Below are 72,089 nucleotides of genomic sequence, written 5' to 3' on the forward strand. Positions count from 1 at the left end.
GGACAAACTTTTCATGGCTCTCTTTTAAGAAAAAAAGAGTCTTTTTTCCCCTGGAATTCTGAGAGTACTCTAAAGGCTTACATATGTAGCTTTTCTTTCTAAATGAAAGATGAAAGTGCTGCAGGGGAAATAATCAATGTCCTGTAAAAGAATAAATAAATAAATAAATTATTAATTGGGAAAATATTCAAGACAGAAGCTAAAACTATGTATATACCCTCTAAGATGCAACATTTGATAGTATAGTCCATACCATATTTGTATTTTTATACATATAGTGCTTACTTTTCAGTAGCTCAGAAATTAAATATCTCTGTGCATAAGTGTTGAAAGTATAAATGCTACCTGTAAATAGAAGTTATTCTTTGTTATCTGAACAGAAGACTGATGTACTTCAAAGGCAGGCTGTCAAGTATTACACTCCATATGAGTAACCATGAGTATGAACAAATATTATTTTTCAGAACACTATATGGTACTACACAAGGCACAATATGATTTGCAACAGGTGAAGTTGCAATTACAAGAAGCTGTTTTGCAGTAACAACACATTACAGACATTTATAAGATAAAAGCTCTTTCGACTGTAAGATATTAGAAAACAGTATTTTACATGAGACATATTTTGGTGAATTTTGAAGCTTAAGTTTGAAATAAGGATAATTTAATTGAATGTCAACTAAATACATGCAGTGACATCTAATTTGAGGTAGAATATAGAATATAACATGCTTTAAATCTATGCTAATCCTAAATGTTCGATATTTTCTTTAGTGAAAACTACACATCTGCAATGTTTTTTCCCTACATCATCTTTCATCCAGGAGGTAAACTTTAGGAGTTTGAAAATGAATCCCAGAAAAGTTTTTCACTCAGAAGGTGGTTGAGCACTGGAACAGGCTCCCTGGGGAAGTGGTCGCAGCACTGAGCCTGTTCAAGAAGTGTTTTGACAATGCTCTCAGGCACAGAGTGACTCTTAGGGTATCCTGTGCAGGGTTAAGAGTTGGACTCTATAATCCTTGGATGGATCCTTGGTTGGAATGTCCCTTCTAACTCAGGACATTCCATGATTCTATGGTTCTATGATCACTCCAAACACTTTAAAGATTAAAGATACCTGCTCCTTAAGAGTATGTAGCATTAGCACACTTTGATTTCTAACAAGTATGACAGAAGAGTGTTGAAAGAACTATTTGTCAAACAGAATTTTAGAAATAATTTTTGTTTCCTTTAAATGAAAAAAATCTTGAGGAAAAAAATACCTTTCTATAGAAATGCTTTTGTTTTTAATTAAAATAATAATAATAATTAAAATTTAGTCATTAATTTGTCTCATTAGGTCATATTTGCTTGCGTTCCTTAACTCTTCTTTTGCAGAGATTCCCTAGAAAAGTACCTCTCTCAATAGATACCATTTTCATGTGACAGCCATGGATCGCCTCAAGAATCATTGAAATATTTCATAGACCTAGGCTATAACTGTATATGGGAGGAAAAGAGGGTTTGGATGACAAAATCATTGTTGCTTCATAGTAAAAGTTAAAAACTGAAGTGTAAGAAACCTTCTTGATTAAAAACACAAATATTTTTACTGATATTTAGATTCATTAATTAATTAATTTTAATATTTTTAAAAGAAAACTAGCATTTGAAGAATTATCATGTCTTTGAGCACTTTTAGACTAATTTTGCCATGCCAATAAAATCTTGTTTTTGTGTCCATATATTACCAATTATTTTAAAAGGACGACAAAATACTATATTATTGAATTTCTTTGGCTATTAAAATGAAATTATTTTGAACTCTTATTTGACACCTCAAAGTCTGATACTAAATCTAGTCAAGTCATTTCTGGCTTTCATTACATTCATGTAAAAAGAGAGAGTGCAATCATTCTGGTAATAGTAGACAACTTTTTTTCATGACTTGGAAAGCTACCATCCAAATATGCCTTTCTCTTTTCATTGTCTGCAAAGGAAGCCTCTGGGAATCATCTTAGATGCAGACATTCAGGTTTCAGTTTTCTAAAATTAGGGTAAATGAAACCTGCCCTAAGCACCCCTCGGAGGTCACCCTACTAGATACTGAATAGATTTAGTCCTGCCTGGCTTAAAAAGTCAGATGGCAGCATACCCTCAGGAGTTTAGATCCTTACACAGTGCATCAAATGTTATTTCTGGATCTTACTACATGCTTGTATTTGCTTTAGATACACTGTTATTTGTCATTCAAGTTTTTATATTGTGTGCTTAATTAGAGAAAATAGTCAGTGAACAGTGGTATTTTCTGTTAAAAGATAATTGGAATACTAAAGTAAAAAAACAATCAATCAAACAAAACAGACAAAAGACCCAACCCAAACCAAACAAAAAAATCACTTAGCCAAAAGGAATTGTTTTGATAATCTGATATCTTTTTAGAGTATGTCTAATTAGACAGGCATTTTGTTGCACTTCTAAATACAAGTCTTGTTTAATTAAGAAGCTTTGGATGTATGAGATGTTTCTTTTAACAATATTTCTAGACAAGAATCTTTTAAAATACAATTTTTCAAATAAAAATTTTATTTTGTAATAGCAAATAATCAGCATGTCATATAAGTAGATTGTAGGCATATAATGCATTACAAGGTATCTTGGTGAATGAGCATCTAGCAATGGTAATTATTAACACATTGACCCTTATCACTCCAGTACATGGGCATCATGCCTGTTGTCTTTATGTAAAACGTTCTCATTCTGCCAATTGAAAAGCATTCTAGAAAAGCATTTGTGCATGTTCATAGTTCCACTATCCTCAGTTAGTCATTACCAGACACATCAGACTTTGCATAAATCACATGTTAAAACTCAAAAATATCTAACAGCTTCAAAATTTAACGCTCAATAGTATGGGCCATAATCAGTTTTCAATTACTTATTGTTTAACTCAGTCACATTAACAAGCAACTCCTCCTATGCATTCTTGGAGGAAATAAACTGGATACATGCTTTAAAGTGAGAATAGCAGAATACAAACAGAAACAGAAACCTGTTCTAGACTTTTGGGGCAAGAGACAGTATTTTACATTCCAGCTAATATCTAATCTCTTTCAATAATAATGAAAGTGTTATCAAAACTAGACAATAGTAACAACAAGGACAGCAACTTATCTGTGGGTTATACAGCTTAAATACCCTCAGACAAAAGAAGTATTTCAACAGAAGTCTTATGGCATGAAAATATGCACTTTAACCATTAAGCCAGAAAGCATTGGACAAGGACACCAAGTGTATCGCAACTTCTGAGAAATTTCTGCGTGCATGCTAAGGCCCTTAACGTCAGGAGATGGATCATGAATCCCAAATGGAGAGAGAAGCTTTTTTCCAGACCACAGTAAAGTGCCTCTCTTTAAGAAATGATGCAAAAGACCTGCAGCTCTTCTCAGCACTTTCTGCTCACAAATTTATTCTGCTTAGTTCAGCAGCCTGGCTTCATGAGTTACCTTAGGTCTGTGATAGTCCTCAAGAACTTTGAAATATGTTCAGGCACCGAACACAGAGTATGTATTCTACCACGTGGCAAATATATAAAGAAGAAGAAATTGTCACATCAGCATTTTTAAGACCTACCTCCAATCTCAAATGCTTTATTATCTCATAGAAAATGAATGACCCAAGGATGATGAGGGAGTTGGCAGAAGAGCTTGCCAAGACGCTCTCCATTATCTACCGACAGTCCTGCCTCACTGGGGAGGTCCCAGATGATTGGAAGTTGGCAAATGTCACACCAATCCACAAAAAGGTTCAAAAGGAGGACCCGGAAAACTACAGGTCCGTCAGCCTGACCACAGTGCCTGGCAATGTTATGGAGCAGATCTCCCTAAGTGTAATCACACAGCACTTACAGGACGGACAAGGGATCAGACCCAACCAGCACAGGTTTAGGAAGGGCAGGTCCTGTCTGACCAACCTGATCTCCTTTTATGATCAGGTGACCCGCCTGGTGGATGAGGGGAAGGCTGTGAAGGTAGTCTACCTGGACTTTGGCAAAGCCTCTGACACTGTCTCCCACAGCATACTCCTGAAAAAGCTGGCAGCCCACGGCTTGGACAGGGGCACTCTCTGCTGGGTTAAGAACTGGCTGGAGGTCTGGGCCCAGAGAGTGGTGGTGAATGGTGCTGCATACATTTGATGTCCGGTCACTAGTGGTGTCCCCCAGGGATCAGTGTTGGGCCCAGTCCTGTTTAATACCTTTATTGATGATTTAGATGAGGGGATTGAGTCCACCATCAGCAAATTTGCAGATGACACTAAGTTGGGGGGGAGTGTTGATCAGCTGGAAGGCAGGAGGGCTCTGCAGAGGGACCTGGACAGGCTGGAGAGATGGTCTGATTCCAACGAGATGAGGTTCAACAAGGCCAGGTGCCGGGTCCTGCACTTTGGTCACAACAACCCCAGGCAGCGCTACAGGCTGGGGACAGAGTGACTGGAGAGCAGCCAGGTAGAAAGGGACCTGGGAGTTTGGATTGACCAGAAGCTGAACACGAGCCAGCAGTGTGCCCAGGTGGCCAATAATTTCATAATTTATTTTTGCATTGTTTACTTTTTTACCCTTATTTTTTGTCTCTGTTGTGGCTACCAGAAGTAGGTTTCTGCACATACAGTGTTGTCTGTACAATGGAATAGATGTCTTTTGAAACAGACACTGACACTAGACAGATCAAGATCAAATCTTAACAGCTTAGACAAAGCCAAAAACATAGACATAGCTTGAGTTCAGCAGGCTTTGAATCAGGCTCAAGTGACCATGTTTTCTTCATCTTTCTCAGGAAACTCATCTGGTTCTGTGGTATAGTAGATGACTGGGGGAGGTCAAAATGTGAGGAGCCAAAGCCAGTGTGGAAACATCTTCTGAACCCCAGGAAGCCCTGGGTCAGCACTACACAACTCCACCAGTCTCTCATGCAAAGAAGTTAAAGCAGCTCAAGACAGTAGCTGAGCAGTGGTTAGAAAGAAGTACAATTGCATCTTCCTTATTTCTTATGGATCAAAAAAATAGATGTTCATTTAAAGTAGTGCAGAAGAAAGAATGTGCTGGATACTATTTTGATGTACTTACGTAAAAACTGTATTTGTACATTTTGCAGGTTTATCTGAACTGATTTTTTTTTAATGTGAACCTCTCTAACACTAAAACACCTTATCATTTTATACCATCTTTAGAGAGTTTATCAGTACCAAAGATACGAATATAGTATCAGTCTGACTGCAAATATTTTTATTGTGCTATAGTCACTAAATGCACTACTAGATTGTCAAAACAAAATCATATAGAACCTTTGGTTTAAGAGTCTTGTTAACAAATCAGATCAGGTTCAACTAAAGGTCTGTAAAGCTTTAAAGAGAACATTAGTGCTTTTTTGGGGGCAATTTCTGTGTTTTATACATGTATTTTGAAATAGCAGAAAATAGAGAATATATCAAAGCATTTGAAAGATGTATACAAAAATAATCACTACATCATAAACTAAAAGATGTAAAAGAAAGAGTCAGAGATCTTTAATGCAGGACAATCTCCCAGATAATCACCCAGTGAGACAGAATTGTGGTATTTATGAACAAAATTAATATTACTTATATTATGGTAACATCTAGTTCTACAGACCTGTGATGATCTGTCTCTTTAACATATTCTGTACAAACTCATACTAGCTGAAAGGAATGACATAACTGAATGAAAATTATATAACTATCAGGAAGAGAAAGAAGGAAAAGGAGCAGGAAATAGCAAGTAGAAGGGAAAGAAAAGGAAACTTAAGTGTGTAACAATATCTTTATTTACCAAATAATTCAAAGTGTAATATTAAGTAATCTGTTCAAAGTCACACATATGTGAGAAGTGTTTTTAAATCTAAGTACAGGCTCCATGAACGGTCTAGAAATGATTTTCATATCTATTGGAAATCTTCCCATTAAGATGTCACTCTTGTTTTTCTTTTTTCACGGTAGCTTTCTTCTTTCTTTCTGCATGTTGACTTGCAGGAAAACTGTTTTTTTATTTCCTGTTTCACTATTTTATGGGTTGAGGGGAACAATCACAAAGACATTTTTTGTGACTCTCTCCCAAGCCAGTTACAATTACGGTTCTTCAAAGCAGTGAGCTGAAGGCTCAAAGACTGCCAAAAGTGGTGACAGCTACTTCAACTACTTTCATCTCCCTGTCCCTGGAGCACAGTCTTCCCTGAGGTCTATCTGACTTAGTATAGTTTTAAATGGTTTCAATACACATCTATCAAAAACCTTTTAAAAAATTTCACATTATCAAACCAAAACAAAATCAAGACCTTGTTCACTTCTTCCTGAGATAAATGGAAGAGAAAATGCAGTGATTTTTTTTTTCTTTTAATGTGAGTGGCACTTACTTCTCTGGTGAATGCTTTGTTCAAAATCAAAGCCTCTGTGGTGTGAAGTGGTAAAATTATGTAGATTTATAAAACCAGAAAGCCTCTTTACTCTTGGGGTGAAGTCTCCCTTACTTTGGAAATGGAAGATTTAAACAAGAAGTAGCTACCTAAATCCAAAATTGTAATGCCTACTCATCTGAAGTGTTTCCAAGTTAGAAATCCTGAACAGCATAGCATCTGCTCAAAAACCCAATTTAAGAAGTCATACAACACACAAAATGTAGTTGGGGCACCTGTATACTTCTAGAACAATTTTGATGAAAGATTGTGAAATGCTTTTAAACGAACCTGACAGGCTGAAGTATCTTCTTGTACAATGAAAACCTGAGCTTCAGTTCCCCTACATGCATGAAGGATTGCAAATGTGCGTTTCTCATCCTCATTACAGTCACTTACGCACTAAACTGGAGGCTGTCAGTTAGGTAAAAGAAAGGGTAGTAACATTTTACAGAACCATACAATGGTTTGGGTTAGAAGAGACCTTAAAGATCAGCTAGTTCCAATCCCACTACCACGGGTAGGGACACCTTTCATTATACCAGGTTGCTCAGAGCTCTCTTTCCGTTTGAATCTATTGTCCATTTTCCTGTCACTACATGGTCTTGTAAGTCTCTCTCTGTCTTTCTTGTAGGCTCCCTTCAGGTACAGTAAGGCTGCAATTAGGTCACCCAGAAGACTTTTTTCCAGGCTGAACAAATCCAATTCTCTCTTTCTGGTTAGAAATAAAATCTAACCACATCCTTCAGTCCCCTTTCCCAAAATACCCTGATGGTTTTTGAATACTATCTTTTTAATCAGAAAATTTAAAATTATTTATTCCTTCATACTGCATCTCAAGCAGGAAGATAATAAAATATGCTTAATTATGAAAGCTTTCTAAATTTGGAGCTATGACGTTTCTACAAAGATAGAAAATGTATGTGTAAAGCAAGTAAGACAAATTTAGCACTGTGACACAGATAAGACCAGAGATAACAAGTTGGTTTCAAAACACAGCAATGTTTTTTGAAAGACTGGTTTCACATACTTATTTTCACCAACCATCTCCTATGTGGCATCCTATATAAGACATTGGGCTGCTCAGCATTTGGCTACATCAGTGTACTGGTGACTCTGGATCTCACTTTCAGGACTCTTCCTCTTCTTGTGTACTACGTAGAAAGCTTTGGGTTTTGACACAGGGTCATCAATCCCCTTGCATGGATACCTCTGAGCACAGAGACATCAATGCTTCTTTTTAAATCTAACCAATAGTTTACATGTACTGTACAAACACATATAAATGCCACAGCATATGCTCAAGAGTTGGATATAGCTGAGTAGTGGATCAAAAAAGGTAAAGTTCATTTTACTACATATAAGCTTTCAAATGCCAGGCATAATAACAAATGCCAGGTGTAATATGTAGGTGTAACTCATTCCACAGCTAAAGAATGTGCTAGAGGGCTTATCACTCTTCATTGACTTTGAAAAACATCCAGGAAAGTTTATGTAGGCTAAACAGCTAACTTGTAGACAGTTAATCCATTTCAAATTATGGGTCCATACCCACGAGATGGTTAAGCCTTACTTCTTAAGTATACCAGCATGCAAAGAAAGTACTCAACCTTGTTATGGTTTGGCCTTTTTACCATTTAAAGCTGAGTCCAGAGCAGAATTTTTCTGAATACATTAATTCAATTTCAAATACACAACTTCAATCCGTAATTAGGCTTTTTTCTCTTTTATACAGTTATCCGGTGATTGTTAAAGCAGAATGGCTCCTGGCTTTTTGAGGTCCCTTAGGCAAATCACATCATGTAGCTCTAAAATAACAATGATCTAGTCATGCCCACCACTAAAGAGATATTTGATGTAGTGTGTTATGCATTTTGCTCAACCTCAGCAGTGAAAGGTACAACGTGAAAACTTGGAAACTGTTAGAATGAGACAGCTGTAGGGGAACTTTGTTATATTGTGCATACAAAAAAAATATACAATATTGAAGTGAATATTAAATGCACATAATGACTGTGATTAACAATCATAATCCATGTACATTTTACCTTTGTCCAGTCATATGAATGCAAAGTCAGGTTATTGTGCAGATTCAGAGCTTTAGTTTAAACTTGCACGGTTTTTATTTGAAATATGTGTTATGTAAGTGTAGTCAGTATGAAAAAAAATAAAAAAAAGGTTACTTTCTCATTTAACTTCCTTTTGCTCTATTCTGTTTTCATTTTTAACACTCTTTAAAAATGAAGTTTTTACTAGTAATTTCTCTGAGTATTCGAGAACTTTAAATATAGCTACTTATGAAGCTTACACTTTGGCCTCAACAACCCCATGCAGTGCTAGAGGCTGGGGACAGAGTGGCTGGAGAGAAGCCAGGTAGAAAGGGACCTGGGAGTTTGGATTGACAGAAAGCTGAACACGAGCCAGCAGTGTGCCCAGGTGGCCAATGGCATCCTGGCCTGGATCAGGAACAGTGTGGCCAGCAGAACTAGGGAAGAAATTCTTCCCCTGTACTCAGCACTGATGAGGCCATAGCTGGAGTATTGTGTCCGGGTCTGGGTCCCTCAGTTCAGGAAGGATATTGAGGTGCTGGAGAGTGTCCAAAGAAGGGAAGCAAGGCTGGTGAAGGGACTGGAGCACAAGTCTTATGAGGAGAGGCTGGGGTTGTTCAGCCTTGAGAAGAGGAGGCTTAGGGGAGACCTCATCACTCTCTACAAATACCTGAAAGCAGCTTGTAGCCAGGTGGGTGTCAATCTCTTCTCCCAGGTAACCAGCAGTAGGACAAGAGGGCAAGGTCTTAACCTCTGCCAGGGGAGGTTTAGGTTAGACGTTGGGAAGAAATTCTTTACAGAGAGAGCAATCAGACACTGGAATGAGCTGCCCAGGGAGGTGATGGATTCACCATCCCTGGAGGTATTTAGAAAGAAACTGGATGTGGCATTTAGTGGCGTGGTCTAGTTGACAAGGTGATGTTGGGTCATGGGTTCATCTCAATGATCTCGAAGGTCTTTTCCAACCTAGTTGATTCTATGATTCTGTGATTTAAAAGATGTATTTATATATATATCATACAATAAATGTTATTTCAATGTTACACATATGTATGTAAAACTTAGAATTGTGAGTTTACTGTATTGCACTGTAATGTCTCTAGCAGTTCCTAATATCTATAGCAAAACTATTGTAAATGTCATTATTGTACCTGCTTATGAAAATGATAATGAACAAATCCTTTCCGTAACTAAAATACAGTTTTTGTTTCTAAACAAGAACCACCATTGCAGTGGATCCTGGGGAGAAAAATGCATTACTGTTCATCTGCTAATAAGGTAGGAGATGTGATTAAATTTTTTTGCATATTCCGCAAAATAAAAAAGGCATTTACTATTAATGTGGGCATCTATGTCTTAGCACATAAAACTTTGTTGATGTTGGCAGTTCTTCTGTAGGCTAGAATGGTTCAGAAAATCTTAAGCAAGCTTTTGACAGCAAATGCTTATGTAAAATGAAGTAAATAAGATGACAAAACCTATTTAGCGATACTAATGTCTCTGAAATAATTGAACAACTGTTTCTAAATTATATAATTCAAGAGACAGATTGTTTCTGTACAGGCAGAACAACAGCAACATGTAAGGCAAGTGATGAATCAAAATACATCAATACAAGCAGGTGAGATCCTAGCATATATTCCCATATTCTATGGGAAAGCACTTGTTCTGACTGCATTGAGAACCATATTGACTAAGGAGCTTAGAATTTTGATAGATATGAGGGAAGCAAAAACAATAAAAGTTTTTAAGGCTGAATGCCTATAGATTGAATAACATTGCATAATATTGTAAAATATCTCAAATTGCTTTTCAGAGTTACACATGCCCTGCCGACTGAAGCAAAGACAATGCTATGACATGCAGTGTGAATGTCCCTGTATTTTGCCCTGCAGCCCACCTTCAGCCACCAAAGCATTAGTAACTTCACTGTTATTGGCTTACAACCCCTAGTTTTTACTCTGTGTTTTCACTCAAAAGGAGAACTTTACATAATTTTTATAGAAATATATAAAGCTTCAGATGCCAGCTACATGTGCCTATTTGTCCATGGATCAGTCGCAGCTTCAAGAGCATGTACACATGTGTAGCTTTTCCTTTCAGCTTTGGCTGGCTCTCTTTTCCTCACCTGTTCTTAGCCAGAGAACTGTTCTGAAAGGTTAAAAATGTAGTCCTACACAAAGAGGGGGAAACAGATCCTTTTTACGCTTTTCCTCCCTGTGTGGCCTCACCTTATTTCTATGTGTGGTTTTGCTTTTTGATTTTCCCTGAATTAGTCAAAAGAGTTACAAACTTGTAAGTACAAATGCATGATTTGCCTGTTAGGCAAATGTGATAAATTACATATTCACTGCAAAGGTAGTTTGGATAATAATATGTGAAAATGATAAAAGAGTAGACCATTTCTAATAAATACATATATTCTAATAATTTGTTATTTATGTGCTCCTGATATGGAGAATTCATTTAAATATATGGTCCTAGGTGCTCGGACTTCTTAGTAGCATTGTTATAATTTATCCTGTTTCTGTCACAGTTTTTTTTCTTGCCATCAATATTTTTTTAATAGAAAGTTCTATTTTCTATTTTTCACTTTTTATAATGCTCAAACTAGAATCAAATGTTACCTCTTATCCAGCTATATGAAATGACCATATGAAGAGACAGAAGATAAATTTGGAGATAGTTATACATATATATGTATAAAAGCTTGGAAATTGATTTTTTTTTAATACATGTATATATGCATATAGGAATATATATATTCTTTCTCTCCAAAGCTGTAGTCAGTGTGGGATGAAGGCATTAAGACACTTAAAAGTTTTAATATAAACTATTGGGTTTCATTATTTTAGTTATTTTGTTTTAACATTTTATTTGAGCTTTATATATTGAGCCAGCCTTAACTGTTTAACTCAGGTTACAATCTTGAAGCAATATATACTATACTGTATTCTCAAAAGGTATTTTGCCCAAATTTATTTGTTTAAAGTTTTAGAATATTATATTCAATATTTAAAGTTTTGGTTCATCATACAAAGTACTATACAGTCAGTCTTCTAAAATACTTTATATTTGAAGAGGAATCTCATAAAATCATGGTCCTGATTCTTTGTTTTTTAGGTCACTGGACAGTCAGGCAAATTGGATGATAAATATTTGTTTAAAATTATTTTCTATTCAGTGTACATACACAAAAATAATTATACTTGACCAAAAATCTCTACAGAATTAAACCAAAGTAATACTTGAATTTTGATAAATGACTTATTTTCCTCTACTTGCACTGAAAGGATTAAAGACAAATGTGAATTTAATAGAGATATTCACATTTGGTATTTTTCAAATATAGTAAACGGAAATTGTTTAAGCAACTGGTAAATATTGTAGATAATTATAATAGAAAGAAACATTTATGAAGGTAAGTAAAGAGAAGGAATTCTAGAAACTTTGATTCATCAATAAGATACAAAAATTTTAAAATAAGTTTTAAGAGTTTATATCATGAGCATTTTTACGACTGGTACTTTATTTTTTATTTTTTCTTTAAATATAAATAAAAATAAAATTAATTTGATCAATTAATCTGGAAACCGGTCACTTAATGACTAATTAGAGATGTGAAAATAATTACACAAACAAATAAGTTCAAGTGACCGTAAAATCATAGAAAGCCTTTTTACCTCCCAGCAATACACCTCAGTAATTCCCCTCCAAACCCCATAAATGCTATATTTATAGACTATCAGTACAATTCTTTTAGTCAGGAAAGAATTTCTACAAATGAGACGCGAGAGACTTGCACTGAATTGCCTTTGCAAGACATTTCCTGTGAACTCGGAAAAGTCCTGACAGCTCCCTGTGAGGATTCCATCACATACAGCTTTAGGGAGCTATAATAAAGGTGTCTACATCGCCCGGTCACCCATTATAGCCACTTGAAAAAACCTTTTTTTTTTTTTTTAGAGAAGATTCATCATATTTACATTAAATATCTACTAATATCTTCTAATATTTTGAAGTAACAATGTGTCTTTCTCTCAATCACAAAAAAAAAAAGAAGAAAGAGCCTGGAATAAATCATATTTTATGTCTCTTTATTCTGCCAATTGTAAAATGAAGAACACAATCCTGTCTTTCTTCTCAGAAGAATATTGATTTTTAAATCTGAAACACTGTGAACTGTAATGGATTTATAGATAAATATGAACTTCTGGATGTAGAAATAAAACTGATAGATCCAATTATCAACAAATAATTCTGATATAGCAATCCACTAGTGAATGACCCATGATATGATAATTTATACAAAAGCACAGACAGAAATGCCAGATTTATAGGACCATGAAAAAAAAGAATCTGAAACTCAATCCCAAATATAAGTGTGTCCTGAGGTCAGATCTACTTTTGCTCTTCTACAAATAAATTGAAAGTAAATGTACAGGATTAAGACTTGTGTTTTCAATGTTATGATACTGTTGCAAGTGACACAACACTTGTGAAAATGCATAAGAAACCCTAAGATTTCACAAGCATATCATGGGAGAAAAAATAAAACTAGAAGCATAAATAAGAAAGCTTGAACAGCAATACTGCTACTTTTTTTTTTTGTCTTTTTATTTCCACTTTGAATGTGTGGTGTCAGCAATATGCAATAAGCAATATATAATAAAACTTTAACTTAGAACTGCTGAATTTTATTTCAGGTATTAAAAATACAGCTTTGAAGTTCTTCGCATCTTACATTAGAATTTTCTCTATTTCATTTTTTTTAAGTGATGTCAATATAGGCTTCACATTCACTACCAAAACATTGTGTTCTTCCTTTCTTCATTTTATGTATTTTCACCCAAAGATTACAAGCACGAATACTTTTACTTTGTGAAAGGCAGTGGAATTTAGTCTCTGTATTTCTACAGAAATTTGTTAATTTGAGCACTGAGCACTGTATTTCTCCCCATGGCTTATAACAGGGGCATATTAACCTGTAAAAGGAAATACACTACTGTATAACCTAAGTTACAAAAAGCTTTCTGGCTTTCTTCTGAGAAATAAGTCACAGTGCTCTTTAATTGAAATTTATGTGAACCAACAACAATATTTAAAGGAAGTAAAAGAAACTAATATGCTGAAATCACTCAGTTTACCTATCTCAGGAATCATCTACCAGGAAATTTTTACTATTTGTTGTGAAACCTATGTCACAAAACTAGGAAAGTTCTCAAGATCACAGAATCATAGAATAGTATGGGGTGGAAGGGACCTTAAAGGACCTCTAGTTCAACCCTCCTGTAATAAGCAGGGACATCTTCAACTAGATTAGGTTTCTCAGAGCCCTGTCCAACTTGACTGAATGTTTCCAGGGATGAGACACTCTGCTTCAGTGTTTCACCAACCTCATTGTGAAAAAAAAATTCCTCCTTATAGCTAGTCTAAAGCTACCCTCTTTTAAGTTAAAACCATTATCCATTGTCCTATCACAATAGGTCTTGCTGCTGAGAGATTTATCCCCATCTTTTTACAAGCTCCCTTTAAGTATTGGAAGGCCACAATAAGATCTTCCTGGAGTGTTCTCTTCTCCAGGCTGATCAACCCAAACGCTCTCAGACTTTCCTCATAGGAGAGGAAAAAGTTTTTGCAACAGCAATTATTTTGAAGGAGAAAGACATCCATCTATTTGATACACTAGATGATTTCTAAGCTGAAGACATGATGCATGTTATTAAACATTGTCTTAAGAGTACCGCTCTTCTGCAATCATTACAAAGAAATTGTAGTGTGGAACAATACACAGAGAACATCTGCAAAAAAAAGAAGTGTTTTAAATGGTTTCGTGAATACATGCCCTGGGGTTAGATATAACTGAGGAATTGTGTTTGAATGAAACCAGAGGTGACAGTTAAGGGAGCACACTAATTTAATAACAGTTGATGAATTAAGAAACTGTATTACTTTTTAAAATCACTTAGGAAGTCTCCTTTCAAACCCCTTGGTAGTCTGGTTGATTCTTCTGGACAGCATGTCAAAAAGATTTGGAAACACACAGTCTGTACAAACCACCATGTCTGGTTTAGCTTCTTTTTCACTTTCTAAAGAAGCTTACATCAAAGCTTTATATTTCCATTCCAATAAATATGCTCTGTATGAGAGTTTTTCTTTTGGGACAAAATAATGCTGATTATCACAAAATTTATTCTAAACTGAATACATAACCTGTAGCATCCATCACTTTAAATATATTTCCTTTCAAAGAAAAAGAATGTGTTAATGACAAAAAGTCCAAGCATCCTTAATGGTGATAAACTCTTTCTTTATATTTACCAACAGAAACCCAACAATTTACAAAACACATAAATTTCCAGGAAAACTCTTAATGTGATGGCACAAGTGTCCAATGATTAAGGTCAAATACCACAAACTTTATAAACTCAGTGTCAGAAAAGTGAATATGGAACTATTTGAGCTTGAAAGTTGTGGTTTCTAAAATTTTTTTCAAAACAATCAGGTAATGACTATGACTGAAGTAAAAAAAAACAACAAAACTTTACATGCCCAAAAGATAACTCCCAGTACTCACAAAGTCCTCAAACAAAGAAATTTCAGTTACTTCTTTAATGGATTTAGACCTTTTCGTATTTACCCTTGATATTTCCACTTCTATAATTGATTTTTTCAATGAATTCTTCATGAAGCACAAATTAACACGATTGCTGACCTGACAAGTAATCAGTGCTCCTCTGAGTAGTGGTGGATAAAGGCAACATCATTATATATGAAAAGACAGAAATTCTGGAGCAGGAGCATTTTTAAATAAAGAAAAGACATTAATTATAGTGCAAACATGTTTCTATGTACATGTACATGTTTCTACGCAGCACAAGTTCTAGCTCCAACTTCTTATTTGTCAGGGGACATTCTGAAAGTTAAAAAAACACCACAGCAAGCACTGAACACTGTGAACAACACTCTAGTTTAGCAACTCCATGCAAATCCACTGTTAAATGGAATAAAATACACCTGCTACTTAATTTTGTCTCCTGCTTGTGGAAGTGGTTTAAAGCATCAACAATGCCGAGTTGTGGGTTAAAAGTCTACTCCCATGAAAAATATGTGAATTTTCTCCTCCAACAATAGTGATAACAATGTAACATCCTTTTTTTTTTTCCCTGTGGGTCGAAGCTGAGAGAATTGGGTTTGCTCAGTCTGGAAAAGAAATCTTGAGAGGGACTTTTTACAAGACCTTGTAGTCACAGGACAAGGGGGGATAGATTCAAATGGAAAGAGAGTAGGTTTAGATTAGGTATTAGGGAAAAATTCTATACTATGGGCACAGTCAAACACTGAAACAGTTTGCCCAGTGAAGTTTTGCCCCATCCCTGGAGGTGTTCAGGGCCAGAGCTTCGAGCAACCTGCTCTAGTGAAAGGTGTCCCTGCTCGTGGCAGGGAGATTGGAGCTAGCTGATATTTAAGGTCCCTTCCAACCCAAACCATTCAATGATTCTATGATTTATAATACTTGACCTATGATACTTTGTCTCTCTCTCCAGACTATAAAATTTAAATTATATTATATACATAGGTTTAGTCACAATGACTATAAGAAAAAAAGGACTTACCTTTATTTTCCTGGTCCTGTGTGTCTTAAAATGCAGCAACGATTATTTATATAAAAAAAAATCTCACTATTGACCTTAGAATCTTCAACCCGAAGTGAAGTTCCTGCTCCAACAATGGATTAATTGAACCCAAAATACTCTTGACAGATGATTGTCCACCTACATTTAAAGACACTTGTAAAAGAGATTTAACAGCATCTCAGACAATGTATTTAAATGCTCTGCTACCTTTATTATAAAGTTTCATGAGGGTTTTTTTTAGCTGCATCTAACTTAATTTTTCCCCATTAAATTTTAAGACCATTATTATTTTTGTATCTTAGAAATTATTCCTTTCCCCTTTATACAATAATTAAGGTTTTAAAAACATTGTCATCTTGCTTCTTCCGTGGTTTTTGTTAGGATGAACAGTTCCAGTTCATTCAATCTTTGTATAGCAATCATATTCTCTAGATACTGGTAACTTTTTGATGTCCTCTTGTCTTTTTCCAGCTGTTACAAATCATTCTTTAAGTATGGTGCACAAACCTGACAACAGGTATTTATCTGAACCCTTTCTGGTTTTGAATAAACAGGAAATATTACTATTTGTTGCACATCTGTTTTCTTTGAAAAAGTAACTGTCTTTAATAATGATCAGTTCACTCTAATAATTTACCAAGGATTTATCAAAGATTGTTTATTTATATGTAACTTATATGCATGCATACGTGCTTCTGCATCTATATATGCATACGTTAGACCATGGATATTTTATGTATGCACATATGCATGTTAGATCATGATTTTTTGACCATGACCTTGTATTTCTTTCAAACATCTCATTGTTTTTCCCTTCAAGTCAGTAACTAAAGAGCAAAAATGATTTCTTCATTGTTATTAGAGAATAAATGTGACCACAATCAGAGAAATTGTTCAGCACTGTACAGTTGCTTTGTCCAGTGTAAAGCTTTCTGTAACTAAGGTGACAAAGACCTGTGATTCATTGCTGAAGAATCCAGACTCTATAATGGAGCATTAACCTCGTTCTCTTTCACATCTCTAAAGGACTAGTTACACAAATGATATGTTAAGTGCAAACATATATGGGCAAATACGAACATAAAGATTAACACCATCAAAGAGTGAAGTTTGGGAATTACTGAATTTTTTACTGAAATAAAAAAGCAAACATATCCTAAAGTTAAACTGTTAAATTTCATTTTCAGTCTGCAAATATCCCTTTGTGTAGTAAAATGACTTATGACTCCTGAAGACTATGAAGCTACAGTTTTTTAACTGAAACTGCACAGCTGACACAGCTCTCTCCGGAAGACTGAGTTAAATTCTTGTTATTAGAACTCTGAATTAAAATCTTACAATGGGATGTTTTCAATAAACAAGAGAAAATGTCATTTGCCTATTAGATCTCACAGTAAGCTAATAAGACTGACAGAAAACTATTTGCTATAGGCTATAAGGAAATCTCTCTGGAGACATTTAGAAAAGTGAATGAGCAGTGTTTCTTCAGTTTTGGTCATTTTAGCTAGTTTTCATGTGGACACAACCAGTATAGAGAAGTAAAGGTAAAAAAGGACTTTTTTATTCCATATATATTAAAAAATCCTTTTTACATAAAGTCAGTCTTTGATAAAATACTTATTTAATTAGACTGCTATCCAATCTCTCCAGTGCCTTTGCCGATATGAATAAGAACATGACTACTGTTAGAGAAAAATATTAATAATTATGGAAATTTATTAAATTTACCTCTTAAACTCTCAGTGACTACTTCAGAAATAACAAATCTTTAATACTTCCTTTATATAAAAACATGTTAGGCCCTGGTCCTGCACTTTCTCATGTTCTGTACCCTATTTAATTTTATTTTTTTTTTAAACTTACCCCATTTAGAAGTTTAAATTTCCAGAACAGAGATGCCTTAGGTAATTTTTTCTTTCTTGTGATTTAACCCTTTTACAGCCTCCACTTGGAAGGGTTACCTTTGTTTCCACTATACTCCAACCTATATGTATGGAGATAAGCAGCTTTTGATTAGAATAACACAAGGTGCAGTCTTGTTTGGAAAAGAAGGTTCTAGAAGCAAATCTAGATAAGCAGTATAAATTATAAGGAAAAACAGGTGTTATTTCTTAAAAAATAATCTCAATAACTTAAAAAGGAGGATGTATAATACGGAAAATATTCTTGCTCTGGAAAGAAAATTGGAAACCTTTAAACTCTGGTTCATAAAGAAATGCCACCATAGAAAACCCATATTTTAAACTAAATGAAGTAATAAATGAAAATAAAAAGAAAAAGCTATATGTCTTATGGACTAACATTCATCCAGAGGGTTTATTGTGAATTGTGCTCCTTGAATGAAAATGGTGCTGAATATGACTATGAATATACTATCTTGGTGCTTAAGACTTACATTTTATTTCTGCATTATATGTATTTCTCAACTCTATTGGTGCCATACCTGGCTGTCTTTTTCACCAGAAAGTTTTTTCAGTGTCTACTCAAATTTTGTTATAGGCAAAATGGAGCACTTAGCTGAGAACGTATTGTTATTTTAATCAATGTTTTAATTGTCCAAAGGTCTAAATTATAAAATACAGAAAGCCCTTGCTAACAACGCAGCTTTATTGTCAAAACAAGTAGAGATCCTAACATCAGAAGTCAGAGGGACCATAGCTCTCTAGATTAAGTGAGGGTCCATCGGACTCTGTAATAATTTTAGGTAGTGCTAGGATTTCATCTTTGATAATACACCTAATACACACTACAAACCATGAAGAAAATATTTAATATGTCATGTTTCTTTTATTCAAACAATTCAAATCTGTTACCAAAGATGGAATTCCTTATTGAAGTTCCTGAATTTGAAGCTTAATCTGTTGATGGGCCAGCCAACTTGTGTATTCCAATGCATGTTTAATAGGAATGATTGACAATTGTGGAGTGGAAAAACTGATCTATCCCACCCACGGCTTAAGAAAGATTAATAGGTAAATAGGTAGAAAAACACATAAACCTCTGCAGTTGTTTTTTCCTCTCAAATTTTTGTTCCTGTTTTGTTGGTGGAAACAGGAAAAAGAATTTTCTTTAGGAAAAGTCTCACAGGTAAAGCTGAAGATTCTGTCAGATGATGATGTTTAAATGGAAAAGAAGAAATAATTATGAAACATTAATACAGGAAGAAGCTTCCTCTTTTGCTCCACAGTAGTTAGTCTTAAAAAAAAATTATACTTATTCCTGCATGTCAAGGAAAATTATATAGTTTTTTATGACTTAGATACTTAAAAAGGAGAAAAAAAAGGAAAAAGTAAAACAATAAAAAATTCAAAAACTGAAGAAAAAATACAAATCTCATACATAAGATGACTTTTCCTAAATACAATTGTAGCAAAAAAAAGACATTTCTTAGTAGTTACCATCTTTTCATGTACACATTAATTTTTTTCTCCACTAGTTAGAAGGGAATTACAGTGAAAGATTTTGATCCACCAATAGAAGCTGTTCCAGACTGTGGTAAGCAGTTGCTTAGCTCTTTCGTCTACCATGTGAATGTTAAGTACATGGTACAAGGTATTGCTTATACTATCTCCTTTAGTAGGTTGGAATAATCATCAGATACTAATCCAAAATTAGCTACCTCAGAGGCTCGCGGGGTGGGCAGTCATTTGGCATGAGAGATCCTAGTGAGGTATGCATTTTAAGAATCTGGCACCCAAATCTAGAAATTTGTATTCTTATATTAAGTTCATGAGAACTGATAATCTTAGTATGCTACACAAATAAGTTGTATTTTACACACAATTGGTCAAATAAAATAGCCTGAACTTCAGTTTTGTTTAAGCTTGTATCAAAACAGAAAGTAAAATAACAAAATATTTATTAAAAATTGTTCATAAACAGATACGAGGTTTAAGAAATAAAAAAGTATATAATTCCTGAAGAAAAACATTCCATTTAATTTTACCTGACAAATTTTTTCTGTAGCAGATACTGAAACTTGTATCAGAACTTCCATAATACACTGCCATCTTGCAGTCTGTATTTCCCATACTCCTATTATTTTTGTGTGCAGAGGCCTTTCAGTAATCAAGCTAGATGGAAAATTTTAAAGATATAATGGAAGGTGTTGAATACATGTTTTCAAGAGGAATAAAAATAGAATAAAATCATAGGCTCACCTCTAACAATTTCTATAGGATTGCATGCATTTTTGCTTCAATCTGTAGGAAGTATCTGGTTTCAGGTAACAGATGATGTATTACAAAGATTTTGAAACAGTTGATTAATAATTAACATGAAGCACTGTACTTATACCAAAGAGAGGTCTGATATTCTTTCCACTGTTCAGCATTAATATGGTCCATATCTTCCTTTTCTTAACAACACACTCTAAGAAAACATAGGACTTGAAAGTTGAAGAAAAGAGGCCTATTTTCTGAGATAATCCAAATCCAACATAAACAGAAGAGATTTTCATTTGAAAAAATACATGTAGATAAATGTGGTTTTTTAAGTAGCCCCATTGAACACTTGCATTATATGAAAAGCAATGAATATTTTTTTCTAATAGTCATCTTTCTTAAAGGATTGTTATTCTTAGATTTTTGATGGGGAAAAGAAAGTATTACCTACAGTGGTTCATGACCCAAAAGAAGATGCTAATATCTAAGGCAATTAATTGATATGATGATAATCAATGTGTAATAAAATACTAATAAACACATTTGTGATTATGCCTTTATTGGAAAAAGGTATGCCTTCTTTAATTATCAAAAACTAGAAATTTCATATCGTTTTAACACTGCACTGATACAGTTGCAAATCTGATCCTACTTAAGTGGCAAATTAAGCTGAGGAAACAGTAAATGCTGAGTGTACATCGAATATCACTCAGAGAATACAGCAAACAAACTCAAAAAGCAGTTGTTTTTCAGGTATAGTGATTTTAAATGGTACTTTTTTTGTAGGAGACTTTTAACAGTCAAAATCTGTTTTTATCAAATAGATTCTGACCTGACTAAATCAGTTACATTTGGAGAAACACCTTGTTTCAAGTGCTGCTTCATAATTCAAAAGATTCAAAGTAGAATTTTATGTAAAAATATTTTTAGTTTGAAATGCACATTACTCATATACTGCATAACAATTTGGCCTTCTGACAAATAGAATATGTTAAGTAAATACTGTTGAAACCTGGAAGATCTTTTGAAAAATAAGATTATTGTTACCTTAGAAATGTGTGAAGAATTACACCAGCAATTAACAAGGGTAATTATTTCAACCAGTACAGAAATGTATCACTCTTCAAGTCTCAGATAGTTTCAGCATTTTATTTAGAAATTTGAAATCATCTGTTATGTACAAAAAATGATTTTAATAATAAACTTAAGCAACCACAGTTCACCATCACCATTTGACCACCATCAGAGAAGCAATGTTTAATTTGATGTAGCATTCATGTTTAATGCATCTCTGCATCTTACACAAGTTAGCTGAAAAGCTTTAATTTAATTTATTTGGTGAGTATTGCCTTTTTCCTTAATTTCATATTCAGGAAGATAGTGTATAGAAGAGAAAGACTATAGACTACTGTGCTCTAAAAAATCTTTTGCAGAATTATATTAGAACCATATAACTTTTGCTTGGAAGGGATCTCTGGAGGCTGTCTAATCCAGCCTCCTGTTTCAAGAAGAACTTCTGCTTCCTCTAAACCAGCTATGACTATATACAACAAAGACCTTGAAATCTCTTGACAATTAAGTTTCCATAGATACTTTAGACACTGCATCTCAGTGCTGCACTACCTTTCAGAGTGAAGAAGGTTTTCTCATTATCCAAATGTCATTTAGGTGTTTATTATTCATATTTACTTTTACAACCTACATGGTGATCTTCTTAACATACTTAGTTGTCAGAAAAAATGAGGGGAAAAAACAGATACATGCCTTTCACTTTTTCAGGAGACCGTGTCATGGGAATCTTTGGAATAGTTTTTGTGATGTACTTTTGTTAACATATGGTCAAGCCTTACAGTTAAGAAAAGTCACTGGTCTTGACTACTTCCAGCTCATGCTGTCTGGAAAACAATTTGGTGCAACAACACCCTAACGCATCTCCAAGTACTTTTTTTCTATACATATATCTGTGCAAACAAAACCATAGATTCTTAATATGCTGTTGCATAAGTCCATTTCCAAAAAGATATAACTCCTTAGCTTTAATGGCCTTTGAATCAAGACATTAATCAAAAAATCAGGGGCCATTTTTTCCTTTACAAGATTGCTTTCATATAGAAAAATAATAAAGCTTCTGTATATTCTGTAGTCTTTTTTAATGAATAAAGAGTCATGGAATCTGAGCCTGCAAGAAGTCCAACTTCAGGTGACATTTCAGTACTTAGAACCTATAATAAACAATTACTTTAGAATCTATAGAACATGATTCAGCCCTCATAATATCATGTATGACAGCATGAAGATAGTTATCCTCAGCACAACATTTCCCTTCAGGAAATCTGAATACATGAGTGGTCCATAGACAGGAATGCCACCTCCCATCCATCTCTCCGGAAATAATATATTACTTACACACACCTGTGTAACATGAGGCAGTTAAAATCTCCAGATCTTAATCTTCATTTCTTTATTAACTCATGGAAATACTTACCTTTTGTGAACAGTGGCATCTAAAAATCTACATTTTTGATTTAGTAATGTTTTACATTCAGCCTTAAGCCATATGATACATTGCTGTGGAACACTGAATGAAAGAAACAATCTGTCCTTAACTGTTGCTCAAGAACCTTTCCTCTGTAAAATATGACAGGGGTTTCTTTCTGTCCTCCAGCCCAAAAATCCAGGGTGTCTGGATTCCTATAAACTAGCCCAGAATCAGCAGCCTGTAACCTTGCATCTTATTAAGTTTCATAAAAATTTCAGATATCTCTGGGGTCTGATCTAGCAGATATATTCAAAGGATATTTGACACACAAGCTCTTTTTAAAAGTGCAGTGGCAACAACCTTCCACTTAAAAAGAACATGATTGCATAGACTACTAGTTAGGCCAAACCTTTCTGTTTTACATGTCATATGAACTGTATGAACATCCTATGCCACAGGGATGGGAATCCATAATATTCTACTCCCCAAACAGGGTTTATAACGAAGATACCAAAGAATTCATCTTGTTTGGTCTCCTTGGCCAAGAAATATGCTTTTTTTTGGTTTGGTTTTGGTTTTTTTTTCACAATACACAGTTTGAGCAGGGAAAACTGAGAGGAAGTAGCAGATTATATTTGAAAGTATAATTTTTGTTGATAAGTCTTAGAATGGAACCATTTAATATGTACTTACCCAAATACATGTCATCATGGAAGTGTTGTGTTGGCTTAGGATTTTGAAAAATACAAAAATGCTGAGATGCCTCTTAATTTGAAACTAAAAATAGTAGTAACTTTTTGAACTTATAAAATTAATGTCATAGTTTATTTTAAAATGTAAGTTTATGCTAGCATTCCATAGGATTTCTTCATATATAAAACGTTTCAGACTTCTTTCTATTTGAAAAATTAATTATGTACGCTTCTGTAGTTTATTTAGCAAATAATCACTGGAAGATTTTTAAAATAAAAACTGGAAGAATTTTTAAAATTCTTAACTTGTTAAAAAAATTATCTGAAAATGAAATAGTCTGGATGAAATGTTCTACAAAAACAAACAGCCAAAGTTACAATAAATAACATTTGTCCTTGAAATATTTCCACTTCTTTTCTGTACTCAACAATTCCAAAGCACAAACTAAAAGTAATAATCTAGGAAAAGTAGTCTTACCAGTACTAATACATGAAACATACTGTGAATGTTTTGAAGTTAATGTCTTAGAACATGAAACTTTGGTAAATATTTTATGAAATGTGCTGTGCATATGTACTTGCACTCCATCTTGATGAAGCTGAATAAATAACAAAAAATTCTTCATCACATCCTGCTTTCATAGAGCTGAACAGCATCTGGCCTTTTATTTTATTCCTCAAGGTTAGCTGCTTTCCATTAGACTGTGGCTCTTTAGAATTTGTTCTGTTGTGTCAAAAAACCAAAGCTGACTCTTAGGAGATGTGCAAGAAAGAAAACACCATGCTTTATCTTCTCAATATGGCAATTATCTTCCCCATATTGGTTCCAGCTACAGTTCACTTGTGTTTCAAGGAACAGAAACATTAGCTCCTCAAACAACAATTACATAAGCTTCAGAAAATCAAAAAAGGGACAATCTTTTGACTTATAATACAAGATCATCTTTCCTGTCTCGCATCCCAGAGGGTGCACCAATCATCAAGTCTCAGAGGAACTGATCGCTGAAGGCAATATACACACTGCAAAACTTCTCCAAGGAGTAATTTCAATTGCAACAGTAGATTATAATGTCAGAGGGCTGTCTACAGCTGAGCCTGAAGTTCATTAATGGAAATGCAGGTGTTCTGTGTTAGGGAGCACAGGAGAAGACAAACGTGTCAGTCCTACCAAAATTTCTCAACTGATCTTTTGAATTTAGGCGAGTGTTTGGTTGGGGTTTTTTATCTCATGATGATTTCAGTATATCTACATGAAACTTGCAGACTTTTGGTGCAACTGATAAAGTATATTGCTGTAGACAATGGCATCCTCAGAATGATAATCCAGAATCCCTTCTGATGACGATTTTGAAATCCTGTCTCCATTTTCCCCTTGCCACTATTACTTTATCCTGTGAAATAATGTCTTATTTGTGGTAAATAACCTTTTTTATTAACACACCAGAAATTGAACTTTTTAAGATGGTTTCCCATCCTGGTCAAACTTATTTGTTTCACTTTAGCATAGTATAAAACTAGTAATCTCTGTGTAGGTAAGTGGAACGTGGCATACATCTTCTATTTGGGGTCAAACAAGGAACATTTTGGTCATGCAAAGGGAGGCAAAACCTGATCCTCAAATTGCAATCAGAGAAACAATGACTGTGTGTTAAAAGGTTTTGGTTTCGAATCTGCTAGGTTTGACACATTACTGCCAATAAGAACTAGAATATAATTACAGAAAGGTTGATCTGTCACTCTAATAGATAAGTATATGTAAAAATATTAGGCCATTTCTGAATAGACAAATACCCTAATTTATGTGCGAATTTAGAGGTTTTGCTGGATAGGGATTTTGGGGTGTGGTGTTGGGATTTATTTCTGTTCAGAAGCTTGGAGAGGCATCACTTGCAGGCAATATAATCAAGTATTAGTACTAAAACTCTGTGTGAAAATTACCTGTAGTGGGAAGAAAAAGAAGGAGAAATGCATTTGTCTTCTATGAATTTGATGAGAGCAGCTTAAAATAAGGAAGCACAATAAATTGTTTTAATACATTTATTTAGGAAACAGGTCTCTAGTGTTACTTAATATATTTTCTTCACTGAAATGTGAGGCGAAAAATGGTAGTGTTGGTTACCTCGAGGTGCCCTAGCAACAATAACATAGCTGCCACCTACAGCAGTGTGCTTGACGAAGCACTGTTCTCACACTCAATTAAGCTATCATGTTGACAGGAGAGAAATGGATCCACTTTGTTGCAGACTGTCAAACATGCTTTGCCTTCCAACCTCCATTATTCTATCTAAGTAAAATATATCAAACCACTTAACTGTGCCTGTCACTGGGAAAAAAATAAAATAAAATATGAGAATAGTTTTAACAAGGAAAGTTCTGAATACCCTTCCCAACTTTCTGCAAAAATTAGTAATATTACAGACACATTTCCAATTGTTATAATGAAAAAGTTCCAAGGAACTTTCAGAAAGAGATATTGCATCCCTCTTTCTTATGTGTTGCCTTTCTTATATCATAATTTTATTTTTATCAGCAGATACTGATTTTCTTCTGCTGAAGTATAATCATATAAGGTCAAAATTTTGTCCTTTTTTGTTATTGCAATATAAAGTTTCCTCAAAGCTAGAAAAAGCACTGTATGAATGTAAGGCTATAGGCAGATTCCTCTCTCCTCATTATACAAACTCTCATTACATGGCAGTCCTGTTGGGACTGATGGTAGGAAAGTGGACAGAGAGCCACATTCTAGTGATTCCTGGATACTGCCAAACCGCTTGTGGTGTTACAGACTGCCACAGAGCACAGTTGCCCTTATGTGATGAAAGGCATGAAATTCCCTGCTGAAGGAAAGCTAAACGGTAAAGGTCTCTTTAATCCTGCTGAGCAATGCTCTGATACAGTTGTGTTACTGACTTGCTTTGACATTAATTTAGCTCACTCTTCTTTCTGATGCTTTGAGACTGCAACAAAGAAGAATGTTTTGCCACACAGTTGTCCTCAACATTCTGCCAAGTAACTGTTAGCAGCTAAGCAAAGTGACATCTGTGCATGTGGCAATTGTCTTTAGTCTGAAGCTATTTCTCTTAAATCTAAGCCTGAGGGCTTGAATCATCATTTCCCTGCATCTTGCCAATTGCAGGGTGTTATTTTTGCACCCATTTTTTGTTTGGAAATAACTACTGAAATGAAAGACACTGAAAAAATAAACTCTTTATCAAGTAGCATTTATATTTTTATTCTGATTTTTTTCCTCTACACTAATTTGAGCTCTCTGAGAATTTGAAAAAGTACAATTTAAGGGGTCTGATTCAGTATTCAAGGCTTTCTAGCATTACTACCATTGAATTAATTCAATTTTTCATTCCATCCTAATTATTCAAAAGAATAAATTTACTTGAATTTTTTTCCTCTGTGAGAGTAATTTACTTAACTAGAGACATCTAGTGTCATTTTGATGCTCTAAGCCATCCCACCTGGGCTCCAGCTGCTCCTCCAGATCCAGAAACGGGTTTCCATAGGTTCTATGGCAGGTCTGTGAAACCCATTCATGTCTTGAAAATTCAAGTACATCTAAAATAACACTAGATAACTAAGTTAATGCAAAGTTATTGTAGATGCATTTTCCCTTGTCTCACCCACAAGTAATACTTAGCTGCACAAGTAATACTTAGCATTGTCTCTACTTGTCCAGAATAAAGATAACAATGAAACAAATATGTGGTCACCACATTTACTCTTCCTAATCCTGCAAAATAGACAGGCTTTCTGAATAACTTATTCTCATATATAGAAAGATGAAACAATACTTATTCTCTAATAACTGAAATTTTGATTTTTGTAAACCAACAAGTTTGACCTCCATAACAAACAGAGGATACCTCAAAAATAATAAGAAAGTTGATTTGTTAACAGAGACAACATGTGGTCAGATCTTCAAGTTGCAGAAATTAGTATAGCACCATAAAAGTTGTTATCTCTTGCAAATTTGAAAAAAAAATGAGAATCTGACTTCCATTTATAGTGTAAGAAATTTGTCTGTCAGAAACTTATGTACAAAGAATATGAAGAACTCACTTTTGTATATACAAATAGGTAAGACATGAACAGTAATATGAACTAAAGAATATATCTTTTTACTTTGAGTAAAGACTTCAATGCTAAATTTAGCATAATATGCAGACATGTAGTAATAAAGCTGATCTTTCACTTTACAATTGAGAATTAGAAAAAAGAATCATGCATAGTCAGTTTACAAAAGATTTGCTTAGAGGAAGATAAATGCAGGTCAGAAATTTTCTTTTGGCATCATGTCAGTCATGCACAGAGATTGAATGGCCTTACTGCACTCAGGATAAGATGCTTCTGTCCACATGTCAAGAGTGAGAAGCATTGTGTTTAATTCCCAAATAGTTTTAAACTTGTGCATGCAGAAGTTGCTGCCTTCTATAAAAAGTGACCTTTAAGAAAAAGACATTTTAAAAAATCTTTATTTCCTTTTCATTAACAGGGAAAAGTTCCTTGATAAGCTTGAAAAGCCTCCAGGAATAAGCTTTTTCTTTTCTTGTGAGTTGGAGGAAAAAAAAAATACAAAATTATACAGAATAAATAGTAAATATAAATCTAGCAAGAATTCATTGCAAAAATAAACCTGCAGTGTTCTATGTTTTTTTAACTTATTTTCCCCACAACACTTTATTTTCTTCTAATTTCAGAAAATATATTTTTGTACAAATAACTAAATATTATTATTCTTCCTCATGTGTGTGTATTGTTGCAGTTATTCTGTCTGAGTGTTGCTTTTGGGTAGGGTAGGAAAGGACCTGTATTTGCACTTGGAAGTTCCTAGACACAGCAAACTCATTTTCTCCAAGAATATTTAAACCAGCACAGAAGTTATTTATATACATGTGTGTATATATATAAAAAATCAAACTTATTAAACACAGTAACATATTTACAGCTGATTCTCAGTAGCCTTTCAAATTGCCCAGGATTATGAGTTGAAACACCAGTGATGCACAATATTTTATAGCAGCAGATCAAGAAAAGATTGTCCAAACTTAAGTAAAGCTATCAGATAGAGAAAGTAGCAAAAGGCTTGCTTTTTCTTCGTTGAAGACGTTGGATAAACATAATTACATATTTTTCCTTCCACATATGATACAGAATGCACATGATGAAGTTTTGTGTAAAATACTTAAATATTTGCAGGCTCTGGGTGCACACACAAAAATATTTTATCTTTTTTTCTTTTTAATTGACATTTAGTATGAAAACATTTCAACTCCTGTCATATTTATTGTAAGGGTATTTTAGGTGTAGTTGTAGACAGTGGTCGTGTATGCAGTGCATGTACTAACCTAACAAATATACTCTAGCCATATAAATACAAACACAAGTATTGGGGTTTTTTGGGTTTTTTTAAGGAATCTAATTAAATGTGGGGTAAAAAAAGAAAGAGTAAAGGTAATGAATATTTTTCCATAGATTGGGTACAGAATGGAATGCCATACACACCTTTTCAAAGTTATAAGGAATATTGCAATAAGCAATCTTCCTCCCACAGTTCAATCACACAAAATTCACGTTTAATTTGAGGTGACACATATTTCCTGCGCACAATCCCATGGCTTCCCACAGTGATCCCTGAGTTTTTCTTTGCTAGGATTACTGCTGTGCTTAAGTTCTGACTGTTGACATATTATAAGGCACTTTTATTTACAATGGTTCCAACTTAAAATAGAATTACAGAAATTCGGCCCCAGCCCAAAATATTATCACTTCATGTTTGTTGCTCCAGGACTTCCAGGTAGTCAGGCTCAGCATGTAAGTTAGCCTTGAGTTCAAAATACTCATTTTTAGTTTGTTCTAGAAAAACCTTTCTTGGCCTGGAGTACATGAGCGTCTCCATTAGCTTCAGCTCTTCATGTGCTCCAGGATAATGAACTTCCATGTCAGGCTGGAGCTGGACAATGTTTTTTCTTAGGTACTCTGTGATCCCTAGTTGCTGGAGTTCTCTCTCTTTTTCAAGAATGTTTCTATACAAGCAGCTAGCATCCTGAAAAGACAGAAATTCAGCAGATTGATCTGTAGCCTTATATTTGACATTTGGACCTGTAAGCGGCGAACTGTTCTCTCTTTCCAGGAGACTTCGGCGAAGATATTTGGAATCATTAGCTTCCTTCTCACTTCCCTCCTCCTGTTGTTGCTCAGTATGCTTGGGGCTGAAGGATGGGCTGCGGTAGACCTGAACCATGGGGGTAACCATACGTTGCTCATAGAGAGTTGCAGCTGGGCGCTCTGTTGTGTGGTGTGTTGTCTTATGCCCGTACATGCTGTATTGCAGGTGAACCGGGCTACTGTCCCTCATTTGCTCATCCACCTGTTTCTTTTTGCACCTTCGTCGCCGATGCAGAACAAGAACAACTATTCCTGCTGCGCAAAATACAATAGTTATAAACACAATGAGCAGTCCTAATATTAGAACAGAAAGTGGGACAGCATCTGTAAGGGACCGCAGGATGGTATCTGCAGTGTTGGCAGTAGGAGAAGAAGTTGTCACAACTACAAAACTAGCATGAGTTGGTAGGGCAGGGTTGTTTATTAAACCTGGACACAAGACTTCACTGTTTAGGGATTTTAATTCCTTTTTTGCTAGATGCCCTGGAGATTTACAAAAAATATCACCCATCATGGTATTCTTACTCAGTTTTTGTATCCATTTTTGCAGCCCAACTGAATCACAGGTACAGTCCCAAGGGTTGTCTTCAAGTTCAATTTGCACCAGCATATCCAGCTCATCCAAGACATTGCTCACAGGCAAATGAGCAAATTGGTTTGTTTTCAGATTTAATCTAGTAAGGGGAATACCTGAAAAGATATGGGGTGGCAAAGCCTGCAGAAGGTTGTTATTTAAGTACAGGACTTTCAGTTTTGGCATTGCATTAAATGTCCCTGGCAAAACTTCTTTGATGGCATTATATTCAAGGTACAAGTACTCAAGGTGCTGAAGACCAAGAAAAAGATTCTGGCTTAACTTTGTAAGATGATTGCCATTGAGATATAATTTCTGTAGTCTAGTCAGATTCATAAAGGAACCTTCCTCAAGGATTTCAATGCGATTATTCCCCAGGTGAAGCATTTCCAGGCTGGTATAGTCCACCAGATCTGATTTCAGTAATGTCTGAATAATGTTTCCAGCTAGAATAAGCTTTTTAGGATTTGAAGGAGGGGGTCCTAAATCAGACAGACTTTCAATATTTCGCTCCTGGCAGTGCATAAGAACTCCTGAGAGCATATGGCTGGTGCAGTGACAGGGGACAGGGCAAGAGATTCCTGGAAACGAAGTAGGCTTTGAAGTGTGAAGCACTAAACTTGGTTCTTTAGTAGGAGCTTTCAGAAGAGGAATCACCTTAGTCGATAGGTGACTATCACTGATAGAGGTGGTTACAACCAGGGGCAGTGACCCTGAAGGATCTTCCAGTTCATTGACAGGATGAGTGGGACAAAGTGATTCTTTTTTCAACCGGCTTAAGATGCTGCCTTTAATAACTGAAGGACTATTGCATACAATATCACCTATTATTGACTGAGGAGGCATGTTTTCTAGCCATATCTTCAGCTGCAACAAATCACAGTTACAGACCCATTTATTGTCTTCCAGCTGAAGGTCTAGTATTCTACCAATGTGTTCCAAAAGGCCAACATAGGGCAGTGTCTGTAACTGGTTTCCACGCAGATCTAAATGGGTCAATGGCACAAAACGAAATATGTTTGGAGGAAGAGACTCAATGGCATTGTCATTCAAAATAAGCACTTTAAGCCTGTTGAGCTTGCTAAAGGCACTTGCTTCAATCACTGTGATGAAATTGTTGTCTGCTTGAAGAAACTCCAAATTTTCCAATCCATTAAATGTATCTTCTTTAAGTGTTTCTAAAGAATTGTGATTGATATGAAGTTGTTTAAGAAGGCTGAGACCATTGAAAGCCCCAGGCTCAATATCTGCAATATTGTTAAAACCAAGATGTAGAGAGATAGCATTAACAAGGCCAGCAAAATCATTCATGTGTAACATACTCAGGCCATTGTTTAACAGATTAAGATGGAAAGGCCGTGATGGTGGGACATTTATTTCTGATACCGTCTTGATGCCTCTTTCATCACAGTTTATAATAATGGTATCATCCTTTTCTTCACAGGAACACAGACTCTGACAAGATCCTCTGGCTGAAGAAAAAGAAGACTGTGACTGGAAAGGATCAGATGCAACCACAACTGAATATAGAATAAAAATCCAAAGCTTCATCTTGTCCAGCAGATTCTAATAAAAAACATAAAAAGAAAAAAAAAAAGGAAAAGTAATAGAGTCATGATTTCACAAGGTTTGGGTTGTGGGTTTTTTTCCCTGGGGCAAGAGAGAGAAAAAGTATTCCTAATGCTTGTCATTGAGGTACCCCATCTTGTAAACAATATTATGTTATGCAAAGCAATTGAATTATTTTCTAATATAAGAATATATATTTAGTTTAATGTACTGAATCGATAAACAGTCATAAGAGGAGATAATCAGGAGTGTGTTCTCTTATTTATATACTATACAGACCTTCAGTGGACAGCAGTAATAAGTTACTGTTCCAAGAAACTTATATAGAAACTAATATAATATTTTGGATCATTGCTTTGGGTCACCAAAGCACTGCAAATTTTAAGAGTACCTTGCTAAGCTTAACTTAATGTTATCCAGCTGCTGATGAGAAGAAATAAGATTTAGTTTGGTTCAACAATGTGTTGTGAACACAAACCCATTCAGTCAGGATACAGGGAATTTCCTTTGGTTCTGCATTATGTATGGAAATCAAAATGCATTTCCTCTGCAGTCCTTGTACCCACAAACTCAAAAGGAAGTAGAAAAAATAATCATTTTTCTTTACTTAAATTTTAATGCATATATTGTTGTTTGCAAATATTTAGTGAAAGAGGGACCACAACACATAGTCACGTAACGTTTGCATATAATATACACATAAAAAAAATTGTATACACAATTAAAGAAAAAAGAAGAGAGAACTGGCAATGTAGTACATGTCAGAAGAAACAAGTAAGCAAGGACAAATTTGTTTTGAAATTAATATTAGACTCCTTCTGATTATTATAAACATCAATTATCACAAAAGTTCTGAAATGTATATGGAACTGACTGTGCTTTAAAATTAAAAATTATCACCAGTGTCACCCATATGATATGTAATATGATTATTACCTTTCAAGCTGATCTTGAACTTTGCAATACCTGGTAAATGCATCATTACAATACAACTATGGAGTCACAAATGAAATTTAGATGTTTAAAGCAATCACTTATAATTGGTTTGAACTAACTTGTGCTACACTCCATTAAAAGATTCTCTGTTTCTTTCTGTCAAGGCTGCCAATTAGCAAGAACAATAGTAACTCTTGATATATGACGTAGAGTGAAATCACTGTTTATAATCTTTAATTAAATATTTACACATATCCTAAAAATTAAAAAAAAAATTAAAAAATCTTAAAAGGGAATGGATGATTTATAAATCAGTAACTTTTATGGGCTGTGATATTTATTTGAGGATTCTCAAGGAATCTATCTAAGCAGGATTCTTAAGTAATCCATCTAATAAATGTAAGTTGATCTTTCCAGCTAAGCTATTGAAACACTGAGTACAGAATATCACTACACAACCAGTTGTGTTAATTTCTGAAAGATCAGAACTTTTTACGAGGATCAATTCAGTTACATGCCTGAATATTCTTTTAGTGTGGCCACATGATTTGGCATCTCATCAATCCATATTTTAATTATCATATACCTTGATTACTGGAGACAACATTTCTCAAGGCTTCCCTGAGAACAGATTGCAAAGATTTACACATGCAGGCATTTAAATGCTGTGGCATGAGTATTACATACACACATACAGAAGGAACAACAGCTAATGTATGCACAGTGAATTATGTTTTTCTCCATTAGTAGCTCCTGATAAGTGAGAGTAGAAGCATGAGTTTAGAAGTTGCAAGTGCAATTCATAGTGTGAGAAAGTGTCCCTAAAAATAATCTGGTTGCCTATGTTTAATATATATGCCTTTAAGTCTCTTTTCCTAAGAAGTATTGGATAAGACACAACATGTCAAGATGTTATTTTGAAGTATGCAGAATAATTCCAGGATCATATTATGCTAGAGATTTATTTTTGCTTTACATGTATCACTACCCTTCCCAGTGACCCACGGTAAAAAACATAAGCTCTAGACACAGATGCCAGCTTCAAACCAAATGTATAACTAATTCAACTTTATTTCTGTACTTTTCTCATCAGAAATTCCAGCGTCAACCTGCATCAAATTCAAACTGCACTTATAAAGTCCCTGAGCAAAATTAAATCAAAAGAAAAAAATAATAACCTGAAAGGCATGTTGCATTGTAGTGCATTTTGAGAAATTAGGTTATAAAAATGAAAGCCCTCCTCTCAGAGATGAAAGTAACAACATTTGTAACCAATTGGAAAACATTCGCATTTTAATCATCGTCATACTTTTGTGAGCAGCCAGAACTCTCACACACACATATACACACAATAAAAATTAATAGGAAGGTTGTATTCTTTTTTCCTCTTTCCCAGCTTTTTTTCTTTTTCTGAACACTCAGAAATATGTAATGAAGTTCTCAGTGGGCTACTATTGTAAAATAAAAACTCCTTTCAAATAATAGATGATTAGCATTTAACTGAAAGAATTCAGAATAAAATAAAATTTAATTTAGAATTCTTGACAAAGCTGACCTTTTTTTATTCTACGTGGTGAAGTTTTTCAGAAAGTTCTACATGGTAACATAAGCTTTTTTTCATTTTATCTGCTTTCATCTAAGTCACTGCTGACTGCATACTGTAACTAAGGTCTGTAGGAATTCTAGAAGACTAAAAAATGTCATAGTCTTTTCTATGAGGCAAAGTTGAATACTTTCAGAAGTAGTCACCTTACAGCAAAGACATCACATGCTTGATAAGTAATAATTTATGTGTTTTTACAACATTGAAATAGTTTGTTTCATTTGTTGGGTTTTATTTGTTAGTTTGTTTTAACTCAGCTATTTAAAAAATGTATGCTGAAGATTTTCAAAGCCTCAAGCTAAGAATTGGTAATTTATGAAAGCCTTCAGGATTGTTTATTAAATTCTGAAGGGAATCACAGTCAGATGATGCATTTAAGACCACTCTTGCACTTGAGGAAATAAAAACAAACACCCATTTCTCTTCCCTCAAGGGATTCGAAAACAGCGTTTCCTTAATACACACATTCTCCACAGTTAGCAGTTTGAATAAACGTGCCTGGCAAACTGTTTAAAATACCATACAAATTGCCATGCTTTAATATAAAAGTTATACAAAGTCATGAAGAAAAATAAATTCAACTTGCACTGAGAAATTAAATTCTCATGTGCTAAGCTAATTAAGTAAACTGGAATCTTTCTTACCTGTACAGCAGTAACACTCCCTGAAACACTCAGCAATGCACAGTTGGAGCGGCTGCTTCAATGCAATGTAAATTTTCCCAGTGAAAAATGCACACTTTCTTCCAAGTTTCACTTTGCTGCAAGCTCTAGTAATACTACAGTAAGTTAAAATCCTTGTTCAGAAGACAAAGTACAAAGCATTCAACTGAAAAAATCTTCTAGGCAGCCATGCACATCAGACCATCCTGTAAGCAGTTGTCCTTTTTCCTCAATTAAAATTCACAGCATACTTCACAGCTAGGCTGACTTTTCTGCATATAGTTAACTGTTTGCAAGCATTTGGATGCAGTAAATAAACAAGATGCTCAGCAGAGCTTGACTTGATCACTTTGTTTGTCAGATTTTTAAATGCAAGCTGCTCCTGTGTTCTCTCTGTTCTTTCTAGTCTTTCCTGTTAGCTCAGTTTGTTATTAGTCAGATTGCCAGGGGCTGGGAGGTAGGCGTAAATAAAGAGACTTCTTGGCTTTTGACTCAGCCTTTAAGCCCTTCCCCACCAGAGAGCTTTAATCTGCCAATGTCATTTAATACAAGATACAGCTCCACCTTGAGACAGATCAGCTCCTCCTCCTCCTGCAGTTTCTCTCACCTCCTTTTTCCCTTATCTAAGTGAAGCTCGGAAACTAAAATTCAACTAAATATCTTCTAGATTCCTTAAAGACTGTTAATGACTGATTTTGCAAAGCAACATACATCCACTACAGCTTTTGCTGTTTGTTCTCTTCGGTAGATCTTGCATTTGATTTGTATCTGCAAATGCTTGCCTTAGAAACCTTAAAGCATTCCAACCCAAATACAATCCACAAAACACACCACAAGGGAAACCCTGTCCTCTGGAAAATACGTCTATCACATTGAAGTGCAGAATTATTCAAGTATATAAATGAGATAGTAAAGCTCTCAATCCAGTCCGCTCAATGTGACTGGGATAGGGGTGAGTATCTACAGTTTTACATACTTTATTTCTCAAAAAGAATAAAAACAAATTGTGGAATATTAGTGCTTATGCTTGCACAGCAACTACCATCAGTCCTTTTTAATACTGTCCATCTTGTTCTGTAGGAAGAAGACTGGGTTGATTGTAATAGTCTGTTTTACAGATGTTGGTACAGTGTGTTGGTATCAGTCCATGTGAGATTGTATTGCATTTGCATGAAACATTGCTTTGATAAAAAAAGGTCTGGTTTGGGGGAGGACATTTTTAAAGGCATGTATCATGCTGGAAGTATTATTTTCTTTGTGCTCATAAACAAGAAATTAGCAGATACAGTAGGGCGACATGAAAATGTTTATTCTATGCAAGGAAAATTTTCTTTATCCCTCTTGCACTGCAAGGGGTGGTTTTATAAGCTGCAAATGCTTCTTGCTTGTTCATCCCACTGTCACAGAGCCACAAAACCTTCAGGTGAGCAACAATAGGTCTGGTGCTCTGGTGTAGTTACCCTCTAGAACATACCATTTCTGCTTTGTTCTTGTTCTGTCTTAGATTACTTGACAGATTGTTTACTACAGCCTCCAACCAGTCAGATTCCCATTACTGTTTTTGTACAGATAGCTCTCTAGATGGCCTTATTGTCTTTTGAAGGGGTATTGTAATGTTCTGTTCCATTTGATGAAGGCTATCAAGATCTTGTCCTATACTTATATCCACACACATAGACATAAATATTTATATATAGGCATATGCACATACATCTTATTAGAATGAGTTCCTCAGTACCTAATATTGCAAAGATAAAATATGAAATATAGTAAAATAATAAAAAAAATATGAAACACTATTTTTAATGAACCTTGCCACTCTATCTAGACTTGCAGACATTTTAAGGCTCAGAGGTTCTCAGCTATCTGTGACCAGCTAAATAAGTAATTATGTTCTTTGTTAATTTTGAATTTATGAATTTTAAGTCATATTATTTCTAATTTTTACAGGATATTTTACAAGTCTTTACACTTCACTTGTGGTTGGCTGTTTGAGATGGAGAATATCTGTATATAGAGGCATTCACACCAGAAGTGAAAACAACATCATTCTTTTCTTTTCAGGTGACATCCACAAGAATAAAACCTGATCACAAAAATATTTCCAGAAATCAACTTCTAAAAATAGAACAGCATTTCCTAACCTAACCGTACAGAATTAAAAATCAATGAGAATATTTATCAATATTTCTCTTTCCAAAACCTTCATATTTACCAGGTTTATTAAAATATGGCTAATGATTGTCTTTCTACCACAATTTTATGAATCATTAAGCAGATTATTATAAAGAATGGACATGCATGTCATGGACAGTGTTGAACTGACGGAGAGTTTGCATCTTGCACTTCAAATATTTGCCTTTATCAATTACTCTGACAATTTTAAATTTTGTGAAGCTTTAGAAATAAAATCTGAAACTGTCAGAGTTAGTTACTTCCAAAAAAGGCCTTGAGCTTCTATGTCATTCCTCTTTACCCTTTCAAAAAGGACTGCATCTCCATAGACCAGAAATGAGACCATACTCATATAACTATATATATATAGTGCAGATTTCTCGTTCAGTGAGTTTTTCTTGTCAATACAAGGTGTTGAGAAATTTCAATTTTCTTAAGCATGTAAATCTTGTATTAAAACCTTAAAAAAGAATGTTCTAATATTGGGTACCATGTTTTATTGAATTCTGTGTTATATGGTAAGCTGTGCAGGTTTCTTTACCTGTATAAATCTGAGAGGAAACATCTGATCCTGGATTATGTAATTTGTAAAGTTTGATATGGCCATAAAATGTCCCTGCAGACTCTCACTGAATCTATTGTTTTTTTCTGAGCAATACATCCCCTCTGTTCAGGAAAATTCTGAACACTACAGGGACACCCATAAGAAGCAGTGTAAAGGTCTCTCATACTCTTTCAGTCAAGACTCACTAATACTACATCTAGATTACTATGAAGAGTGTTCTCCATAAAAATGCTATTAATTTGCAATGTGGAAATTTGGCTTACAATTTACAGATTAGTCTTCCAAATGTGAATTTTCATGGTGGTCTACTCATTTATTTGTAATTTCAATGTTAAGAATATCAAGAGAAATAATAATTTTCATCTTCTATTTCAGTGGAAAGAAAAGGCCTCCTTCCCCATCATTCACAACTCGCCATCACTTCTCAGAATGCACGTGAGGAGCCATTGATTCAACACAAGATGTAGGAACCAAGTAATAAGTCCTCCCTTGCCTGCAAGGAGCTGCTAGTCCTTATCAACAACTCTTCATCTATATTTCTGGCAACATGAACCCTTTGAACTCTGAATAGGTACTGGTCTGAAAGCTTAAGATACCATACTGAAAGGAAATGTTTTCAGGGAACAACTAAGTAGCACTTAAAACTCATATATATAGTATACATGAAAATTGCATATAGAAGAACAGTCACCAAGGCTAAGACTTAACTAAGTAGGATCAGAGGACATGGCACATGCACATACACACGTATAAAACAAACAAAAAAAAACCCCATAATGTGACATAGCTATAATTATAGAAGCTACCAGTGACTACGATATTATTTAATTCAGATACAGAACACTTATTTTCCTCACAGAATTATTGTCCCTTTTTATGTACTGTGATAGGTCTTAATTCTGCTCTGAATACACTGTTTTTGTGGCTTTTTGCAGTCATGAACACATTGCAACTGTCAGTGCAGGTCAGGATTCCCCTCTAAAAGTCAGATGCAGGCTTAGGGGCTATTCTTCAAGAATTTAGTTTCATTTTTATATGAACCTTATTGAGAGACAATTCTCTGAAAAATCTCTGAAAAATATCTTCAATTTATAAGAAAACAATCAAGTTAAAGGAACAAATTTCTATTACCCTAATGCAGTTTCTAAGTACATTAACTTAGACCCATATATGCATGCCTAATATGCAAGTATACAAATTATAAAATCATGGAATCATAGAATGGTTTATGTTGGAAAGGACTTTAAAGATCATCTAGTTCCAATCCCCCTGCCATGAGTAGGGGCACCTTCCACTAGACCGGGTTGATCAAAGCCCTGTCCAACCTGGCATTGAACACTGCCAGGGATGGGGTATTCACAACTTCCCTAGGTGAATTGTACCAGTGCCTCACCACCCTCACAGTAAAGAAATTCTTCCTAACATCTAATCTAAACCTACCCGCCTTTAGTTTAAAGCCATTGCCCCTTGTCCTATCACTACATGCTCTTGTAAAAATTCCCTCTCCAGATTTCTTGTAGGCCCCCTTCAGGCATTGGAAAGCTGCTAGGGGGTCTCCTCAAACCTTCTCTTCATGCTGAACAGTTCCAAGTCTCTCAACCTGTCATTATAGGAGAGGTGCTCCAGCCCCGTAATCATCTATGTGGCTCTCCTCTAGACTCACTCCAACAAGTCCATGTTATTATGATGGGAGCCCCAGAGCTGTATGAAATGCTCCAAATCCTTCTCCTCAGGGTTGCTCTCAATACATTCGCCGTCCAGTCTGTATTTTTGTTTTGGATTGCCCTGACCCATATGCAGGAACTTGTTAAACTTTATGAAGTTTGCATTGGTCCACCTCTCAAGCCTGTCAAGGTCCTGCTAGAAGGAATCCCTTCCCTCCAGTGTGTTGACCATGTCACAAAACTTGGTGTCATTGGCAAACTTGCTGACAGTACACTAATGAGTGTAGTCCATGACACCAACAAAGATGTTAAACAGGATTGGTCCCAATACTGACCCCTGAGGGACACCGCTCAACACTGGTCTCCACTTAGACATCAAGCCGATGTCATTGCTCTTCCCTCATTCAACAATGCTGTAACCGCATCACAGAAGGCCACCAAAATTTTCAGGTATAATTTCCCCTTAGTAAAACCATGTTGGCTATAACCAATCACCTCTTCCTTTTCCACGTGCCTTAGCATAGATTCCATGAGGATCTACTCCATGATTTGTTGAGCGTAAGATTGAGACTGATCGACCTGTAGTTCACTGGGTCTTCTTCTACATATATATATAGCATTGTATGTATTGGTAATTACCATCATGCAAAAATCACATTCCCGGAAAGAAATTATTTCAAAGAAAGGCATATTGAAGTTAATGTTCTTTATATTTCATTTTTCACGTTAAAAAGTCATGTGGTCCTTTAAATGATCTGCTTTAGTGAAAAAAGCATTTTATCCTACTATACTTAACATCATGAGTCTAGCAAAATAGTGGATTCTTATTAGTTTAATAAAATATGCAATGGAAACAGATGAAACCAAAGTATTTTCTCTTGCATACTTCTTCTTTAATAATCCTGTTTTATTGTGCTAATCAGCTCATTGTAAATGTGTAAACATTTTTGTAATTTGCATTATTTCCTTCTTCAGTATCTGTGCAATAGGTCTTGAATCTTCTCTGAGTTTCTTTTTTTTTTACTATTGACAGAGAACTCCCAGTTCTGCATAATATAGGGAGAGTTTAATATCAAAGTTAAAGTCTCCTATCCTATTCTGAGATAATGCATCTTGTTGGTAAATTTTGGTGTTGGAGTGACAAAGGTTCTTTGATCTGAATCAACCTATCGGAACAGGTAGATTCTCCTTGCCTCTCCTCCTGAATTTGGTAATACTTGAACATCAATTAAAAAAATGCCTGTAGGTAACTGGTCTGTAGAGAACAAAAGTCACCTGAGTACGTGCCATCTTCAGTTACAATGAATCAGTTGCATATTTTTTAAAATGTACTTTGTTTGCCAATGGCACAAGAACACACACAAAGAAAATTGAGTCATGGTTTGGCATTGCACAGCATGCTAAGAGCGTAAAAAACTCTCTATTAATCGATTTGTACTCCTTTTATTAGTAATTTTTGCAAGCCCAGAAGCATTATTGTCCATTGCCCTTAATTACTGTAGGTTTAGACTGAGGTGATCCTCTCCACTATCACATAGGCATCTGAAACTTTTTTGAAGCTGAATGGAATAAAGTGTCTTTTTTCCATGTAGAAGAGAAAATCCAGCACAAAACCAACAAAATTTCCCTTGACTTCTTGGGACTTTTAATTCTGATTACTTTGAACTTCCAGCCAATATCATTTAAGGTATATTTCAATAAAATTTCATTTAAAAAAATACTTGCAAGTTTATATATGATATTTATGATTTACTTATTTTTTTTAAATGATATGTTACAGTCTGCCAATTAGTCGCCAAATGCACATCTAAGTAGTCAGCCTCAAATTATAGTTACAAATATTCCAAAAAAAGAATAGTCAGATTTCCTGGCTTTTATACCTGAGAGCATCTGACTGCCTAGCTCTCATAAAACTCTTAAAAAAAATCACCTCAGTACCAATAGCCAGTGCAATCCAAAGGTATAAGAATTGTGTAATGCTTTTTAAATAATGGGATATTTTTATCTTCTGTACCACACCTTTTTGAAAGCAAAATTGCTTGGTCTTCTGTTGCAAGGCTGGAGATTATAGAAATACACATACAGATGCTGTATGAGTTTTCAATTTACTTATGATGTTCTTTTTTAAAATTACAACTGAAATGTTCACAGTTCCAGATGAACTGTTAACTTTCAATTAATCTGACAATAATTTAAAAGTTTACTAGTAGCACACAAAAATGCAGACATGCTAATATGTCATAAGCTTTTTAAAGGAAAGGAAAAGAAGTAGAAATAATCTCTGAGTGTTCAGTAATCAATAATCAAAACAGGATAGTTTACATATGGGGGTTTTTTTGGTGTTACAAAATTACTATTCTTAGTCTTTCTCAATAAATATGAATAAGAAAACACGAAATATTGAAATTGCTGGGTAAAACCATTTTCTTTCCTTTTGTCTATGAATAATGCATTAATATTTAACATTAGTATCCTGTTAAACACAAATGAGTTTGTGCATGCTGACTACGCCTAAACCTATTCATGATAATGCGTGCCTGTGCCTAACCTAATTATACATTAAATGCTACTACTGTTCCACAAAATCCAGATAAAATGGATTATATCAGGCAACGTGGAAAAACACCCAAAGAGTAAAGCTTGCAGTAGTCATTCAAGTTTGATATTTTGCCAGATTGCAAATAACCAGAGCATTCAAATACTTTCTCTTGAGGGTACTATGCAAAATTCACAGACCCAACACAAGTCTAGTGAACTAATGAAAAAAGTTCTGCTTTGAAGGAGATTTTCTCTTCTTTCTGAGGATGCATATCCTTTACAGAGGCACTGACCTGTTTTATGAAGTCTAACTTTGAATATGTAATATAGGAACTGAAGCAAGTGAGACCCATGTCAAAGAATGCTCCTTGAATCTGTAAAGTCATAAGTGTTGTACAAGAGAGCAGTAGACCTTGACAGCTAGTAATATGCCCCTCACCACTCTAACTTCTCAGTACAGGATTGATGTGAGCTAATCTTCAGTCTAAAAGCACATTAGTTAAATCCAAGTTCATTGATCTATTGTCCTTTTTTTTTTAATGTGTGGACATATCAGGATTAATTTGTCTTGTCTACATTAAGATGCCAATCTTTGGAATGCACCACTCTGGAAGTCACTGTAATTTATTGAGTTATCTAAAACTTAGCCCTTTAATCCTAAGGTTCATCTGCCGGGGCCCAGGCTGTGTCTCACCTAAAAAATCCATTGCGCAGGCTGGAAAGGTAAAAAGACCTTTCCCCAAATCTTCGTTCGCGAAGATGGGCCATTATTATTATTATTATAAAACTTAGCAGGTAATAGTGCATGCTAGGTCTGCTTAGGATGGAGTCATTCTTCACAGCAATCTATAGTGTATAGTGCTACGTTTTAGATTTGTGACTAAATCAGTGTTGATTATATGACAGTGTTTTGACTACTTCTAAGAAGTACAGTGTAAAGGTTTCCTGTTCTTCCAACTCTGCCCCACCTTGTTCAAGTTGGGAGTAGGCAAGAGGTTGCAAAGGGACATAAGACAGCTGATCCAAACTGGCTAAAGAGATACACCATACCATATAGTGTGATGGTCAGCAATAAAGAGTGAGGAGAGGGACATTTTTTGGAAAGTACCTGTTGCTCAGAGACAGGCAGTAAGTGATGTTACCACTCATGTGAGGTGGTGAGTGATCATCTTTGTATATTTTTTTTCCACCTCTTTCCTTCATTTATTGAACTATGTGTATCTTGACCTATGTGATTTTTTTTCTTTTCCTTTTTTTATTCCCTTCCCCATCCCTCTGGGGATTGGAAGTGAGCAAGCGGCTGTATGCTGCTTAACTGCCTAGATGGTTAATACACAACAGGGAGGGACAATAAAACTCCCTGTCTCTGAATTCATAGTATCCATGTTCCTCTTTTGCACAATATCCGTGTTGTCAGGCTTTTCAGTAACTGGTGGAACTGGAAAAAAAAATCTCCTTATTTTGACTTTACTTTCAAATGTCTGTAGATAAAGTCACTGTTCTCTGGTGCAGTTGCTGCATCAATGAGTAAAAACCACAAGAGAATTGGGCTCTAATTGGAAGTGTACCACCTCTAAAAAATCTGAATATACCTGACTACAGAATCAACTCAGGAAAGATGTGACAGATCCGTGCTCTGTCCACGCTCTTACGTGCAGCTAACTTCTTGAGGATATTTTCTTAGCTTTATATTCTGCCACGTAACCATATTCCTTGTTTCCACTCACACTATTATCACGCAGCAAATAGAGCACATTAAAGAAACTTAATCTACTAGATTTAGAACTCACTTCAGTCATTCTGTCAAAGTGGGAAGGAGACACAAACCTACATCTGCTAATGAACTCGGTTTTGGCTTTTATTCTCAAATAGCCATTTATTTTTAGAAAGCTACTTTTAGAAATGTAAGGGTCGTGTTAGTCACTATAGAAATAAATGCATTAGGTTGAATAAAAATGCAATCAACAGAGTAGGAAGTATACAATTTCCTGAATTAAAAAAATATTTTAGAAGTTTCCAGGGGATTTCCCTTTATTCAGGAAAGCGCACAGCTGTATCTAAGCCCATTTTTTTTCAGAAGATATGTCAGATTTCTCCTTTAAAAATGTATGCCTAAGGTGCATAAAAAGTATTAAAAAGCATTGAGGTGGTTTTTTATCACTTCAGCATGCTATATCAATAGCTTACCCTGTAATTTTGATGGCACAAATGGGAGTCACATGGCTGAGTTCTATTTACAAAAGAGGAATGGGCTTATATAATTTTATTAAGTATTATTCTTTATAATTTTTATTTAGACAGATGTGGACTCCTGCTTCTTTTTATGCAGTCAGATAATGCAGGCCAAATGAACCTTTGTGTTCACTCTTGAGGTAAGAATAGAAATTTTTATTCATATAAGACTGCATCTTACCTTGAACTGTCATTTGTGGTTCAGATATCCCGATTTCTTATATGGACTAGGAAGAATATTAGTAGAGCAAAAGCAGACATTTTTATTCTGTAAGAGGGAAGAAAATCCTCTTCAGGACGAAGAAAGAAAAATTCAATTTAGTGTCCTCAGGGGTGAGGGATAAGGACAAGAGTGAGAATATTTCCACTGAAGAAAAATGCAGAAAGTAGGTTGGGAAGAGTGAACTTCCTGTTCTTTCTTCTATTGAAAGAGATCAGAATAGGAGAAAGTAGTGACTTTATTGAGAGAGTTCATCTCACCAGCTGTGATCAGGTTGTTGCACACCTTTACCTTTCCTCAGTGACACTGACAGATACAATAGGCAGGAATATATACATTATTTCTCTGTCCAAAAATCTATTGTCCGACACACTACCTGTTAAGTACCTTGCCTGTGTATGTCGTCTCCTATGAACACTTAACCTCATTTTTATGTGGGATTTTATAAACAAAGCAACTTTGTTTAGAACCCATAGTAAGGGCAACTTCTGAATTCTGACTTGTCCATAAATCTTTATCTGACTTAAAGATCTAACTACAAGTGACTGTCCACTGGCAACTTTGGAAAGCCGTCTGGATTTCACTGAGTCACAGACCATGAGCTAGTGTGAGCTTCACTGTAGGACAGTTAGTGAGTCAGTAGCAGGGACTGGCATTCTGCATGACATCGAGGATGGATTTTTTTCGTGAAAATCACAGCATGGTAGTCACTATCTCAGCTCAATTAATAATAAAGAACACAAATGGTGAGTTAATACAAAATGCTGTGCAATGCGCAGTATAACCTAACTGAATAAGTATAAATTATTTCTCCACCTCTGTTTTCAGGTTGTAGTTGGGGTTGTTTTGGAACAATAAGATAAAAATTCTCAGAATAAACTGTATTTTTCAATTTAGAGTCCCTTTATTGCATATTATCTGTCTTAATTAGAAAAATAAATATCTACCTTTAGTACTGAAAATATTTTTCCTTTTTGGAGTTTTTCTGTATAAATGATGGCAACATGTTTTCCAAAACTGAATTTATTTTTTTCATTGACATTTCGAGTCTTTCAGAAGCCTCCCGTGCACATAACTGACATTTTGGTGGTGGTGCAGTGACTGAAACGAGAGTCATCAAACCATGAAGCAGGTTACACGGAGAGGTTCTAGGGTCTCCATCTTTAGAGATACACAAATCCTAATTGGATGTATTCCTGGTCAAACTGCTGTAGCTGACCCTACTTGAGCCAGGGAGGCTGGATTAGATGATCTAAGCAGATCCCTTCCAACTTCAGTGATTCTGTGATCTTGTGGAATGCTTTAGGAATCCAAAATCTGTTGGGTTCAGAATGTTAAGGCACATCCCTTTAAAATAATCCTCAGAACTGAATTACTATATCTCATAACATAATAATTAGCATGTAATTAGTCTTATTCAAAGTCATGTACTATTGTATGGTTTCTCTACCATGGAGAGAAATGGAAATAATACTTTAATTATCTTAAAATATAATGTAAAGTATCTTAATTACCATGTTAAAGTAATACAGTTCATACTTAGCAAGCCATGTGATGTTAACTTAGAGAAATCCCACTATCTGAAGAAGCTCATTTAATGGTAACTTTTATAACTAAATGTTCATTTTAAAAGTATTAGTATTCAATCTTACAGGCCCCTAGGATTCATTACTAATATTTATGTATTGTCTGGAGTAACACAGACGGTGATTCCCTCAAAATTGAAAATAATGACCTAATCCAGTTTTGAAAGACACCATTTTAGGAAAAAAAAAAAGTATGCTGTGAATGATACTTGATATTTCTTCTACCACTCTGTTTTGGTTTAACTCCAGCCAGAAACTGAGCACCACACAATCACTTGCCCACTCCCCAACAGGATGATGGGGAGAGAATTGAAAGGGTAAAAGTGAGGAAAACTGTGGGTTGAGGGAGCAGTTTAATAATTGAAATTAAAGAAAAGATATAATAATAGTAAGAGGAACAATAACAATGATAATAACAATAATGATAATAATAATAAATTTTAAATAAAAGGAAAATAAAAAAGAGAGACAAATAAATCACAAGAAGGACAAGTGATGCTAATGAAAACAACCGCTTACCACCAACTAACTGATGGCCTGCCAGTCCCTGAGCAGCAGCCCCCCTGGCCAACCTTCCCCTTAGTTCTGCTGCTGAGCATGGCAGCATGTGGTATGGAATATGCTTTTGGACATTTGAGGTCAGCTGTCCCAGCTGCGGCCCCTCCCAGCTTCTTGTGGACCTTCAGCCTATTTGTTGTTGGGATGTTATGAGAAGCAGAAAAGGCCTCAATTCTGTGTAAGTGCAGCACAGCAATAATGAAAATTTCCCTGTATTATCAACACTGTTTCCAGCAAAAATGTAAAACATAGCCCCGTACTAGCTACTGTGAAGAAAATCATCTCTATCCCAGCCAAAACCAGCAAAGCAATATGCAAAACAGATACTCAAATCTGCCAAGATATTAGATCAGGCTCTTTAAAAAAAACTGCCTGACATTTATGATACAATTTTGGAAATACACTTTATTATTAAGGTTATTTTGGAGAAAATATTTCTCATATCAGAGGATGTGAGTTTAGAAGCACTGGACACTTTCAAGGAACTTCTAGCTAAAATATGAACCAAAGAATAAATCCATATAAAACCTAAGGAAGATAACAGGTCTTCTGTCCAAAATTGATCAAATAATTCAGTTGTCATTCTAAAATACTCAAGTAGTTGTACTATATCAAAAACACAAAACAAGCAAGCATTAAAAATCAAGAGATTGATGCCACTACTTTGATTATCAAAGTATCAATCATCTTTCACAGCTGCTCAGCATAAACACATACATTCCTTGAATAATCACTAATCTGAAGCTCAAACAGATATACTTTCATTAAAATGCATTACACTTGCCTATTGAAACACCAAAATTAGAATTAGTCAATCTTTATTGGCTCAGTGGATGCAAGTAGGAAAAAATACAGTGTATTTTTCCATTCTAACAATGGCGCCACATTTTGTTTTCAAACTTCTACATCAACTGGTTCTATGTTTCAGTTAACTTTTTGTATTCTTTTGGCACTGTCAGCATTATGCTAATTTTTTTCATTTCCTAGAAAAACAAATTGCATTTCATAGTTGCACGTATTTAGTTGCATGTCTTTTTTTAATTGTGGAAGTATCAACTGCTCAAGAGCTTGAACATGAATGCATTCATTTATTATTTATATAGATAGTAAATAAATTATAGTAAATTACAAGGAATGTCTGAATTTGAACTTCAGGCAGCAAATCAAAATAATGCAATGTGAGTAAATAAAGATCATATATATATGGTATTGTATACGTACATATATGATTGTAAAGATAAAGAGTGTGTTGACTCTATGTTATCTTGTTGCTCTCCAGTTGTGTGCCACTTTTTCCCAGGTGATGGTGATTAAGATTCACCCGCTGAACACTCAAGACTAACACTGAAGTAAACAGGAAAAACACTCATTTATTTCTACCAAAGCTTTTGTGACCCTACAAAGCTGTTGGAAATACATCCATTTATTGTGATTTTTTGAACAGTTACTACTTTATAAACAAGTAATTAACCAAATAGTGTTAGATAATATGCTACCATTAAACATGCTTACATTTTATCTAGTACTAACTTGCAGTTTTAATTTGTTTTTCATCTTTAATTCTGTGAAATTTGATCTACAAAGAAAGAATAAAGCCAAAACAAAACAAAACACTGATACCCGATATTCTGTGTGATATTAAGAGATACTCAGAGCATGTAAAACTTGTTTTCTTCATCCAGTGTAATGCGTCAGAGAGATAACATATGGAGAAGCAGTTTTTAAGTACAGATCAATAAGATACAAATGTAAATTCTGCAAAAATCTGTTCATTAGCAGAAAGAACACTGATCAAGCCACAGAAGGCTGATGGCAGATCTTCAGCATGAAGCTGCTGGATCTAAAATGCAGTATGGTTGACTTGAGAGTCAGGTGGCGTCACAGAGCTAAGATATATCCTGATTGTGACCATGACTCCATATTACAGACTACTGCTTTATCAAGTAAAGAATGGGGACGTTACAAGAACCACACTAATAATACTGCTTTCATATTTTCCAGTTTATATGAAAAATCTGTTATTATTAATTTTGCATCATATTTTACACACCACCAGAACAAATATCATCACTTATCCATCATAATCTGTAATTCCTTTGTAACTGAATAAGAATATACATCAGGAAATTGGTTTAAAAGAAAAAGAAATAAAAGATCAAAATAAGAACTTTGATGACTTTTTTTAAACCACGGTTCTCATAATATTTCCTCTTTTTTAGTATACATACACATTGATAATATACAATCATATTATATGACTTATTTTCAAATATTTGTCTTTGGGGCTGGAAGGGTGGGAATTAAACAGGGATATATTTTCATTCTGAAAATGTACACAGAGTATATTTGAAAGCCTTACAGTACCCTGGTCTTCTCTGAACTAAGTATTTGTCAAAATGGAAAGTTTAACAGTCTTTCTTGTGCAAAATAATGTACATAGATTCAAGTGAACACAACTTGCAGAGAAGGCAGGCAAGATTGCCATAAATTTATAGTTCAACATCGCCCTCTTCTGGCAGCACCTCTCAACTAAAATATCACAAATGGTCAGTTTTTATAATTTTATAAGTCTTTTTGCATTGATTTTAAACTATGAACATCTCTTTTTCTAATTCAAACAATATGTTTAACTTACTGGAGAAGGAGAATTATTTTTTTCTCTTTATAACTGTAATCTAGCAAAGTAAAACCCCCTTTTTTTAATAGTTTACTAGTTTTACCACCATGAATTTAAGATATTTTACTTTAGAGTCATGTAAAAGTCTCTAAAAAATTGAGTAACTTTCAGATAGTTCCCAACCCCTGTTTAGTTAAGACTGTTATATTTTAATCACTTAGAAAAAGTATTATTTATTCTCTCTATTGATTACTCCAGGATTACAAAAGGTTAGGGAAAAATTATTATCAAAGACAGAATATGAAATTTATTATAGTTCAAATATAATATGAAAAAGTGCAGAAAATACCTCTTGAAATCCTGGGGAGAGCAATAAGTAACGTATTTAACCTACCAACTTGATTTATATATTGTTGAGGAATAGCAGCTTTTCCTTCTCTCTATTTACCTGCAAGCTCTTTGGAACAGCCTCTTTTGTAGTTACATGTTTCCTGTCACAATCAGTTTCAAAATCTGACTATGTCTTTGACATAATTTCATATCTGCAGAAGTATGCTACTACTGTAAAAGCAGTAGTCTATCCTGTCATGAGAAACCTAAAAGAAGATATGTCATAAACGTTATCTGTAATTAATTCCTGTTAGCATCTTACTTATTAGTGATTCTAAAAATAATAAGCATGTGAATATGTAAATTGAAAATAGATGACCTCTGGTATCAACTTTTTTTCAGGGTTCAACATCTTTTTCACAACAGCAAAATGACAAGCCTTTGACTGAATTGGAGCTCAGTATTAACATCAGAAATTATTGTCACTTTCTCTACAATTTTAAATAATAATTATATTTCATGAAATAATGCATTTGTTGAAATATACATGCATATCCGCATGCAACTATCTAGCAAAGATTAGAATGCTTTCACATTTTGGCCCTAATGACATAATTGGAAATTTTGCTATTCACTTCACTGAATGAACAGTCTAATTTAGCAAATATAAATATACATGTTGCTGTTTATCTCTTACATACCTGAGTTTTGCTGATCTTATTCATGTTCATTATTTGGTTTTTGGTTTTGGCTTTGTTTGTTGGGGTTTTTTTGTTTGTTTTTTAACTTGCACTCCTGCAGATTAAATAGCAAAACCAAAATATTAAAAAATATCTACCTAGGAATGAGTGTGACAATGATGAAAATTAGAGTTGATTTAAATTAAATCAATCTCTGTAATTATTCTCTGTATTTATTTTTACACTAAGCAAACAAAGGTATGAAAGTGTTTTTTTGTCTTGCACATAAATAGTGGAGTGGAAAATGTTATCAAATAGTTATTTTATCTGTGCTTGCAAAAGATGACTACCCCAAGAAATAAATAGTCATACAAATAACAAGCACATTTAACTAATCTGAAAAAACAGCAATAAAACAAGACAATTAATTTGTTTCCTGCATTCCCTGTAGCCCTAGAATGAAATCTTACCTCTAAAATTTTTTAAATTACCAGTTCCTGATCAGACATGGTAAAATCCAGAATCCTTGAATTCATGGAATAAAGCAAGATTTTGTGTACCTCAATCAGAAAGCTCTCTCCTTGCATTTATTAAGTTTGTTGGCTTATTAGGGAGTAAGATTATCTGCAAGGTGGTAGTTGCATCAGAGAAGTGCCTCATGCAGATGAATTAGGATATCAGGTTACAAAAGAAGGTGGATATTACTCATAGTAAATATTTAGTGACACCATATACAATCATTTTTTTCTTAGTCTTTGTTTTTAAAACAGCACTTTTGTTTTAAAGAAAGATTTGTATTTGGGTTTTCAGTTTTTTGTTCTTAGTGACACACCCATGTATCTTTTACATTCCTTTTTCCACTGAGACTTCCATTCAAGAACCTTCAAGTTCTTGTACCATGAAGGAAGTTTTCAGCTTTGATGAAAAGGCTATCTAAAGTAGTTCACTGATTAGACACTGGGTTCAAGATTTTCATGAAGAGCAACAGAACAGAAGATACAGAAGGATAAATAGTTATCTTTTCTGGCCCGATACTTTTTAACAATGATATTTTGGTAGACAAAGAGCCCATGAAACTTCTGAAGAAATTTCTATGTATTTCGATGAAAAAAACCTAATTGGGTTTTGGTTGATTTACAAGTTCAACCTACTTAAAGAATGTAAGATTTGCATCTTCACAGACTGCTTCATCCTAAACCTTGATTAAGATAACCCACAAATCAATACATTTTATTTCATACTTCCAATATAAGAATAATCTCTGAAACACAGTGAACTACTTATTATGGGAAAGCCTCATAAGATCACAGAATGATTTGGATTGGAAGGAACCTTCCAACCACCTGCCATAGGCAGGAACGCCTCCTACTAGACCAGGTTGCTGAATGCCCCATCCAACTTGGCCTTGAAAGGCAGATAAACTATCATTATGCACTTTTAAATACCTATGAACCCTTAAATCATTTCAGTGTTGTGAAAAGTTGTGCTAAATGACATATTGTCATTTTATAACAGCGTAAATGGTAAAATAAAATGTCTGTTAAAACATAAAGTCAAGAGTTATAAACTTTCAAATACATTGCTTTTACGCTCCAGTAAGAAAGACATTGTGAAATACAAGCTTGTCTTATGTTGTTCGTTATCACTGGTTTAATGGTTTTCAAGCTGTTTCTATTTCTTTGAATTTAAAATTTTGACATTTAGGGGAAGTTTATTCAGTTATTAGCCTTGATGACCTCCTAACTCTTTTCTTTGTTATAATAAATAACAGCAGTACCAAGTAAATAAAACAGTAGATTAATTATAGTTTAAGTGTTACTTTTTATTTTAACTATTCTATTATACTAACTGTTACTGAATAATCTGAGTTCAGGGTAATTCAACAAGAATATTTCTTCCGTTTTCTTTTTTTTAGCTGACTGTGGTGTATGTTTTCTTATATTTGCTAGAATCCAATCAAGCACATTAGATATTTTAATTTGTTGTAATAATCTGTGCTCGAATTACTTGAAAGTTGAACCATTACATAAAGAGATGCCATCATATACAAAACAGAATTATCTGATTTCCATTAATACACAAATGCTTATCCAATTTAGAATGTGGATGAACAGAAAATAGTTCTTGTTCTCTTAGTGAGTTTTTTGATTTGCTGTGTGTTCTCAGACTAAAATATACAGAAGATATTTAATCAGACGGTGTCTGTCTTAACAAATTTGTTTTCCTTGTGACTACTTTTTTTTCTCCTTTGGGATTCAGAACTTTGAGTCCACAAGAGTTGTTGTCTCTTTTGTCTTGACTGTAACATGATCTGGTCCATGTTGTAGTAGTTGAGTATCTTCATTCAGACCATGCATTCTATTTCTGTGTTTCTAATTCTGGAAAAAGCAATCAGAATCATGAGAAGCACAACAGTGGTCTCATTTTACACATCCTATGATGCGGTTACCAGTTGGTCTCCTTGAGGACTACATGTCTCTTTCATTCTTACCTTGCTGTTACTCCTGGTAAACCTGAGAACCATTTGCTCAGTATGTGGAAAAAAAAAATTGCTTTTCAAGGAAAGGAAGAACAGAAGCAGAACCCTTCAAATTAGTCAATGTCCTATAATTTACCTTATGTTTTATTTTAAAAATTGTAAAAGCACACACACACATATATATATTTATCTATCTATATCTATATAAAAGAGGTATTTTCCCCCTAGAAATCTTGTAGATATCATAATTTATCTCCCCATATTGACTTGCAAACTTCTTTATACTGGCACCATTAAGTGTTAATGTCTTGGGCCAGCCTTACCTGGAACACCCTGACGGTGGACCCAGGAGTTCCATTTCAGCTTAGGCCTGGGCACCCAGGGCTGACCTGGTGCTATGTCGTAGGTGTGCCTCTGACCGTCTCGGTCCCCTGATCTTCCTGACTTGCTGGTGGAGTTTGGGGGTTGACTTTAGCTGTAAATTTTCACATTGTGTTTGTCTAAAGATCTTTGTACAATTGATGAGACCTGTAGCTAACACCAGTCCTGCATTGGTCTCCATGTTCTGCTGCTGTGGGGCTGCAACCCACCAGTAAGGGCAGGGCTTGCATTGGGGTCATCTTGGCTCTGTGCTCCTTCTCCTTGGAAGCAAATCCATTCCTTCTGTTCCCTGACAGATGACCTCAGGTAACATAGCCAGTTGGGAAAAACTAGTTTTGAAAGTAACAAAACAGCAATATCAAAGATAGGTAAAAGGCACTATATCTCTTGAAGCAAAGCAGTGATAAAAGAGCAAATATATACAAGTGTGTTTGCAAGCATACAAAAATTATCCTTACTGGATCCTAGAGAAAAGAATAAGAAACCATTAACATGAATGTCATATTTTTCTTGACAAAAAACTCCAGACCCTGAAAATGGCTGTGCCCTCCCACATACCACCTGAAGGAAGCCACCAACCTTAGGACTCTAAGGAGCAGGGAAGGGTGAACATATCAGCAGGAAGAGGGGTATAAAAGAAGTATGTGTATAACAGTTTTATCTGCATTATTATTTGTTATTCTTCAACAACAATTAGATGTGGACTAAACCTGATTAGACTTTTAAGATCTTATTTATATTAACAATAAATTCTTGATTGTACATATCTGAAAGGTGTGCTTCTTCTTTACCTATAAACCAGATTTTAAGTGTAACACCAGGGCTGGTCCTGTTGCTTGCGTAGATGCACATGGTTACCCAGCATATTCTTTGTGGGGTCCAGAAGCCCAAAAGCTGAAGCTCTCTGTAGTTTGGACATCACAGCTGTCAAACCCTTCTGAATTACTCGGATGGGTTAAGTTGTCTCATAAAACATTAACAGTTTGTGTTCAGGTAACTGAATTGAATTCTAGCTCTCCATTGACTATTATAATGGGGCAAGAAAATATAATTTAGTGTTTTATTGCCTGAGTTGAATTTCAGTGAAAAAAAAAAAGGCTGTTTAGCTATGAATAACTATTATGGCAATACCAAAAACAATTCACACTTTTGCTATTACAAAATGCTTTATAGCATTGTCACATATATTTTTTATAGACACTTTATAAAGACATCAGTAAGCTAATATAAAATAATTAAGTTCATGTTTAAATGTGATTAAAAGATTACATTCTTTCCAATTGTGGTGGTTTGAGCTTTTCAAACCATGACACCAATCTAGGACCTGAGAAAATTTAATGAAACCAACAAAACACAATGGTAAGTGCTTGCACGTTTATTTGTATATTTCTATATGTATAGAGTAAATTCATCTTAAGATATTTGGCATGATATGCTATATAAAGGTAGCTAGTATGAATGCGTTCTATTAGCAAGCTATGAAATAAGCCTTATGGAAAATAATCAGTAAAAAGTCCACTATAATTTATTTCACTAAGCATAGCAGTATGTAACAAACTTTCACCCCCCCAAGGCAATCAGGAAATATTACTTTCTCTTTTCCCCAATTAGCATTACTTTTTCCTTTCACAAGTACTTTATCACACTCATATATTTTCTTCCCATCATCTTGTTCCATTACTGATTGCATGTTTTGTCAGTAATTTTGCAATTACCTTAAATTATGTCCTTAGTAATTTTTTAAATTATTTTGACTCACATACCTTAATTAATGCTATTCAAATGAAAGTTTGAATTTTAATCTGTCTTTCATTCCTCTGTAGTGGGTAGCTAGCTCAGGAATTCATTAGCAGTCTAAAATTACTAACTTGTCACAACAAAAGTGCTTCTAGACGGAATTAGGTTTAGTGTATTAAAAAACCTATCTGTCTCTGCCCTCTAGTGGCCATATCTTTTCTCAGTCACATCTTAGGAAAAAAAAACCAACACAAGACAACTGGAGAAATAAAATCCTTATTGATTTTAGCTTGTTTCATTTTAGCTTACAAAATTCACTCAACTTTTCTATAGGAAATGATCTTGTGCAATGCCTTTATAATCATGCTTCCATACTTTCAGAATAAAACCCAAATATTTGTAAACATAATAAGGTAATTTTTTCATGTCCAGTATAATATACAGTAATTTTAAAATTATGTTGTACTAAAGTTTGTCTGAATCTTTTTAAGCAATTTTCAGTTTTGAAGCACTGCAGAATGGGACATCATACCCCAGCTCATTCAGGGAAACTTGCTTGAAATTCCTTTTTTTTTCTTTAAACAAACCCTAAAAAAGAAGAAAAAGAGAAACAAAAAAAAAGGAAAAAAACCCAAAACATTGTGCTATAGTAATTATTTTATTATAATAAACCTAATAACAGTGTTTTATAAGTTGAACCTGTATAATTTGTTCTTTAAAGGAAACCAATTCCAAGCTACTAGCCTAACATTAGTGAGACCCTTCCCTACCTGCAGTGTCCTTTCTGATAGGCTTTTGCTTCTAGGCTTGATATCAAGGAAAAGAACCACTTCCTGGCTAGCAGCCAACTCTAAAAATCTTCTTTTGGCCCTAGGAAGTTTTACACACCACTGAGACCTGTCTGACAGTTCATTAATCCTCTCAACATCTCAACTGAGATGCAGGTGGAAGAGTCATCTTCTTCATGTCTGTTAATTCTGTCTGCTCTGCGCTGTTGTCTCTTCTTGAACCTTCTGTTCAAGTTTAGTTGCTCTCAATAGACAGAGGCAGCCTGTCTATTTGACAGGTTTAACCTAACTTTCACATGCTCTTTGGAGGAGCACAGAACCCTAATTCCAGTTCAAAGGGAGCTTCAGAGACTTCAGTCCTAGATCAGTAAAAGTAGAGTACATATCAAATCTGGATGTCACTGTTTAGGGACTCATCCGTTCACCCTTTTAAAAATTCCAGGGATGAAGACTTCACAGCCTCTTCAGGCATTCTATTCAAGTGTTTGATCACTCTCATTGAAAAGACTTTTTTGATTTTTTCTCTTGTCCTATCACTGAATATTCTGAAGGAGTCCTGAGGCCCAAAAGTCTGGCACATGACACCAGTTCCTCAATCAGATGTTGACTGTTGGTGTCTAGTCACTAGCGGTGTTCCCTAGGGCTCAGTATTGGTGCCAATACTGCTTAAGGTCTTTATTGATTATTTGGATGAGGGGATTGAATGCCCTTAGTCAGTTCAGAGATGACACTGAATTAGATGGAACTCTTGATTTGCCTGGGGGTAGGAAGGCCCTACAGAGAGATCTTGACAGACTGCATTGATGGGCCAAGGACAACTGCCCATAGTTCAATAAGGCAAAGTGCTGCTTGGGTCACAACACCACCATGCAGTGCTATGGGGCTGGAGGAGAGTGGCTTGAGAGATGCTCAGGAGAAAGGAACTTGTAGGTGCTGGCTGAAAGCCAGCTAAACACGCGCCAGCAGTGTGCCCAGGCAGCCAAAAAGACCAGTGGCATCCTGGCCTGTATCAAGATTAATCTGTCCAGCAGCATTAGGGAAGTGATTATCCCACTGTACTCAGCACTAGTGAGGTGACATATTGAGTACTGTGTCCAGTTTTGCACCCCTCACTTCAAAAAGGACATTGAGGTGCTGGAGCGTGTCCAGAGAAGAGCAAGAAAAGTGCTGAAGGGTATAGAAAACACGTCTCATGAGGAGTGACTGAGAGAACTGGGATTGTTTAGTGTGGAGAAGAGGAAACTCAGGTAGAACTTCACTACTCTGTGCAACTACCTGAAAGGAGGTTGTAGTGAGGTGACGGTCAGCCTCTTCTGCCATGTCTCAGTGAAAGGATAAGAAGGAAATGGCCTTCAGTTGTGCCAGGGGAGGTCTAGAAAGTTTCACTGGAAGAGTTACTAGGCATTGAAATAATTTGCCAAGGGACATGGTGGAGTCACCATCTCTGGAAGCTGGGGAAGATGAATGACAAAAAACACAAAACACTTTTGTTACACAAAAGTGTAACAATCACTTTAATATTTTGCAACTTGTGGTGTTTTATTTGTATGACACTACATACATTGTATTACTCTGTAAAGGTAACAGACAAGAAATCTTCCAGCACTGTAAAGACTACAACAATACTATTGCAAATAAAGATCAAAGTGTGATAAAGAAAGAATTCCTAGGAACCAGAAGGGACTGCCTAAAACCAAAGTGAGTAAAAAAGAAACTGAATTTTCAGGCTGAAATCAAGCTAGGAGCAAACGACCAGTCTGTAAGGACACAAGAGGTAAGATCCTTTTTGGTTTATTCTTGTCTCCTCTGAGTTTTCTTTACTTGTTCTACTGTATACTAAAATACAATTTTTAAAAGCACCTTTTTTCTTTTGAAGGTACTTATCAAAACAATAGCAAAATATTTTTGACAGATACCTTTGAAATGTCTGCTCATGTTAAGTTTCATTTCATAACTCTCTTAACAATTTGTATTTATTTCATTAGCAGAAATCATAAGCATTGTATTTCAAATATTCTCTTATGGAGTAAATTCTGTACTTCAGCTATGTAGGTTAGTTCTTTCTCAACAATCCAGTCAGGTGAGTTATCCCACCATGTCTCTGTAATCAAAATGAGATCTGACTGCACACAGATTTCTAGTTCCTTCTGTTTGTTGCCTGTACGGTGTGCATTTGTGCACAACATAAGATACAATTTAAGATGCAGAATAAGCTATGAGCTCTAAATAATTAAGTTTTAACCCCACCAGATGGCATTGTTGAGAGCCTTAATTAAATTCTTACCTCATAACATCATGTTAAATTATGGTGACAATTAAAGAAGGAGTGAGGGACAGTAGGAAAAACAAGACTGATTATTATTCCTTTGAATTGGTAAACCAAATAATTAAAAAACATATATATATACTTGGCTGAAAATTTGAATGAAGTTATGAGACTTTTTCAGTTAAACGAGCCTAACTTTTTTCCATTAATTATGCATAGAACTTGTGGTTGTTGAACGCATGCAGGATTAGTAATTGCCCAAACAATTAATAATCTAGTCTAATCTAATGTAATCCAAATTCAGTCTTGTTAACACTAAAAATATTTTTAACTTATTTATTGCTATTTATTACAATAGGACGTTAGGACAACAAGGAATGGTTGAAACGGAATACTAGAAAGTAGTGTCAGTCTCCAAAAGCTTGTAAGTTATAATTAAGAAATATACACGTTATATAAGAGCAGGTGGATGAAATGGTAACAAGAATACAGGAAGGACTACATCCTTATTGACTGCAAGGCATTGTATTCTCAGCCTATGTGTACATTGATAATTAACTTTGTAAAATACAAGCAGATCACAGAACTTTGGTATAAGACCCTGCTTCTACTTTGTGCATAGTTAGGGTTTTTACTTTGGGTTAGACTTGTCTACTCTTTGGCCTGAACATTTGGTTCAAAGTTGCCCAAAGAACGAGTGCCTGGATCTACCACAATGTCCAGATTCAGGCTGGACAAGAATTCACACTTCGTGAAAGGAACTTGACTTACATTCTCTAATATGTGTGATTTGCAGCAGTGCACAGTAAGAGAGGATGATTAGGGAACTTTCCTCAAAATCACAGTTCCCTGAACTAAAATGCTTCAGCCTGCACATGTTAACAAAAGTGCTTCATCTGTGTGTATTCTTAAAGAACTACCCCAGTCGGATCTAGTCACTGATGTCTCTAACTACTATATGTTTAAACATTGCCAGAAGTCATTCATAGTCCTTACAGATAAAAATGCCTCACTGACAAAATTAGACAATAAAAGAGGACTGTTTATTAATTTTTCAAATTTAGATGTCATAGATATGTCACTATATAAAACAATCTTGCATGTATATTAAAAATGCCATATTATTCATTCTAAGTAAAGCTGTATCTTTTCAGGAGTTTTCAGACTGATTACATGCACTTTCATTTTCTTCTGAATATCCCCAAACAGTCCTGATGAGTAATCCAGGAATAAGAGGTTTGTGATAAACTAGGGTAATTAATCTGCTTAAGTTTAGTGCATATGCAGCAATTTTGTAACTTTACTCACATATATGCAATCAGTAACATTGTGCAAGGTATAATTTCATATTTGATCTTGAACTCTAATTGGTCTTTTAAGTTTGAAAGATTTGCCTGTGAGCCAAGACAAAACATAGTGAGCACAATTACAAAATTATCGTAGCTTAACCCTGACTGGTAACCAAATCTCACAAAGTCGCTCACTCCCACACCCCATCCCAGTGGGATGAAGGAGAGAATCAGAAGAGTAAAATTCAGAGAACTCGTAGGTTGAGATAAAAACAGTTGAATAGGTAAAGAAAAATCTTCCCATGCGTAGACAGGTGTTCAGCCACCACCCAGACAGCAGGGCTCCGCCATGTGTAACCGTTACTTGGGAAGACAATTACCATCACTCTGAACATGCCCCCCTCCTCCTTCTTGCCCCAGCTTTATAGGTTGAGCATAACACCATATGGTATGGTATATCCCTTGTATCAGTTGGAGTCAGCTGTCCCAGCTTTGTCCACTCCCAATTTCCTGTGCAACACTAAAGGGGACTTTTTAAGAGAAGAAAGTCTTTTTAAAAAATCATTGACTGACCTAATTTTTAGTGTTCACTTATCTTTAAAAATTGAAAGTAACAGGTGAGTTTAAGATACAGAAATAAGCTAACCTGCTCAGCATTTTTCAAGAAAGGGAATGTTTAAAGAAATATGAACTTACAGAAAACAGAATTTTGTGTTTGTTTTGTGGTGCAAAAACCCCACATATTCTTAGTGTCCCAACATTCTGTCTTGAATATCAATCTGGAATATGAGACTTTAGTGGGAGACTCATTCAAAAAAAGAAATCAAAGACTTCATCATCATAATCATTATTGTTATTATACAAGGCATTAGATCTGAGAAAAGAATATCGTAAATGTAAGTATATGACAGGTTGAAAAGAAATTTGAAAGACAAGAAATTTGAAAGCACTCAGAAGTAAAATCAGTTTCTGGCTAACAAACTATGACATGCTTAGAAGATCTACGCTGAAAATAGGCAGAAGTCGAGGCAGTATAACTGCCTAAGTACCTTATACACTTGTGTTTACTCTGTGGTGTCTTTTTGCAGTCAGAGTTGAAGACACTACTGATCTGGATGGATCATTGGTCTCAAGCACTATGCATTTTCATATGTACCTCTTTTTTTTTTTTACAATTTTTATGAAAAATATGTTTTAAATTTTTTTCAAGATAAAGAACATCCCTAAATAACCATATAGGAGTATTTACACCATGTAATTCTTTAAAGGGCATAATTATATAAAAGAAATGTCTTTTAGCTTTCACCTTTTCTGCAGATGGTGGAAAGTTTTACTACTGTTTTTTGCTTTGGTGGTTTTTTTGTTAGTTTGGGGTTTTTTTGTTTGGTGTGGGGGATTTTTTTGGGGGGGAGGGGGCTGAGTGGTTGGTTGTTTTTTATAATTTGAAAGAATAAAAACACAATGACATCTGGTGTAAGAACCCGATATTTTCAGACTCACATAATTATTTGATAAGGTTGATGATATAGGGTCCCTCCTATTGAACTCATAAGTCTTTAGTATAGTTGGTAGGACAGAACACTATATTCTTATGCTGTGACTTGTGAATTGCTGACTTACAGACTTGTTTTACAGCATTTCCATTTAAGTAGATCAATAAAGAAGAAAGAGATGAGAAGTAAGCTCACAAACATAAATCTAGTTTAAACTTCCTCAACCACTTATGCCAAGAGTGAAATCTCCAATTATACTAATCAGAAACAGTTCAAAAGTGTCTTGTCACCCAAAAAGTCATAAATCACACAAAATACTTTTTAGCCTAGCAAGGGGGAAAAGATTTATGTTTTCTCCTAAATAGCTTTCAGTTCAAGTCAAAGCTGAGGATTTGGGTGGAGAGGCAGAGACCAGGATGGCTTGTGTTATTCTTGCTATTCTTATATTTTGATGATGTTTTCTTCACTCTGCCTTTGCACACTTGATGGCAGTATTTGTAGGTTTAGAGGAGCATGAGTCAATAGATGACCACAATGATTTGTGAAGAAATTGCAGTACTTGCTAATATAAGAAAAGAGCATCTGCAGACAAGAGGATAGGAGTGAGTTGTGGTTGTTACTACCTATTCCGGGTGCATTTGACATCACTGACATTCCCTTTGGAGGAGTGATGTTCCTATACTCAAATGGGTCTTGTGAAAGCCTGTTTTTCTATGAAGAATAGGAGAAAAATGGGTGCCAAATACTGGGACTAACATACTCCACTTGCTTAAATGTTTCTACAATGAGACTAACCATAACAACAGTGCCTAAACCCAAATTTTCTAATGGAAGCAGTGATAAGTTATATCTCCACTTCCAGAGCTTGGGTGACTACTGAGCCCCATGTGGATATTCTGGAAATATCCTAAACCAGTTTCTGAGACAAATTTCAGAGCACGCCAGCTCTCTCATGTTCCTTTACAAAACAGGATTTTTGAAATCAGATCAGTCAGTAGTTCCCAGTGCTAATTTAAGTACTTGGTCTGGAAATTTAGAGGATCAGGTCTCTAGGATATTTAGTGGAGTAACCTACAGTTGGTGAGTGCAACCTGAACAGAAAAAAAAGGACATTGAAAGTACATGTACACATTATCTTGATATTTGTGCATGATTATTTTCCCTAGATTCTTTCATCAACTCTTTAATTAGCACATAAGTTTTTTAAATGTTGACATTCCCACAGGATTCTGTAAATTAAGTAGCCTCTGAGTAATACCCTGGGCAATATGTTTGTATTTCTTATATAATTTCATAGATACATATTTCATGACTTCTATTTCTTTCAAATGTTTTTTACAAGTAAAAATATAAACCATAAGCAGTATCAGTAATTATTCACTAGCTATTCATTAGTTGTTTGTACTTTAAGATCTTTTTTCTATGTTATATAATGAAATAATCTCAACTAAATCAGTTACATTGTTTTTACTTCAAAGAAAAATGACAACTTTTTTTGCTTGCTTTCATGTTCCTCTTACTTTAGAAGTCACTTATTTCATGGGCCTTAAAAACAAAACCTTTATGCATTTTATATAATGACTGTCAATTTTTCTCTTTTCTCTTTTTTTTTTTTTTCCTGATTCTTTCTAATTGTCTGAGTCTGCCTTTCCTTTCTGCAAAAATGATTCAATTTCATCAGGAGATGCTGGGACAATCAACATATTACCCCCCTTCATCCAAAGAACTTGTGTCTGGTCATCTAGGATGCGGTCCTCGGAAAACAGAGGGGGTGGGCTTATAGTCTGAAATTTAGGAAGACGTAATAGAGGTCTCCCACTTTGTGTCCAAAATACTTATGAATGTATAGCTTCAACTTTTTCAACAAAAATATTAAATTAAAGTGTCTGTGATTGCTGTGTTTTATGCTGAAAGTTATGCTATCTGTTTTTATTAAGGGAGCTAGTTGCAAGAATGCTGACTTGATTGGACCCTTTGTCGTGGGTGGGAGTGGAAGGTTTAGACAAAATTTATTAAAAAGCCCTGCCACGAGGTGCAAAAAGGACTCCCTTGCTTTCTAAACCCCTTCTCAGAGAGGAGCTGAGGTGCAGCTGAATCCAATCTTAGCCTTGGATTATGACAACAGTTTAAATTTAAGGAATTATACAGTTGTAATTGAACCACTTTTGTCCCACAAATTTTAATGATTGGTAAAATGAGAATACTTATATAAAATGAATCATTTAGTATTAGAAATGATCAGACAAAAGTTCTTAATCAGAATTATTTACTACACAATATAAACACCAAAACTACCAGTAGTATAGTATAAGATAGTGCACTATATTAAAGCAAATATTGAAACCTTTATATTAAAGCTAGCAAAAAGGAAATAAGTAGAGATTTGATGTAATAAGTAGAGATTTGATGTAACTCCCCGATACCAATGCTTGTGGGGAGATCTCTTTCTCTCAACCTTGAGGATTGTCCTTGGAGGGCATGCCCAGCCAAGGGAGGAATCTTAACACATACACCCCAAGATGGGTTATATTAGAAGAACCCGACTATATGAGGGGAGACTGGACTTTTATAGTATAAAGTGATGGACTGCTAGTCACAAATTTACAAGCCAGCTAACAGTTTATCTGTCAAATCCTGTTTCAAATACAGGGTACGTATTTGAAATCTGGTGAGCCAGGCTGGTTTTAGCATAATCAACACCAAGACAGCACCTTCGACCAGGAGTTGAACTTGCATGATAGCTTGCATGATGGCTTGCATGATGAATTGCATATTATGCACTCTCTGATTGGATATTAGGTCTGATTGGGGTAGGCTCTCCTGCCACAGCCCTTTGGAAACAAACCCTGAATTTCAAATAACATGAGGCAAGAGATAGGTTGTAAGATGCTAAGCTTTGCACATGTAGTGGTATCTCTCAGCAGGGCTATTTTGCATAACTTTAGATGTTTATATGAATGGTTATATCTAAACAGAGATTATTCAGCTAATGAGATTATGCTTAAAATTTTATTTTCAATAGAGATAGCCTTAAGTCTTTTTTCCTGAAATGCAGCTTAGCTTTCCTTGAAAATAACAGATGCATTGAAGAAGAGTTAGAAAAACCTTCAGAGTCTGTTGTTAAGAATCCTCCAGTAGATGGAGATAGAGAATAGGACTTTTTAAATGATATATCAACATTTTTTTTCTGAGTGGTAGTGTTTGTACATTTTATGTCAATCTTCCTAGGATATTTATCATAACTGTTAATAAATTGCACTCTGACAAGGTTCTCAAGAGACCATAGGCAACAGCACCCAGATAAGAATTCAAACAATCTCTGCATATGAAAGATGAGTTGGACAAGTTAGTAAATGCATTAAGAATCAATTTCCTGCTTTCCTATCTCTCATTTCACTAACTGTCTTAAAAGGAATTACACATTTATTGGGTGTTACTTGTATAGATGGGTATTTGGAAATTTTTAATTTCAGATTAATAGATATTTATTTTGAAATAGTTTATTTTAACAGGCAAATTGTCATCTTTTGAGTCTTCACCATACTAGTGTGTGTGTGCATGTGTTTTTGTTTATATATTCTTTTCATTATGCTAATACATAATTTCCGTCATCTTGCAGATTCTTCGTGGAAAAAAAAAGTGAATAAGTTACTTTACTGGAAGGCTATTGTTCTTCTGTGATGTCTGCAAAAGCAGGAGCTGGAATACATTAAAATTAGAGGGAAGACTATGGGAATATAAAGAGAGAAATTAAAAATAATCCATGTAGTTATAATACAAATAATACTAGTGGAAGAAAAACAGAAGGTCATTTCTAATGACATATTTTGTTCAGATATGTAACCACTCAAAAATGGTTCCCAAGAAGTCATATTTTTTTCTAGTTTGATCCCTTAAAATATCCACCTGAAGACAGACATTTAGCCTTGCCATAAAATATTAACTCTGCTGTTGTTCAGTGGAAATAGACACAACTCTCCTTGGAGAGGGGCTTTCTTCTGAAATAAGGAATTACATGCATAAAAATATCTTAGTTTTTTTTTTTTCCTTCATATGTTTACTATAGATATTTACAGGGATTTTATCACTGAGGTACATAAAAGCTTAACTTAATTCAAAAGAATGACTTTTCTGTGTCTTTCTACCAGGCAACTTGAAATGCATGTTGATTTGATGCTGAAAATAAATGGAAACCTTGAAAATATTAAATCAGACTTGGAAAGTAGTAAGGATGACCATAGGCCATTATATGGGAAAGTCTCTGTACAAACCTAATCCTTTTTCTCATGGATTGTACTCCAGTAGTTACTGGTGATCATAGTCACATTCAAAAAACATAATTTATACTTTCTGATTAAGAGCTTGATCATATTTCTGTGATGTCTATCTGGAAAAGATATGCATTTATGTCTCACTGTGTAAGAAAAAAGAATCGGTTTTGTTTGTTTGTTTGTTTTGTTTTGTTAGTTGGTTTTCTTTTTTTTCCCCCTCAGGGAATAGGAGACAATCCTGGGATTTCTGGGGATTTATGGAAATAAGTGGTTGAAGAAAGAACAGTTACACTCAAAAAAACAGATTGCCTTGAAATCATTCTGAAGAGCAGGGCAAAGCTGTGGTACAGGTCTGCAACTTCTTCATCAATAATGCAGTGGTTTCAGAAGCTCTATAGTGTTGGATAGATGAGAAAAAGATCTCTTTCATTTAGAAAGAGATATAGAAAGACTTATCTTGTTTCTCAAGAAGCAAGCACAAGAAGAAAATTTCCTTGGAATAGCACAGAGGATTACTTGATCTTTGTTACCTTCTTAACTCAGAGCAGGAGTCTCTGGATAAGAGCAGTTGCAGCATTCTTTTTCCTTCTTTGTCCAAACACTGTCTTACCACCACTTTTTCGAAGAAAGTTTGCAGAGAGCTTTTTTTTATTTTTTTTTAAATCTGCTCACATAACAAAATAATGCTTTCTAACAGTAAAAAAGGAGGAGTGGTATACAGTGACATCAGCCATTATCAAATAGCATAATATTTGTATTATATTTATAATTATTATTATAAATTATATTTATTATAATATTATTATAATTATATTTCTATTATATTATATTTATATTATTATATATAATTTATAATATATAGTATGTTTATATACGTGAAGAAAAGGGAAGTGTCTTTAAAGATATATATTGTGCCCTCAATTTTTTTCACAAACCATAATAGCTTGGATTTCTGTCACTTTTTGAGATATGAGCAATTTTAGCAATAGCAAGAATTGTCATGAATTGATGCATTCTCATCTTAGCAAATGTTCACTTAACCAGAACACTGGGGATTTGGAATATGTCGAGGACAGAAAATACAGGATGTTTGTTTTTCCCTGTATCTTGCTGCTCTAAAGGTCAATCAATCTCCCTCTTCTACCAACCTATACTGGGATTCTGGCACTCTCCTACAAGCATAATAAGCAACCTGAATTTGTTCTTCTTTGTACTAGAAGCCCCTGAAGTCATTGATCATAGAGGAACATTTGTAGCTTTGTTTACAAAGTGAGCATTAAAAATGATTTTCAGTGCTTTCTACTGTTCTTTATTCCCTTCATTCTTTCAAGTACCTGATTTTTTCATCAGCTTTCCTCAGTTAAACCAAAAGTACAGTCCTAACAAAAGGTTTTTTTGATGACAGAAAGAGATGTAGGAAAGATTGATCTATACAACTGAGGTCTTCTATGGTCTGAATGTTTTCTGGTTTATCTGCTTTTTCTTTGGAGCTTAAGTGAGTGAATGACAACCATACATTGTGCTTTGTAGAGCAGTGTGCTCTCTCTTCAGATTTTATGGTATCTCAAGAAATGGTGTAATTCTCTCAATCACATCATCCTACGTAGACCTGTTGTTTCTAGCTTGTCCTATAGTATCTGACCACTTTTGCAAGTGAGTTTCTCACAAGTCCAAAAAAAAGTTACTGCTCCTTGTACTCTTCCTCTTCCTTTTAGTCTCTTAGCACTGTCTTTTGCAAAGACTGCTTTGTACTATTTTTCTTTAAAGCAAACAACACTAGTAAAGTTCATAAATAGAAATTTCCTGTTATACAACGATCCATGCAGAATCAATGAGAAAAGAAAAGAATATACCTTTACATACCATGATACATACCTGTATCATACAGGATATGTATCCTTAGTGTGTTTTGTTGGGGGTTTTTTCCTAAATATCTTATATTGAAACAGTTTTACATTTAATTACTACAGCTGTTTTCCATTATAAACATTAGTCTTTTTAAAAGAAAAATAAAATAAAAAGATTTTATGAAGTTTTTTATGAGATTTCTAGCAGAATGTCACTCTTTCTTACAGTAGCATATATTTTGGTCCTTTCTATTTTTTTGACTCTGTATGATTTTTTATTAAGCTCCACTGTGCTTTTCTTTGCTTGACTATAAATGTTTCTTTCAACATTTCTCTATGCCGTAGCAACTTCATAATCTGCAACAAAATACACCTTGGAGGTATCATGTTCACTCACAAAATAATTTAACTAATACCCTCATCTTTATAACTTCATTATAAAGTACAGGACACCAGAGAGAAATGTCAGCTATGTATTTCAACCAACTTTGGCCTTTCTTCTATGCATCTTGAAATCTTAAATGTCAATATTAGTAAATTTTTGACTAGTGATGAGAACACATACGTACATTTCTTACGCAGAATTATTTGCTTTTCACTCCATCTTTTTATCTTTCAATAACCCAGCTGTCCTCAGAAGATTTATATACATGCGTTTAACAAGAAGTAAATATTCAAAATACTGGGTAATGTTCTTTCTTAATCTTTGTCTTAAACCAAATGCAGGAAGGCTGCTCTGTGAACTTTTTTGATTACTAAATCTCATATAAAACCTACATTTAATGACAGATTTGTATACTATTGATAAGTAAATTTTGATAGATTTTGACCAAATTATTTTAGCTTGTATTTACATAAAGCTGTAGATACTAGTCTTGCAGATACATTAACCACTATCAAAATGAGGACAAAAAAGTCTACATATTATTACAAGAATGCCATACTTTCTGCATTGTTGTTGGGTATACAGGGACCTAGAAATGAAAACTATTCTCATGCCATGCCATAGTTTTAATCTCAATGAATCAAAACAACATATTTGCTTTTCAAATGTTTTGTACTGTATCTGTTACTATCTGGGGATAGGCTACATGCTCACGTATAGAAAAGCATACATGCTTCAGTCGTTCTCTGCATACTCTGTTGTCAACTAAGGAAAACCAGGCACACTGGTGTGTGATTTACTGCATCCAGAGCTAGGACTAACTCAGCATAAATGAACAAGCTACCATTCCTCTTTCTCTCTATTGATTAAAAGGAGCATATAGAATGAACTGATTCAATTCAGACTTCCACAGCATAAAGTGTCTAAAATTTAAATGAAAAGTTGTGCACTAACAAACTCATCAAACATGTGTTGGCTAAAAGTGGGGCATCAAGCCAAAATGGGATGTTTAAATTCAAACCATACTGAGCAAAGAAAAGAAGGTAAAAAACGACAACTGCTTCTCTGTTGTCCCTCCTATGTCACAACAAGGCTCAGGAATGTCTCTCTACTGTTTCGCACGTTGTTTTGTACACTATTGCAGGTCACAATCTGCTATACTTTAAAAGAGTATGTAAATTCTTGTACATGAAAGAAAGCAGTGTACTATTTACTAAACAGAATAAATCCCTGGAAACAGAAATTTCTGGAAACTGGCACCTGGTTTAGATGCTTACTTTGTGGAAGCAATGGAGCAACCTGGACATTTATATTAGCATTATGTATATTACCTACTAAAATTGAAAAAGAGTGTCATTACTCTTCTCAGGTAGCAAGAGGTCACATTAGAATTTATTCTGAGTAATTTATTCAGAAAGTCTCTGCTATGCTTGGTGCCAAACAAAATCTTTATGACAGCAGTAGTAAAACCTTTGTCAAGATACCCTGTCAATGTAGTAGGGCTCTACTGCAAAGATTTCTCGTAACAGGAGAAAAGAAAAAAAAAAGAAGAAGGAAAAAAGAATAAAAGACAACTATGCTCCTAGCCTCATTATGTTATTCTGCATTTTCATCCTCATAAACTGAATTGTTACTTGGATATGCACAGATGCACAAAAAAGCAATTGTTCTTTCCCTTGTCTGAAAATTATTGATCATATGCAATATTTCACTGTTTTCACTGATGTTTGTCCAGTGTCGATTTCTTAGCTCTCATGGCTACTATAGGATTTTTTTTAAAAAAATCATACTTAAGCTACTTTAGCAGTTTATCAAATTATGCTAAACATATTTATCACCAATACATGGTTATTGTCACTCACAATATGCACAGTGTGGTTATGAAAGTCACTTTGTAAAAAAGCAAATCAGCAATAATTATATTTATATTGTTTGATTGTTGGCTTTTTTTGGTCATGCCCTTGTACTTTAAATTTTAAAGTCAGCCCAACTTTCAGAAATCAATTTTCCTTTTCAAGTTCATAACCCCTGAACTTCATTAATTTAATAACTAAATATACCAAAAGGCTAAAAATATTTTTTCTTTGAGAAACTTTGCTAGTTTCAGCATATAATAAAAATTTCTGAGATTTGTAGCTAAAATATAATAAAATTCTTCATTTCTTCAAGTCATGAGAAAGCCATAATAAAGAAAAAATTCTGGATGGAAACCTAGTTACGGACTTATTATAATATTTATGAATTTTCTAGCCCTTCCTTGGATTTTTGCCACTAAAACGTGCATCAAAGAATAAAAAATAATTCTGCAGTATTTTGACTTGACCTTTAAAACATATATTTTTCAAGATCAGAAAGAAAAAGTATTAGGATTTTTATGCTATATGCCTTATTCATCTGCTTACTTAATACCTAAAAATAATCATGGAGTTCTTAGACTATCTTTAGAAAAAAAAAAAAAAGATTCATAGTAGAGACACCTTTGTTCCATATGCAGGACATGGAGAGAATTAAAAATATAAGCACAGTTTAAATCTGGTTACAACATTTACAAGTAACAATTTGACCGAGGCTGAAATACAGAAAGCTGCAGAATGCAGTTGATAATAGGCAGTCAATAAAAAGTGGGTGAAACTCAGAGGCTTCATTTCAAAGGTTCAGAAACAAAGTTCAGCTCAGGTCAAGACCCTCATATAGCTATGCATACAACTATTAAAAAAAATCTGGATTTTTGTTATTTCTTTGAAACATAAACTTGAAGGAGAACATGTTCTGGAGTAGCAGCAGACCCTTTTCCTAAAACATATGTAGGCTCTGTTTCCAGGTCTCTTGTTTTTTCATGTAAATTTTATCTTGTAACTGCTTCATGAAAAGTGCACAAACTGACACAGCAGCACGGAAAGAATCTAAGTGTCATACAGAATCCCTCTCTTCTGGAATCAGGAATCTCAAAGACTTTACTGCATGTAGAATAGCTTTTACAGCACATGCAGAGTGGCAGTGGAACCATACTGGGAAGGCTTCCCAGCAGCGGTATACAAGTTCCATGTCAACTATGGGAGACATTTGATTGTGGATCATATTTATGAAAATTATCAGGACAAAGGAAAACTAAACAGGATTTCTTCACCCCTTTTTTACTTCAACAGAAGGAAGGCAGACTGTTCAATTCACCTCTACATCCGCCTTGTGTTTCAAAGAATATTATGAGCTTTAATGTTAGCAGGTTTTGTCAATGAACAACAACCAGTACATCTTCAGCACATCACGTGGCACTTTGTTATATACTGCTTCTTTCAATCACATTGCAAATAATATTTTTTTCTCTATAGCTCATACACAAGTATTGGAATGGCACTATATAAAAAACCAGTTTGAAATTACATGCAATGGTAAATCACTAGGGCAAAAGGGAACTCCTCACAACCTTACAGTGTTGATTTTCCATTTCAGAAGCTCTAAAAAATATTACTTTTGCAGAAATACCCATCAAGCTTGGAGCAAAAAAGAAAACAGTATTTTCAAAAGCCAGTTAAAAGGTATGAGTCAAACTATTGTTAAGACACTTCAGTGTTATGTGTATGTATTTATATTTACCCAGAATTAACTGTGTTCTTCTTATGATTAAAAGAGTGAATGTCTTCAAAAGAAATTTATGAAAAATCTACAAAGCACAAGGACCATTATCAGTATCTTGCCATATTGCTATTTTGCCACTACTGGAAGACTGTTTCCACTAAAATATTCCTTGCTCAATCTCAAAATGTAAAACTTAAAACATGCTAAATGTTTTATCTCAGATACTTTCAATGCTCTGATCGAACTAATATTACATTTGTTGCATGTGATTTTTAAACTAGGCCATTTCCTTGTGGATCTGGAATAAAATTTCCTTGTGATCAAATTTCCATGAGAGCCTGTGAATGTATTAGATAATTTCTACCATGTCAGAAATCTTCGCTAATCTTACAAGTCATGAGCTTTGAATTTACACAGTACACACATGAATAGACTGAACAGTAGAAGAATGGGTAGAATGCCTGGAGTAAAGGCTAGAACACATATGTCCTCGACAGGTATAAGACCATATGTCTATATAATTTCTTTTGCATTAGACAGCCTAATTACCACTATCTTTCATGACAATCCTGTGGGCAGATAAGAATAGAAGTTCTTACAGACTGATTTTAATCAAGTTACATTCAATAGGCTGTAATAGAGAAAGAGTATGGAAAGTTATGATAGCGTCTGATAGGAATTTTCTGTATGCATTAACGATTCTAGTGGCTCTAACAGGGCAACAAAGAGGTTGAGTTTTTTTTTTCTTTAAGGAAAACTAGAAAATCATTAACAAACAAAAAAAGTACATATATCTGTGTTCAATATATACAAGAATATATTTTAGTAAGATGGTAAAAATTAAAAATCAAAGAATTAATAGAAATTCAGGCAAAATGCTTATAAACAATATTGCTTTTTCCTAGTACTGAGTTCAGGATATTAGGTTATATGTGCCCTCAGCTTGTGTCTCTTGTAGGAGAGACAGGAGAGTCTCCTGTGGGAATTCTGCATTGATAAGAAATACCTGGAAGAACCTACGTTTGCAGGTTATTCAATAGCTAAATCACAGAGGTTCTTTGTCCCATTCAGAGCTGACAAGTATTATGTTCCCTGATCCACCACTGGGTTGTAAAGTAAACCAAGATTATCTTAATCACCGCTCAGATTCATTGTCTATTTTTGTCCTCCAGCTCTTTGACAAAGTAGCTGCAGAATTTCCTCTGAGTGTTACCCTAGGAAGTATTTTGAAAAGAAAGACAGAGGCACAATCTCTAATCACCTTAACTCCTCACCATTTTATTTTTTTAAATGTTTATTCTGCATAGCATGGAAAGAATATTGTCAGGTACATTACTATGTTGCCTGCTATGTTGCCTGTACTCAATTAATAGAAAGTAACCTTTGATAAGATTGTGACATCAAACACGTGGAATACACTAGAGCTTTT

At 34.7% G+C, this 72,089-nt stretch overlaps 1 protein-coding gene and 1 long non-coding RNA gene across 2 annotated transcripts; both read right to left on the bottom strand.

The window, feature by feature from the left end:
- Window positions 1-23,798: 23,798 nt before the first annotated feature.
- Window positions 23,799-39,894, bottom strand: LOC113963485. Its single transcript, XR_003532835.1, has 3 exons — window positions 39,883-39,894; window positions 35,637-35,646; window positions 23,799-23,875 (listed from the first exon to the last, which is right to left on the bottom strand). It is a non-coding gene; the product is annotated as an uncharacterized LOC113963485 (long non-coding RNA).
- SLITRK6 (SLIT and NTRK like family member 6) lies at window positions 28,875-35,498 on the bottom strand. Its single transcript, XM_027674621.1, has 2 exons — window positions 34,966-35,498; window positions 28,875-31,779 (listed from the first exon to the last, which is right to left on the bottom strand). The coding sequence occupies exon 2, from the start codon at window positions 31,762-31,764 to the stop codon at window positions 29,242-29,244; it is 2,523 nt and encodes an 840-aa protein (XP_027530422.1). The 5' UTR covers window positions 31,765-31,779; window positions 34,966-35,498; the 3' UTR covers window positions 28,875-29,241.
- Window positions 39,895-72,089: the final 32,195 nt, after the last annotated feature.

This window comes from Neopelma chrysocephalum, unplaced genomic scaffold (genome assembly GCF_003984885.1).
Source record: "Neopelma chrysocephalum unplaced genomic scaffold, ASM398488v2 Primary Assembly neopelma1_25, whole genome shotgun sequence".
Classification (NCBI taxonomy): Eukaryota; Metazoa; Chordata; class Aves; order Passeriformes; family Pipridae; genus Neopelma; species Neopelma chrysocephalum.

Coding starts and splice junctions, on each gene's coding strand:
- SLITRK6 (XM_027674621.1), bottom strand. CDS start 31,764: ATGAAGCTTTGGATTTTTATTCTATATTCAGTTGTGGTTGCATCTGAT.